The sequence below is a fragment of the Sardina pilchardus genome, chromosome 2 (genome assembly GCF_963854185.1).
Source record: "Sardina pilchardus chromosome 2, fSarPil1.1, whole genome shotgun sequence".
NCBI lineage: Eukaryota > Metazoa > Chordata > Actinopteri > Clupeiformes > Clupeidae > Sardina > Sardina pilchardus.
In genome coordinates this window covers 38,709,895-38,779,834 of record NC_084995.1, presented here as the reverse complement: position 1 = coordinate 38,779,834, position 69,940 = coordinate 38,709,895, and the positions used below count along the sequence as shown (strand labels likewise).

General features: G+C 45.0%; 6 protein-coding genes across 9 annotated transcripts in view; 3 read left to right on the top strand and 3 right to left on the bottom strand.

Annotated features, from left to right (window-relative positions):
* Window positions 1-35,356, top strand: part of slc22a23 (solute carrier family 22 member 23) — a 41,989-nt gene extending 6,633 nt beyond the window's left edge. The window contains exons 2-10 of the mRNA XM_062530341.1: window positions 7,316-7,419; window positions 7,738-7,892; window positions 20,471-20,639; window positions 21,783-21,910; window positions 23,342-23,444; window positions 24,310-24,545; window positions 25,809-25,841; window positions 27,916-28,039; window positions 30,274-35,356. Of these exons, the coding sequence (XP_062386325.1) occupies window positions 7,316-7,419; window positions 7,738-7,892; window positions 20,471-20,639; window positions 21,783-21,910; window positions 23,342-23,444; window positions 24,310-24,545; window positions 25,809-25,841; window positions 27,916-28,039; window positions 30,274-31,888 (2,667 nt within the window). The 3' untranslated portion in view covers window positions 31,889-35,356. The remainder of the gene's footprint in view (window positions 1-7,315; window positions 7,420-7,737; window positions 7,893-20,470; window positions 20,640-21,782; window positions 21,911-23,341; window positions 23,445-24,309; window positions 24,546-25,808; window positions 25,842-27,915; window positions 28,040-30,273) is intronic.
* Window positions 35,357-38,321: 2,965 nt separating this feature from the next.
* tubb2 (tubulin, beta 2A class IIa) lies at window positions 38,322-42,183 on the top strand. Its single transcript, XM_062530338.1, has 4 exons — window positions 38,322-38,499; window positions 39,016-39,124; window positions 39,937-40,047; window positions 40,803-42,183. The coding sequence occupies exons 1-4, from the start codon at window positions 38,443-38,445 to the stop codon at window positions 41,885-41,887; spliced, it is 1,362 nt and encodes a 453-aa protein (XP_062386322.1). The 5' UTR covers window positions 38,322-38,442; the 3' UTR covers window positions 41,888-42,183.
* Window positions 42,184-42,460: 277 nt separating this feature from the next.
* On the bottom strand, window positions 42,461-52,600 carry ssx2ipa (synovial sarcoma, X breakpoint 2 interacting protein a). Of its 3 annotated transcripts, none has more exons than XM_062530337.1 (14): window positions 52,391-52,600; window positions 50,759-50,895; window positions 50,253-50,416; window positions 49,764-49,970; window positions 49,363-49,473; window positions 49,108-49,243; window positions 48,819-48,894; window positions 48,049-48,229; window positions 46,554-46,713; window positions 44,798-44,940; window positions 44,271-44,441; window positions 44,044-44,161; window positions 43,699-43,852; window positions 42,461-43,384 (listed from the first exon to the last, which is right to left on the bottom strand). In XM_062530337.1, the coding sequence occupies exons 2-14, from the start codon at window positions 50,781-50,783 to the stop codon at window positions 43,237-43,239; spliced, it is 1,794 nt and encodes a 597-aa protein (XP_062386321.1). In that variant the 5' UTR covers window positions 50,784-50,895; window positions 52,391-52,600; the 3' UTR covers window positions 42,461-43,236. The 3 variants fall into 3 exon arrangements, with proteins under 3 accessions (XP_062386321.1, XP_062386318.1, XP_062386320.1); XM_062530334.1 differs by having other exon boundaries at window positions 44,271-44,444; window positions 52,391-52,599; XM_062530336.1 differs by having other exon boundaries at window positions 44,271-44,444; window positions 52,395-52,599.
* Window positions 52,601-52,897: 297 nt separating this feature from the next.
* Window positions 52,898-58,090, bottom strand: mcoln3a (mucolipin TRP cation channel 3a). 2 transcript variants are annotated; one of them, XM_062530343.1, is made up of 12 exons: window positions 57,782-58,090; window positions 57,465-57,629; window positions 56,494-56,647; window positions 56,073-56,151; window positions 55,797-55,893; window positions 55,609-55,708; window positions 55,230-55,348; window positions 54,736-54,885; window positions 54,491-54,592; window positions 53,993-54,115; window positions 53,699-53,905; window positions 52,898-53,476 (listed from the first exon to the last, which is right to left on the bottom strand). In XM_062530343.1, exons 1-12 carry the CDS (start codon window positions 58,004-58,006, stop codon window positions 53,339-53,341), a joined length of 1,659 nt encoding a protein of 552 aa, XP_062386327.1. In that variant the 5' UTR covers window positions 58,007-58,090; the 3' UTR covers window positions 52,898-53,338. The 2 variants fall into 2 exon arrangements, with proteins under 2 accessions (XP_062386327.1, XP_062386328.1); XM_062530344.1 differs by having other exon boundaries at window positions 55,230-55,345.
* A 54-nt stretch (window positions 58,091-58,144) lies between these two features.
* bcl10 (BCL10 immune signaling adaptor) lies at window positions 58,145-61,696 on the bottom strand. The gene is made up of 3 exons (XM_062530347.1): window positions 61,441-61,696; window positions 60,582-60,870; window positions 58,145-60,419 (listed from the first exon to the last, which is right to left on the bottom strand). The coding sequence occupies exons 1-3, from the start codon at window positions 61,489-61,491 to the stop codon at window positions 59,947-59,949; spliced, it is 813 nt and encodes a 270-aa protein (XP_062386331.1). The 5' UTR covers window positions 61,492-61,696; the 3' UTR covers window positions 58,145-59,946.
* A 3,714-nt stretch (window positions 61,697-65,410) lies between these two features.
* Window positions 65,411-68,013, top strand: LOC134073528 (CCN family member 1-like). Its single transcript, XM_062530333.1, has 5 exons — window positions 65,411-65,860; window positions 65,975-66,188; window positions 66,322-66,648; window positions 66,857-67,062; window positions 67,195-68,013. Exons 1-5 carry the CDS (start codon window positions 65,813-65,815, stop codon window positions 67,501-67,503), a joined length of 1,104 nt encoding a protein of 367 aa, XP_062386317.1. The 5' UTR covers window positions 65,411-65,812; the 3' UTR covers window positions 67,504-68,013.
* The last annotated feature ends 1,927 nt before the right edge of the window (window positions 68,014-69,940 follow it).

The following is a 69,940-nucleotide window of genomic DNA, read 5'->3' as shown; positions in this document are numbered from 1 at the left end:
CACGCTCGCACACAGCTCCCAGACAGGAGAAGAGTGCAGAGCATGATGGGAGCTGTGCATATTCTCTCTCTCTCTCTCCCTCCATTTTAGTCTCATTGTCTATCTATCTATCTATCTATCTATCTATCTATCTATCTCTATCTATCTATCTATCTATCTATCTATCTATCTATCTATCTATCTTATCTATCTCACTCACTTACACAGACACATGAAGTGCACACACCTACTAAATGTGTAAAGTAGCATCAAGACAATGCAGTCTCACCACAATCCATTACTTGACTTTCTTGTCAGTCTCATAAAAACCAATCCTTCTTGTCTCGAGCTGGCACACACACAAATATATGTACAGTGTATGTATGCAACAGAGGGGAAAATAGGAATGTGAGAACAAGAGTGAGAGGGGGGGGGAACTGGACAAATGGGTGCTGAAAGCAGCACTCATCCATCAGCGCCCCTCCCTCCATCCCTCTCTCTCTCTCTCCCTCCCTCGCTCTCTCGCTCTCTCCCTACCTCCCTCCCTCTGACACACAGAGCAGCTCTTCATGGTGGGCCCATGGTGTGACAGCCTGTTGTCCTTGTGCTAAACGTGGCACTGTTCCTCTCAGACACTGAGGTCACACACTGAAATGAAATTGTGTGAGTGTGTGTACACGTGTGAGTGTGTGTGTGTGTGTGTGTGTGTGTTCATTTATTTTCCTCTTTCTGTGTGTGTGTGTAGTGTAGTGTACATGTACATGTGTGGCTGTGGTGGTCTTGTTGCCCACAGTTACTACATAATGCATAGCATTTTGTTTAGTATTCCATTTGTGTGCAAACTGAAAAGAGAATAAAAATGTTATATCTGTACACAAAACGAAACTGCAAGAGGGAACATGACCTTGTTTTCCTTGCTTATCACGGCAATTTGTGTCATCTTATGTTTTTATTGCACATCATTTGAAGCCACTCTCAGCTGGCAGACCACATTCTCCTTTCACTTCTGAGTTTGTCTTGTCAGCATGGAAGTAGCAACTGAAAGTGCCAGGCCACATTTTTGGGGTTTTAGGCTGCATCCACACGGTTTCTTTTTTCGTTTTAAAATCTTTCATTTTGAACAAAGATATCGATCCACAAGCACCATTGCAAATTAAGAGGAAATCTTGTCCTCAAGGGACACCTAAGGTCCGTGTGGGAGACACCTGAAGCGCACAAATCATGTGGCCACTCAGTTGTCAGCATAACCGCATAATGAAATGCAGGATACAGATGCTACCAAAGACAGCAAGGCCAGTAACGCTTGCATTTTGGTCACCATGTTGTATAGGGCTCGGGCACACGCGTTGCATTCTAGGAATATTGCCGCCATGTTGGTAGCACACCGAACCTAATTATCCATTCTTTCAGAGATGCAGAAGACAACAAGAAGCAGAAAATGTATAGTATTAACGATTATTTTCCTTTTGCGGTCGTGGGTTGCGCTGTTACACCCCACTACACAGCAGCATACGCCCAAGAGGGCAAAAACTAAGTAACAGGAACACACTAACAGGCGGGACTAAATCCTTACAAGGCGCATAGTAAACTAAGGAGTGAGTCTGCCAACATGGCTGCCCACGAAGCCCAATTCCCGAGCCCGAGCCTAATTCTGACAGGCAAGTGGTGGAGGTCTGAGCGAGTCATGGAGAATCAAGAAACCTCCTACTGACAATACTGAAAATCAGGAAGAGAACATTGGTTTTTCTACATCATTTTGTGGATTTACCTGTCCACATTAAAACGCAAAGCTGGAGTTTTGTGTTATGTGGCTGAGAGTGTTTTTCGAATTGTTCTGTTTCAGGAGCTCAAACACACCGGACATGTGTAGACCAGAGGTGGAGAAGTCCAGCTTCAGAACTTAAAAGTCCTGCCACATATCTGCCAACCATTCATTTAAACCAGCTGATTCTAATTAAAACAACTCTTCAGCCAGGCAGAGCAGCTAATTAGTGAGATCACATGTGGTCTGTGTTTCGTGCACAGGTAGAACCAATACATGGTTGGATTTTTACATTCTGAAGCTGGACTTCTCCACCTCTGGTGTAGGTGAGAGGCGTAACAAGTGTCTCGGATTCAAGCGAAAATGGAATCATGTGGATGTAGCCAAAGAGAGGCATATCCCAAACACAGATGAGATGATGTAGTGTCTACTACTGTAGCGTGTGTGTGTGTGCCATGACAAGTGTGTGTGTAGAGAGATAGAGATATGAAAAGCCAGTGTTGCTGACTATGGTCGAGGCCTGTGCCTCTATTTTGTATGTGACAGTGAGGAGACGCAGAGTAGAAAATCCATATTTGTGTGTGTGTGTGTGTGTGTGTATGAGAGAGAGTGTGAGTGTGTGCAGTGCATTTTTAATTACGCCATCTGAACCACAGGAGAGTTCATGCTCATTAATGCAGAGTGCAATGGAGTGAGTGAGCTTTGTCGCTTACGCTTATCTAGTTGCAAGTGTAGCGATTTTGGCCCTATATTGTTAAAGCTCTCTCTCTGTTTCTTCTTTGCGCTTTCTCTCTCACACACATGCACACATACATGCACATATATACACACACATATGCACACATACTGTACACTTTCCCTTGTTATGTGGTAATAATCCCTCTCAACCAGAGACGACCAAACCTTGCTGATAACCAAGGACTCTGTTGCTAGGCAGTAACTATGCGGCAGCCTCTATCTCTCACTCTCTTTCTCTCTTTCTCACATATCCTCACGCAGTCTGCCAGCTCCCCTCCCGCCCTCCTCTCCACCCCCCCCTTTTATTCACCTCTTCTTTTCATTCTCATGCTTTTTCCTCCCAGTGTGAGCAGCACAGGTGAACTGGATGCACCAGTGTAGTTGATCAGGCGTATCGCCCCTCTCTCTCTGTCTTTCTCTCTCTCTCTCTCTCTCTCTGTCTGTCTCTCTCTCTCTCTCTTTTTTCTCTTCTTTTGGTGTCACACGTTGATGGACAGTTCAGCGATGCTGTCGCCGTACGACCTTGTGCAAGGTCAGCGCTCTGTCCATTGCATGGGACGTGGTTTAGATTCACCGGAAGACTCTCGGTAGAGCACCAGCAGGGTGTCGCCCCCCCCTGACAGGACGACCGCGGAGAGGGAGTGTCATGCCAGCAAACAAACACGACCTGCGTGCATGCGGAGAATGTCAACATTACGCTCACTCACCGTCCTCAATTAGTGGCCTATCGGAGATAATAGTCGTCACATTATGCACGGACATCTGATATCATGTGCGATGTCTGATGACGAGTCTGACATTTGGAATAATGTCTGAAAGCTGCCCTGAACATCCCATGGCTGTGTCCTGTTTTGTCACCTGAGTGTCCTTTTTGGAATATCTATATCCAACCACCACCAGCAATACAAAGAAGCTGGTGCCACAGACTAAAGGTCCCAGGGAAGAGTGTAGAGCACTGTAGAGCTCGGCCTTGACTTTTATGGAATTGCCCATTTACTGTGGTCATAGCTTGTGATTGAGGTTGGTAAACTAGCCGTCAGCTGAACATAAAAAGGTTCCGATCTGACATCAGGGCACTTCCTCCTTCAGGGTCATTGGATTTCACACTTATGTTATCTACTCTCTTTAACATCTGAACGCTGCACAATGTAAGCTATGGATCACAGCCAGCGGAACACATGTCAACTTTGACGGGCACGACTCGGCCTATGCCAGTGGATTCCTGATCTGATCTCATGTGGAATTGTTTCAGCTGCTAGTAAGCTGTGCGGTATCACTTTCCAGGTGGAATTGCGCAAGTAGCCTAGTATTTGTTTGTTTAGGCCTTGTTGCCAGGTGCCGTCGTCGATACTGAAAGTTGGAGTGGTTTGAAATTAGCTGTAGTGACTGCCATCAAGTTTGTCACATAAGGCACCCTGTCAACATTGTTTTTTGCTTACACAGTGAGAAGATAAGATTTTCTCACTGGTGAGGAAATGACAAAAAAATTCCAGTCACCACTGGGAATTTGCCGAATTCTCTCACTCAGCTCTGCCGAAAAAAGGGGGAATCTACTTGAGGTGTTTTTGGGGATTTTTTTCCCTTGACATGACTAATCAATAATCCCCTTTTGTTTTTCTTTCACGTGACACTAACAGTCTTTGTGGTTACGCAACGGTAATTATGCAAACAGTAAGCGCACCCTGACTCAAGCTCGGATGAGAAATCCTCAAATTCAGCCCAGGAGCTGCCTGATCACCCAGGCAACTCGGGAATGTGTCACTGGGTCCACGGCTGCCAAGGCACCGCGACTGTCTGTCTGGTCCAGTGCAACAGCCCTCCTAGACATGTGGCTAGCATGGCTCATGTGATCGCAAGGGGGGTCAAGGAAGGGGTGGGGTGGGGTGGGGCACATTTGGAGTGGGTGTGTAGGGGGGCGAGGGGGTCATGTACAGTGTGTTACACCTGTCACCCAGACACCCCAGCCTCGCTCATGACCTCCACACACACACACACACACACACACACACACACACACTAATCCCTCCCATCCAGGCCAGCTGGGATCACAGGGGGGTTCCAGAACACAAAGAGTCCAGTATTCCAACCGTCCCACTGAATAGAACGCTGCATGGTGTGTGTCACAGCTGAGCTTTCTCGCACAAAGACAGACAGAGAGAGAGAGAGAGATGGAAGAGAGAGAGAGAGAGAGAGAGAGAAAGAAAGAGAGATGGGAGAGGGAAAGAGAGAGAGGGAGGGAAAGAAAGAGAGAGAGAGGCCAAGGGACAGGGGGAGAGAAGACAGGGGTGTGGGGTTGATCGAGCACTGCAGAGCTTTTGACCATCAGATGGACAGCACTCCGTCGTTTATATTCTCCAGAGCTCACTTGCTTTATGATTCTTATTGATAAGATCCTGTAGTTGGCCTGAGGTGCAGTGACCTCTGTGTGGAGTCACACTCAGACGGCTTTATCGATATATAGATGGCTATATCAACAGCCTCTGTCAAGGAAATGTGATTGTAGAATCCTTTTAGTAGCCACAGCTAAGCTTTATAGTAAGTTATCGTAGGTAGCTTTAATATGTTGATGTGAAAGGGCATGCTTTCCTACCAGCATAAAGAGTAGCAAAGTGATGTTGCGGTTTCTTTATCTGATATATTCTCACCACAATGTAATGCTGCATGCTTAAGGTTAATGATGTGAAAACATTAGAAGGTGGGAGGTGCCCAGTCAACTAACGGATCCCTTGTGGGGCCACTTCACTTGAATTGCAAAACAAGTTGGGTTTTTTTTTTCCACTCAGAGAACATCAACATCTTCAGTAGTCTACCGGTATTTCAGGGTCTCTTTCAAAACTTCTGTCTGCCAAGTGCAGCCACGGAAAAGGCTGCGTAGATGTGACTGATCTTCCGTGAACTGTTTTTCACCGACTGATCTTTCATCATGATAATAGTGCAATAGTGTTTACATCGTGATGCCACAGATAATGAAGGACAAACAAGGAGTAATCAAATCATGCCAACATCAAATGGTGGTGCTAACATAATGTAAACAATGCAATAATAGCATTTCAAGACTCACTGCTGGCTGTGGGACTGTTTTAGTGGCAGCTTGTAGTGGCTTGCTTCAGCATGTCCACCTGCAGGACACCACAAAAAGCCTCGTCAGCGTCCATTCTGAAGGGAAAAGAAAGACTTATTCCTACTAATTTGTAGGAGAAGCAGTACTATTCAATTCAGATATCTGAATGGTCTTGTCTTTGCTTGTGGAGGACTAAGCAGATACTTTGCCTGACTTTCTGCTGACTCCCTCAGCGTGTGATTTAGGGGTGGTGGGGTCAGCAGGGGCTCCACCGTGCCCTTTGACCCCCCAGAGGAAGGCTGAGCTTTCAGCAGAAACTTCTCACCGAAAGGAAAAAAACTCCATGGGCGTCATCACCTCCGTTTTAGTGAGGATAAAAGGGAAAATTGGGGAAAAAACAGTTTACTTTACTGTCTGTGGAGAAAAAGTGAGCGGCTTTGAAAGCCTTCAACAACCGAATTGCTATTGTGTGGCATGTCGGAGCATTGACCTGAATCATCGGCGTTTGTGCTTCAAGTCTTGCCCAGGGCAAACTGATTTTGCCTAGTCATCAAATTAGCTTTGGTTAGACTTAAGACTTTTTCGCTTTTCCCACCATTCAAATTTGGGCCTCGTGTCTCTCTTTATCTGCTCAGTTAAAGAGCTCCCTTTTCATTTAGAAAACACTTTGTTTCCACCTCATCGTAGAATAATGCAGAAATCAATAACAATAACCTGTGATTTCCATGGGCGCACATCCTCTGTGTATCTCCTGCTCGCTTCCCTTCCCTTCTCCTGTGTTGTGTGTGTGTGTGTGTGTGTCCTTCTCAGTGTCGCGCTCACAGATCATGTTGTGTGAGTGAGCATGTGTGTGTTTAATCACCAGCTCATATTCTGCCTGTGACGCGTGTGTGTGTGTGTGTGTGTGTGTGTGTGTGTGTGTGTGTGTGTGTGTGTGTGTGTACAGACCATGACTCCTGCTCCATCAAGGTCAGGACGGGACAGTGCTTGTTTCCATAGAGAGCACTACTCTTGCGATACTCTGTAAACAGTTCCGACAGCTCAGTGGCTCATCTAAATCTCAGTTTATTGTATGTCTGATGGCTCATCGGACCAATTGATTGGATACGGCAATGCCGCCCAGACATACTTATTTAGTAATGTAATCTGAATGAAGAATATAATCAATGTCCTCAAAATGAATGCCAGGTAAAGGGTTGACAGACACAGTTTGTTTAAAGCAAGCCGCACCTCTACAGATAATATGTTACAAGTCCAGATTAACCTGTTTTATGTGAAAAAGCTGATATAGTAGCAGTGGCAAAGATGTTATGAAAACTAACAGGCTGATTGTATCTTTTGATTTCTTTTGAAAACTTGCCCATTGAAGTTTTTTGTGGCTTCCAGAACTTGATGTTGACTGTAAGGGAAGGATTATGAATGGAATCTGTTTGATTAGGGAATGGAGATGGTATTTGGGGTTCTTATCCTTGTTAATATACATAAATGGCCACTGGATTCCTCAAAAGCATTTTTAATGAAAGATACACCGCTATAAGACTTTGAAACGTAGATGTAGGATGTTATGTACAGTGGATAAAAGCTATGGTCTACAAAATCTCCTGTGACTGAGGACAATATTGTCTCAGTGACATGCCATCCAATACCTTTAATTGTCAAAGGTCTTTGTATGTATGTAAAAATTATTATGCTAAAATATAAAACATGTGGATAAAAAAAACTGTGGATGCCATCCATCAGAGATAAATATTTTTTGTTCTCTCCTTGTCTTCCAGTGGAACTTGGTGTGTGGTTCCAGAAGGAAGGTCCACATCGCAAAGTTCTCCCTGCTGGTGGGCTCCATCTTCGGGTATCTGGTGATGGGTATCCTCGCAGATTGGTAGGTGTCTCTGCTCAACTCCTGAAAAGAACTACAGTAATTTCCCGCATATAAACCGCATATAACAGTATAAGCCGCAGGACAGTGTTTTATGCAAGTTAAAAGAAACAAAACCATAGTAACACCATATTAACTGCCCCCCTGTATTAACCTCATAGCTGAACATAGCTTATACATTGAATTTGGCAAAATCAATGTATAAGCCGCGGCTAATAGTGGGGAAATTGCGGTAGAATCTGAGGACCATGATTACAGCTTACATGGAGATCTACAGAGCCTTCTCTGTGTGTTGATGTGTTTCTTTCTTCTGTTGTGCAGGTTCGGGAGACACCCTGTCCTGATCATCTCGGTCCTCTTCATGCTGGTGTTTGGTCTCACCGTGGCCTTCTCGGTCAACGTGCCCATGTTTAGCACGCTACGCTTCTTCGAGGGCTTCTGTCTGGCCGGGATCTCCCTCTCCCTTTATGTCCTGAGTAAGTAGGCGGCTGGGAATGCGTTACATAACTGACCGGCTCCATGTTTTTTTCACGTCCTCTGCAGGCTCCACGCTCTGTGGAACAAACACTTTTTAAGACAATTGATCTTCCGGTGAGGCAGCACTTTTTTAGCACCGCCACACACACATCAGATATGGCAATCTGAGAGGGCTGTGTTTCCCCAAAGTACTTCCTGTGGCGATGTCAGAGAGAAGTCCACGCTCCTTCATCTCAGGAGATGAGAACGTCGTGTAGCACTGAGTGTTGTGTGAGGGGACAGGTGTGACTATACCACCAGACCTGTCTTCAGTTCAGTCCATCTGTGCCAACAGTAACTAGCAACTTCTGCCTTCGCTGCGAGTTTGGAGAGACAGTCACGGCAGTGCAACAGTTCTGAACATCCTCAGCTCTGTCAGTGCAGTCTCTTCTCTGCGTTTATCGTTCCAGATCAAAGCGCCATCATGTTTAGAGGGTTGCCAGTTTTTCGATTGAACAGACTTTTATTTTTTTTTACCGCAGCACACACCAGGCGATCATTTAGCCGAGCGACTGTCAGAAAGGCACCTTTGATCACTCCGTGAGAGGGCATGGCTGGGATGGGTTGCGAGCACAGAGCGGAGAGGAGCGGATCTGAGGAAGGGCTGCTGGCTGCGTCATGTCATGTGGGTCATGTTTTGGAATGGAGCGGGAGGGGGGGGGGGTCAGGGCCTGTGTTGTGTGTACAAAACAGTGGGGCCGGCGCACCGAGAAGGGCAGCTCCCAGTGGCATCCGACCATGTTTCTCACCTTCAGCCCGCCATGGTGGTCTGCACTCCCCTATTAGTGTATAGTGTGTGTGTGTGTGTGTGTGTGTGTGTGTGTGTGTGTGTGTGTGTGTGTGTGTATGTGTATGTGTGTGTGTGCTGGCTGGCTAACAACCTTCTCGACTGATCGGCTCCTGAAAATGTCAACCGCTCTCCAGTCTATCGCCACACAATAAGCCATCATCAACCCCATTGATCTGCCATCTTGTACCCGAGGACAATGCCGGGTCTAGAAACCATTGTCGTGCGGCCGTTAAAAACACGGCTAATAGCCCGCTGATTGACCTACCCTTTTCCTGGACGGTCCTGCGAAAATGCGGTCGCTGACTAAGACGCGCGGGGCAGCTGCTGCACGCTGCGCCTCACGGCCGCGCAGAGTCCCTGGCCTGTGGAGTCCATTAGTGGACCGAGCGATGAATCCCTCCTGACGTGCGTGACCTTCCCGGGGGCTACAGGAGAGGTTCTGATGAGCGATAATCTGCCGCCGATGGCCGCTCCCGCGGACATGCCCCAACCCCCCCCCCAACCCCTCTCCGTAATTGGCCTTGCAGAGCTAACGGCCTGTCTGCTCACGTGACGGGACCTGTGAGAAGGGGGCCTGCCAAGGCTGCTGTAATTGTCTGCTAAAAAGAGGGAGAAAGAGAGAGGGAGGGAGGGAGAGAAGACAAAAGAGCGAGAGAAAGAGGGATGAAGGAGTGAGAGAGAGAGAGGGGGAGAGAGGGGGCGAAGACAAATGAGGAAGAAAAAGAGAGAAGGAGTGAGGGAGGAAGAAGACAAGCAGAGAGTGAGAGAAAGAGAAGAAAGAGAGAAGAGAGAGAGGGAGGGAGTGAGTGAGTGAGGGAGAGAGATGAGGCCCCTATGTGTCCTTGTCATTCTAATTTACTCCACGCTGTCTCCCCTGAAAAGCCGGCCGGCTGGCCTGAAATAGACTGCGGGCCTGCTGCTGCTCTCCGGACAGGGCAGAGCCGAGCCCAGCGAGTGTGTGTGTGTGTGTGTGTGTGTGGCGGAGGGGAGGGCACAGCGGGACGCTCTCGGCAGGACCTCACTGGAACACCGGAATGCTGCTGGCCGGCTCTCTCTCTCTCTCTCTCTCTCTCTCCGTACTGTACGTCTCCTCATCCCCATATGGCAAAATGGACATGACATCTGCGGCGCCAAGCAGTCTAACAGTACAGGGGCCTCATTACCGAAAAATATCCCAACTGCTTGTCCTATCTTAACCGAACTTATCTTCCTTCCTATTACAGAAGCAGTTCCTAAACTCATGGCTGTGTCGTATCTTATCTCAGACCTCCTGTCTTATCTTGACTTAAGAAATCCTAACTGTATCTGTCAATTAGATCTTTTAATAAGCAATCATCATGTCATGCCTGTTTCTATGCTTAGAATGTATGCCTGTTAGAATGTAAGACTGCCTTTATCAATGATTAGGATGTCAGGTTGCAAATATGGTGCTCTTGAATCTTTGGCAGTTGGTTACTCAAGATGGGCAAGCTATAATAATAATATCAGATACGGTTGGCAACTAGGCAATTTTTGATAGGCTAGGCCTATTCATGCATGAACAATATAAAAGACAATATTGATGAAAGAGATGAAAAAACATTTTCATATATAAAATATTGATTAATAATGAACCATTAGCATTCTGTTATAATGATTGATATATAATATTTATGTATAATACCTTTTACATTTTATACTGCTTGTCCAAGTTTTCACATTGAATTTAGGACTAGGTCTGTGCCATCCTAAGTTAGGAAATTATTGAGTTAGGATGGTTCTGTGATAGGATGTTTTCCTAAATGCAATTAGGAAACATGCTTCTGTAATAGGCCTACCAAAAATCCTAAATGCCGTCCTAAACTGAGATAAGATAGGATTTGGTGACAGGATGTTTCTGTATTGAGGCCCCAGTATTTTAGTGTTCAAAAGGACTGCTTAAAGGAGTGCATCCCTCTCACATGACGTCTCCTCTCACCCTCTCCTTTTCTATCTTATGATGCGTCGATCATTTGTGAACTTGATCAGCACACTTCAAACGCAACCACCTTTTGAGTGTGCTTTTTTTCGGATTGGTTGGGTGAATGCTGAAGCACATTCAGTCAGTGCGCAAATGAGCGAGGCAGTGTTGATGCTGTCACCTTGCAGTTGGTTTTTTAATTAGCGTCTCTGATAGGTTTCATGCCTGGCGGATCAGCGAGTAGCATTTATAGAGGTGCCAGTGGCAGTGTGTGCGTCATGAGAGGCGGCTGTGCTGTGCTGTGCTGTGCTGTGCTGTGCTGTGCTGTGCTGTGCTGTGCTGTGCTGTGCTGTGCTGTGCTGTGCTTTGCTGTGCTGAGCTGTGCTGAGAGGAGTTGTAGAATGGGCTTCTTTTGGGAAGTGAGGTTCTCACTTCCTGTTATCCTCCAGCAGGAAGGGCATGTCTGCTGCACGGAGCAAACTTGTGACAGGCACAAGCCAGACTCGCAATTGCCTGAAAAAGCTGATTTGTGTGTGTGTGTGTGTGTGTGTGTGTGTGTGTGTGTGTGTGTTTGCCTCACACAAGCACCACAATATGCACCGCATGAAGCGTTGACACCCTGGACCAGATTTATTGACCTACATCACCAGGAGTCATGTGCTCCATGAGTTGCGTAACCCTGCTGTAACTGTTCCATATTTCCAACCCCGCTCACCAAAACCCCAATCTTTTCTCAGCAACCGCTCAGCAAAAACTGGTTGGAGAGCCATGCCTCAAGTCACACCTACGCCTGCTCATCTCAGGGGTGGCTTTAGAGAGAGAGAGAGAGAGTATGTGTGTGTGTGTGTGTGTGTGTGTGTTGATGGCATTGTGCTAAGTTGGGAGTTTGGAGCCAGAGAGGATTTCAGTGGCACGCTTTATCGATCCCACTTGGAAAGCTCACATTTGAGCTATAGATTTGTTTATTTATATACGGGCGCTGTGTACTCTGCTAATTTAGTCACACACACTTCAGTTCACAGCCAGTGTTTTTCCACCAGCCGGTTATAGCCTGAACAATCCACAGCAAACATGGTTTGAAAGAGTGTCTGATGTTGTCCGTTGCGTGTGCAATGATGATCACGAACATGATGCACTTTGATTCATATTTCCAAGTTGTTTGTCTGCAAATGAGCTGTGCGTTTGTTTGTCTAAGGCCTTGTCTATACTTTTGTCCGTTCTCAGCTCATAGCAATTACATAACGGATCCTTACTTGTCCGCCTTTTGTGTTGTTGACGTGACCTGTCTGATTATTGCCCCATGATGGTTCACTGTTGCCACAACGTCACTGCATGTGGGTGGTCATACGCTGCTCGGTCGGGATCTTGAGTTCAAGTTCAGTGGAGCTCGGTGTACGACACCTCTTCGCACAGGTACTGGTCTGTTTGTTGATGAATGTTGTGTAAGGAAAGGTTAATAGCGGTCCGTAACTCCCTTTAGTAATTGTGTTGTCACCGCTTTTGAAGACACTGCTCTTTGTTCCCCCACCCCTCAGCAATTTCTGCTCTCCACTTCTTTATTTGGTCGTGGTGGAACATGTCATGATGAGTTGTGAGGTCACACTCTGCTGTGCTAGTGCTTTTTGTCCCTCTGTGGCCACTGTGGTTGTGCCCTGGCGGCCTTGCCCTGCCCGTCCTTTCAGCAGAAGTCCAATGAGGAAGTGCAGTGCAGAAGTATACAGGAGCTAGACCAGGGGTTGAGGAAAGCTCTTGTCGAGGGCTCTTTGGTATTTGAGATTACGATTAGCTGCGGGACAAGCGTGAGCCTGCACTGGTTGCCCCTGGGCAGTGACGTCAGATCCTAGCTCCAGATTTTTCCAGAGAAGTGAATGGCATTCTTCACTTCAGCCAGCACTGCCAGAGGGAGTACAGAGAAGAGTTCAACGGCATAATCTACACGTGAGCCTCCTTAGTCCCCGGGGAGCACTGGCTAGCGGACTAGAAGGAGACATGTTCGGTCTTTTGTCTCTCCCCACTCTCTCTGTGATGGATGACTGGCTGATTGGGGTCCTGCTGTGGGCAGAGGAGTGTAAAGTGCCCTCGAGGATTGAAATGGGCTTTTTTGTTGTTTGTTTGTTTGTAACACACAGTTCAGTTGAAGGTATTACGCTAATACATTCGGTTGGCCCAAGCTAACAGGCTTGTTTTTGTTTAATGCCAACTATACAGATAATCTCAAGTCCACACACACGCACACGCATACGCGTACGCACACACACACACACACACACACACACACACACACACACACACACACACACACACACACACACACACACACACACACACACACACACACACACACACACACACACACACACAGAAGTGGACACACAAATACACTCACATAGAATCACATACATAGGTCTACGCACACACACACACAAACACACAAACGCATATTTGTCCTCTTTTCCGTCTCTCTCCACTGCCAGCTGATAGCAGTGAGTGAGTGAGCTCTTTCTAGGGTGGAGGAGACTTGCGTCACTCGCAGTGTTCCACTCTGGTGTGCGCTCTGAGATTAGGCCCTGCGCTGCAGGACAGGACAGGCCCAGTGACACCCTGCGCGGCCTCTCTCTAGGAAGCTCTTAAAGAGAGAGCAGGGCAGAGGCAACGAGAGAGCAGCTCAGAAGGAACGGAGAGATGATCCACCAAGAGAGGGGGCGGGGGGGCGGGTTGAGATGTAGCAATGAAACGCACGGAAATCGCCCCTTTTTGCTAGTTTGGTATGTTTATCTTCTATACGTGGGCCTGCGTGTGTGTGTACGTGTGTGTGTACGTGTGTGTGTACGTGTGTGTGTGTGTGTGTGTGTGTGTGTACGTGTGTACGTGTGTGTACGTGTGTGTGTGTGTGTGTGTGTGTGCGCGCGTTGTTGACATGTCACTAGAGTGTATTGGAGGGGCCCAATTAGTAATCCCATTCCTGTGGGCCTGTATGTCTTCTGTGGTCATCACATGACTGGTGAGCATGGGACCGTCAGGCTTAGTTAAGCAAGCAGCATGCTGTTTTCCATGGCGGATGTTCAAGTCATGTTTCGCAAGCGGGGCCTCCAGCCCTGACTCATGCTCCTCTGTGTGTTTTGGAAGATCACAGTGATCCTGAAAAACCGGAGGTGATCTACTCCCAACACGGCCTACCCATGTTGTTCTCACTTTCTATCACACACAGCCACACTTTAGTGTCGGCACCTGTGAAGAGAGGAGGACTACGACAGCATTCCACTACTGGCTGCCTCACTCACACTCTTCACTCTGTTGGTGCTGCTTTTACATACAACTTAGCTACCAAGGAGAAACAAATACACCTACAATAGATGTTAGCAGATGAAAGATGTTAACCTGTCTCTTTATGTCTCTATATGATGCTTATAAGTGATTCATTCAAATGATGCATTTCAGGGTCTAAATACATTGCAATATATGATATATCATATACAGTAACATCACATATATAACATCATATCAGGTATATTATCATATTAACAGTAAATTATTAATCTGTACTAACAGGTTTGTACCGCAGGTAAGGTTTCACCACCCTAACATGTTTGGGCCTGTAGTGAAGAACAGCTTCACTCTGGCTTCTTAGAACGTGCTATACAACAATGGCGCCTCTCATCTCGCATTGGTCATCAACAGAACTGCATACATCTGGGGTAATCAGACACATGCATAAATACATAATGGGCCTAGAGCCAGTGCCCCATAGATACAGTCCGGCTGGTATGTCCGGTCCTGTCCCAGCATGCTCTTGGGTGAGGAGCTGGTGATGTCACGTCCACTGGGTGTGGGCGGAGTGGCACTGACAGGTGTGTTTGGACAGCGGCAAGGATCCCGACCCGTCACACCCCCAACCCTCCTCATTACACACATGCCGCAGGGCTAAGGGTAACCTGAACCTGCGCCTGCTCATGTGTGCAGACACTTAGTCATGCACATATGCTCAGCACAGACACACACACACACACACACACACACACACACACACATTCACACTCAAACACACACACACACACATTCACACTCAAACACACACACACACACACACACACACACACAGACAGACACACAGACACACACAGAGCTAGGGATGATGACAACCAGATGTAGTGTGTAGATGTAGAGATGACACAGTGACCCTCCCTTCAGCAGTTAATACATTTCCACCAGGCTCCAAGATGGAGCCAGATAGAATGGAATGCTTAAGAGCTGACCACCTCCTGAGTCTGATCTAGGCCTCAGGCCTGACCTCACACAGTTAGTTGGTGCTGGTGCGGTGTGCCTGGTCAGTGTTCGTGTGGCGTTCACCACGTCCCTCTGGAATATTTTGACTGACCAGCCCTCCCTCTCCCTAATCATCCCTGCCCCCCTGCCCCTTTCCCCCCATCTGCCCCATGCGGCGGGCTCCAGTGGGGGGCACCCAGGTGGCAGCATACCCGGCGCGACTGCCGTCTGTCTGACCCCCACGCAGGCCGTCCATTCAGGGGGGGATTTGGGGCAGACCCGGCTCTTCCTGCCGCCGCCGCGGGTCACTCCATTGTTGTGACAGCTCTGTGGGCCTGATGAACTGCCCTGCGCTGGGTGTCCCTGTTTTCTGCTGGTGTTTCAGCACACCCATTCATCTCCTCCTGCGGAGCTGGAGATCCAGATTTTGGGGGGGCACCAAGGAAGTGTGTGTGTGTGTGTGTGTGAGTGTCTGTGTGCCTGTACCCGTCGGTCTGTGAACAAAAGTGTGTCTTGTATGTGTGTGCTTGTATGTAGAGTATGAAAGTCAGTGTTTGCTTGTGTCCATGCAGACCCCTCGTCGTGGCCCGTGTGAGGCGATGCATGTGAGCGAGCGCGGCGCTAGTGATCTGCACATACAGTGTGTGTCCCACGTAAACGCTGCAGGCTTTGTTCTGTGTGGGAGCAGCTGTTCAGGGAGCCAAGGGAGCCGAGTGTGTTTAACGGCCATAAGCAGCCTGTGCCTCCCCCCCCACAAACACCCCCCCCACGCCTCCCCACCTGCCTGCCTGCTCACTGCCCAGTCTGCCTGCCTGCCCGCCCTGCCCTCCCTGCCCTGCCCGCTTCTACTGGGAGGAGGGGGGGGGGGACGGGGGGTGCTACTGCACTGCTCTTTTTCTGGGTGTCTGTCTGCTGAGGTATAGTGTGGTGTATGAGGCGGATGTGTTTTGCCACATGAGCAGATGAAGTGTAGGTTGTGCCATTGAGCCATTATTGCTTTCAAAAAAAGACGTTGTTTATGAAGCCTTTCTGTCCATCTGTCCCTCTTTTTCATCTACGTTTTTTTTTCTTCCCTCTTTATTCGTTCCCCATATCACTCTGTCCCCCTGTTTCTCATTCTCTCTCTCTCTCTCTCTCTCTCTTTCCATCTCTCTCTCGCGCGCTCCTTGACTTCCCTACCCCCCTCTCCTGATAAATGAGACAAGGTGCTGTGTCAGTGTTCCCTGTGGCTGGACTAAAGTTCGTGTTTGTGCTGAGTGTGTGGGTGTCTGATCCGCAGAGCCAGCACGGACCGAGTGGCAGGCGCTCCTGTGTTTAGAGCAATGACCTCTCAGTCACACACACACATAAACACACACACACACACTCAAACACACACACACACACACACACACACACACACACACACACACACACACACACATAAACACTCAAACAAACACACACTCACTCACACACACACACACACACACACACACACACACACACACACACACACACACACCAATAACCACAAACACAGAGACCCAATAAACGGATATATTATCACAGCGGTGTATGTCACAGTAAGCACAACATACCAGAGTCGTGAAATCAGTAAACAGTTTTGACCTCAACCCGTCACCACACGGAGATTTAAAATGCCACATTTGATGATGGGATACTTTTTCAGGTTTGATAAAAAGACGTGTCCTGCTCCGGACTGCAACATGTAGAGTAGAGAGTCGGAAGTCTTTATCAAGGGGAGGGTGAGTGCTCAGATCCCTTTGTCCCTGTTGAGGACTTCCTGAGATAAATGTGTGTTGTTTAAGTGCTGGTGCTTCTCTGAGTGGTTTGCGTGTGGGTGTGTTTGTTTGTTGGAGTCTTTCCCGTATCTCCAAAGCCCCCATATAACCTTTGAACTTTGGTATTGATGGGCAGGTGAAGGACGGGCATGAAGCAACTCAAGCAAAAGCAACCACGTAGAACGGATCCCAAAGGAGATGTGTAGAGAGAAATGTATTGGACACCATGCAGTATATGGACACACACACACACACACACACACACACACACACACACACACACACACACATTTGTCCGGTCATGTGATTAGCATACATAAGGCTTTTTAGGTGTGTGTCTGTGTTTTTGGTGTGTGTGAGAGAGAGAGATGAAGAGAGAGAGAGTGTGTGTTTGTGTGTGTGTGTGTGTGTGTGTGTGTGTGTGTGTGTGTGTGTGTGTGTGCGCGCAAGCATGTTGCTGTGTATTTTCATGCCTCTCTCAGCCTGTGTAGTAGGTCATATTTGTGATATACTAAACCAGTGGTTGGAGTCTGTGACATCATGGCAGAGTGCCATTAGCGAATCATGTGCCGAGGAAAGGTCAGCATGTCACACATGGGCCACCGCAGGGCTGTGTGTGTGTGTGTGTGTGTGTGTGTGTGTGTGTGTGTGTGTGTGTGTGTGTGTGTGTTGGCTTAACGCCTCAGCTGCCCCCTCTGTTGGCATAGTAAATCACATCAACACTTTTACCACTGGGTGATGATGACCACTGCCTGTCTAAATCACTGAGCAGTCTCAAAGAAGCATCAAAGCGCTTTAGCTACTTTGATTGCATTTCCTCCACAGGGACATCCTGTCACAAAGATCAGACTTCAATTTAAATATTGAGAGAGAGAGAGAGAGAGAGAGAGAGAGAGAGAGAGAGAAAGAAAGAGAGAGAGAGAGAGCAAGAGCAAGTGAGAGAGAGAGAGAGCAAAAGAGAGAGAACAAGCATTCAACAGGCTTGCCTTTGAATGTTTGTGATTTGGTCGAGTTGGATTGCTGTCTAAGAGATACCGAGGCTTCAGAGTTTGGCCTGTGATCCGTGTTTCAAAGCGTGTCTGCATACCATCAGAGTTCAGTGCAGTCACATGGTCCTGCCATACACCATCCTCTATGCTCAGCTACACACCACACAGTTGTTGGCTGTTAGTGTTGGGTCAGTGAGGATTACTGAATACGTGTTGTATTTTGCCACGCTGCCACTGTGCCACATGTAACAAGCATTCATTAAAATAGATACACTTTGCCTCACTACAGAGAGTCTGTGAATACGTACAGTATTCATTCACTGTGCCACCTTCGTCAGTGTTTATTCTGTGACTGAGAAAAACACCATTTCTAATGCAGCTCAATTGAATAGCTCCATAGAAAACATTGCTTTGCACTTTCCCCTCACATTGCTGGAATCATCAGAGACAAACCAGATGGTTGAATATTCCATATGAGCAATCAAAATATTCATGGGGCCAAGCCCAGGAGGGTCGAATGCTAATGCCTTAATCTAACTTAGTTAGTCATCACATGTTGCACAGGAGTTGGGTTAGTAGGTCTGACCATAGACCTGTATAGTCATCACATGTTGTGCAGGAGTTGGGTCAGTAGGCCTGACCGGAGACCTGTACAGTTCTAGTCACGGTGGGATGCTTATTAGCGCACGCTTGTCAGGGCCTGACTCTACTTAGGCCATTTTGTCAGGGGCGCCGCAGCTGAAGACGTGATTGGTCCGTGGATCTGAGTCCTCACTCAGCACAGCCCAGGAAAGTGAACATTCTGCAGAAGTCTTGTCCTTCAGGCCTCACTGGAAATGACCTGGGTTCCGTGTGTGTGTGTGTGTGTGTGCGTGCGTGCGTGTGTGTGTGCGTGTGGGTGTGTGTGTGTGTGTGTGTGTGCGTGTGTGTGTGTGTGTGTGTGTGTGTGTGAGCGCGTGTGTGTGCGTGAGATGTCAGCTGAGCGTCTGGGATTTGTGAGGGCTGCTGAGCTGAAGGGACCTGGCAGATTAGGGTCAGCAGGGTTTAGGATCTGAAGTGAAGGGGCCCTTCTCAAACTTCTTTTCTACATTCTCTCATTCTCTCTCTCTCCTCTCTTTCTCTCTCTCTCTCTCTCTCTGATTATATGCAAGTGTGTGTGGGGGGAGGGGGTTGTGTTTGCATATAGCTGTTCTAAAAGGATTATTTTCGCACCTGTGAAGTTATAAAAGGCATTGCCAGTGTACATATGCCTTATATTAGGCTGTTGTATTTGACTTGCCACTCACTATGTTTGCTGTACGGTGTACATCTGAACCTTATGCAAGCTAGAGCTACTCTACGTTTTGATATGATGGGTGATCTTAGAAGGGCCCCTTGTATTATATGGACTTAGTTTCAAGCTTCTAAAACCTTCCAATGTCAAGATAGAAAACACTTTTACTTGTCATAAACTCATTTACAGTTGGCTCAGAATGGCAAAACAAAAAAGCCAAGGGTTCATAGCAATGCCATATCAATGCATTGAAATGTTGAATGATCATTTCTTTGACTAAGTGCTCTACAGCACTGCTGTGTAGATTGATTGACTGATTGATGGATTTAGTCATTCATTCATTCATTTATTGATTCATGGTAGATTGATTGACCCCAAAAGGGGAAACTGTAGTGCACTGATCATTCCCATATAGCCTACTGTATGAGCTCATGTATTTCTATACTGGTGATTTTGCTAGAATACCATTTCTTAACTTTAAAATGCTCATCTTAAAACCTAGAGAGAATTGTAGTTGACTCGGGGACATGTTGTGCACACTGTGTCCAGCCTTTGGTCCACTGAACCATTTCTTCTTCCCTTCCTCCACACAAGAGGAGAGCAGTTTTCCAAAGCACAGCGTTCCCACTCAGTCCCCTCTCTGTCGGCCTTTTGTTGCTCCGGCTCCCATGTTTGTCCGTGAACAGAGAGCATTATTCATTTACCCAGGGGAACCGCTCCTAATTGAAATTCCGGGCTTTACCAACGGATTGCCGCGACGAGCTTTGCCAGCCTCTGTGTTATCCTGTGCCCCCCGATCACCTTGAAAAAATCACACGTCGCCTTTTTTCCAACAAAACATTACAACAAAGACAATAACGACGACGGCGGCGACGACAACAACAAATTTGAATTTGTAATCCACAAAGTGTTACTACGTGGGGCCGTGTTGATGAGAGGCAACGCTGTACGTGCGAGTGCCATGCGCGTCGTGCTGTGCTGTGCTGTGCTGCGCTGCGCTGCGCTGCGTTGCAAGCTGTGACCCCCAGCCCCCGAGAGCGAGCGGGTGTCCTCGAAAACTCGCCACTGCTGCTGCTGCTGCTGCACCGTGCTAAGCTGTGCGCAGAATACTAATGCTGACGTGAATGAATCTGTGGCACTGTGGGGCTAGCGGGGACGACAAGAAAGAGAGTGTTGGGCAGTTTATTAGTCAGTCAACGTAGGCTTTACTCTCCAAGGGGAGAGAGAGGCACAATGTCGGGCTTCATCAGCAGATAGCCCCCTAATGGACGGGTGTGCGTGGGGTGGGGTGGGGTGGGATGGTGGGACTCCACGTTCCTCGGTTGTGTCCATTTTAGATGGTAATGTGGTCCACCACTGCGCTCAGGTCAGTTTCCTGTGCCAGGTTCGTCTGGCTGAGTGGTGTAGATTGGAGGGAGTTTTTTTGCATGTTGTTGATATTTGCTCTCCTGCTGGCACTGAGGATCTCTCTCTCTCTCTCTCTCTTATCTCTCCTTACAGGGATCGAGCTCTGCCTACCGGGCTGGCGCTTCTCCATGACGATGGTGGCAAACTTTGTGGTGCTGGGAGGCCAGCTCCTGATGCCAGGCTTGGCAGCGCTGTGCCGTGATTGGCAGGTCCTGCAGGCTGTCATCATCTGTCCCCTGCTCCTGATGCTCTCCTACATCTGGTGAGGAAACCCCTGCAGAACACACTGCACCTCTGCACCTCTGCACCTCTGCCACTGGACTCACACACTCCGGCAACACAGCACATCTTCTGTTTGTTTATTTTGGGCTGCTTATTGACATTTTCATCTTCCTTTTGAATTTGAAGTGTTATGTGGCGGATTTTATGTGTTTGGGTCCATTATCTTTATGTCTGATCAAATGGGCCATTTCATCACAGCTAAAACAATAGATGCAGCTGAAACAATATGCAGTTGTGCGCATAAGTTTATGAACCCATGCAAAAGTTGACTACAAAGAGCAATAAAAAATAATCTTTTGGACATTTTAATGCCTTAATTAAAGACATGAGGAAAAATCCAACCTTTTAAGGACATCGATTTTCTTGGTAAATTAATATAAATAGATAAATGTTCTTCTTTAAAATATAGGGGACATAATCATACACACCCCTGATGATTTTGTATTTTCAACTTTAGCATGGGTTCATAAACTTATGAGCACAACTATATGACATGACTGTTTTGATAGGCCTGACCGTTTATTAAATAGAACATGAATAGAAGAATAGCAAAGTGTTGAAAATGGCTGACTGAAATAGCACACTCATTCGGTTTCAGCTTTCAAATCTTGATTACTTACTGTACGCAGAGCCATAAATGCTAACTGATTAACCTGCTCTGTGGTGTGTGCGTGTGGGCAGAGCTAAATACTGTTCCACATGCGCAGAGCTGACCCAGGCAATACTCTCGTTTTTCTTTTTTTTCTTCCCCATTTTGGTCCGTTGAAGGTATGTAGGAAGGTCAGGCTGTGTTGAAATCGTTTCTCAGTCGAGTCAGCAGCTGGAGGGAGTTGAAAGGCTCTCAGACAAGAGCAGCATGGGCCTGGGGATGCGGGGTCCACAACTGGGCCTGATTAATCCCCCCTACACACCACATCTGGCCCACATTATAGCACCCCCACTCATGTCATCTAGTTCATCTGCAGCGGGGTTTTGAGCTTACATCTTCTTTTGTGCGGACTGCTGCTTTTGATGAAACGTACACGCCGTGGTCTTGCACCTCCTCACTGCTGTCTCTCTTTCTCTCTCTCTCTCTCTCTCTCTCTCTCTCTCTTTCTGTATGTCTCTCGCCCACTCCTCGCAGGCTTTTCCCAGAGTCCCTGCGCTGGCTGTTGGCCACTCAGCAGTTCTGTCGCTCCAAATGGCTCATGGCTCGCATCGCCAAAAAGAACAAAGCCAATCTGGAGAGGGACGCAGACGAGCTCCTGACAGGTACGCCCGGGCAGGCTGGACATCCATCTGACCACGGTGGTGCATTATGCATAGTGCTGAGACTAGAGACTAGAGCCATAGAGGTGCTGTTTGGGATTTACACGCATAAAATCATTATATGGTCATATCATAGATGATTACAGGTTGATAAATAGACTGCTGTTACTGCAGAGTATACATTGGATGAGAGATGGTCTTTTCTGTCTTTTCTGGTATTATAATGATATCTTGGTTAATTGCACACATTGCTATGAAATCTCAGCTGTGTCCCACAGTGAATTCAACCCACTATCATCATGGGGGCGATGCTTCCCTACTTATTACTAACTGCTATAGTTGTAGTAGCCTACATATAGTTTTTTTTCATGTTTGAGATACAGATGGAACACTACACATTTTTTTTTCAGAGACAAAACTTGCCGATCAGAGAGACTATCTAATGGTCTCTGATGTCTATCTGATATTATTTTATCAAGCCAAGCAGTAGTCGGGCTGAGTGTATCCGACATAACAGTCTGCAGTATGTGTATAGGAGACAGCAGGAGAGAGAAGCCTTCTGAGATGGAGGTGGTCCCTCCGGACCTGTAAACATGTACGTAGCCCTCAGCCTTAACTTCATTACGGCTCTTAGGGCCAGGAAGCAACTGACTGGACAGATGGGTCGAGTGCAATCACTTTGACCCCACTCGGGCCGTTTGATCTGCCCACAACCCCATGGTAACCATTTCAGCAGCAGACATGACTACTGTTGACTGAGTAAATGCACATCCGGTTTCACATGACAGCAGCGTGAAAACGTGTTCTGTCAGGTCACTCGAGCTGACCTCACGAGGTCACTCCGTTTGATGATGTTAGAAACATTACACCTGTAAGACTGGTCAGTCATGTTTCAGTTGTGTCAATACATTACATATGTAGTGACTGGTGACTGAATAAAATGCAATATGCAGATTCTTATGATGGCATACATGTTGTGTAGTAGATAACCAAAACCTCATTTAACACAAATGTAATTTTTTCCATTTATAAATCTATAACTTTTTTGGGAAGTTAGCTTATTTACACAGTGTTAGATTAGAGGACATGACCTTGTTCTTCTCTGTGCTTGCAATAACCTGGTCTGATACTGTTAGCCTAGCTTATCATAATTCACTGGAAGTGGGTTACACCCGTTAACTTATTGCTAACCTAGTTTGAAAGGAGGTACAGGCTAACTGGGGTACCCACATCCAATGATCTCAGGTTTTCCCTTTGGTATGTCCATTCACGGGCAAAGAGATGGTTTGCTTGAGTCTCCTGTGTGTGTATGTTTGTTCCTGCTTCTTCATGTTGTGCTAGTTCAGATGGGACAGATAAGCTGTAGACCTGTATGCTCTGGTGCTGTGTATAATCAGGTAAACAGGTCGTTTCTTGTCCCCGATGTGATTCCAGAGTTGCACCAGGCCCTGCAGAAGAAGCCCAAGAAGACCTGCATTGTTAAAATGGTGGGAACCCGCAACCTGTGGAAGAACATCGTGGTGCTCTGTGTGAACTCGTAAGTTTGTCTTTCGGTCTCCATGGTTATGGTGTTTGAGTTTGTGTGCGAGTGATTCACAGTCTGTCTTACATCATATCCTCTTGCTCAGGTGAAGCTGTTATTGTTGTTGTTTTGTATTAAAGATGCACTTTGTGGTTGCCCCTGGTGCTTACTTTGCAAGGTGTGTGTGTGTGTGTGTGTGTGTGTGTGTGTGTGTGTGTGTGTGTGTGTGTGTGTGTGTGTGTGTGTGTGTGTGTGTGTGTGTGTGTGTGTGTGTGTGTGTGTGCACGTTCACACCACACATTGCTGTGCAGTGAGGCATTAGTATTGACATGCCAGCTTAGAATAGCATTGATCCATTGCTTTCAGTGCTGTCTGTGCACCATTCCCTCCATTTCCCTATGGAATGTAACACACACACACACACACACACACACACACCACACATTTACCACAGCGGTCCGAGCTTGACGTTGTCAGTGTGTGTGTGTGTGTGTGTGTGTGTTTGGCTGAAATTAAGCATTGAATGGGCCGTAGTCCAATTATTTCTCAGCTAATTACTTTTCCAATTTCCCCATCAGTCTTGCCTCCCTCTTTGCCGTTTGCTCACCAGTTTCCCTCCTCCCCTCCTCCCCCCTCCTCCCACACACACACACACACACACACACACACACACACACTCCCACTCACCTTCTATCATCCTCCACCGCCACTTCAGCCCATTATTTGCTGAATTGAATTTCCAATTTCCGTGGACGGTTCTCTTTGTGTTGCCACGGCGACTTGTTATCTTAATGAAACGTGTGCCTCCTCCTTCTCCCTCTCCGTCCCTGGTCCTCTTCCTCCTCCTCCTCCTCTTCCTCTTCCTCCTCCTCTTCCTCAGGTTGACGGGCTATGGCATCCACCACTGCTTTGCGCGTAGCATGATGTACCAGGAGGCGCAGGAGACCACCATGTTCCACAACTTCTACGCCGACTACTACGTGATGGCGGGCATCGCCGTGGCGTCGTGCATCGCGCTGTGCCCGGCCGTGGGGCTGATGGGCCGGCGCGGGGGCCTGCTCATGTTCATGATCATCACCGCCCTCGCCTCGCTGCTGCAGCTGGGCCTGCTCAACTGTGAGCACCGCACCGCACCACGCAACACACACACACACACACACACGAGAGAGAGAGCACACACACACACACACACACACGCAGTACATATGCACATATACTTTACACACATGAGAGAACACACACACACACATACACACACACACACACACACACACACACACAAACACACACACACACACACACACACACAGTACGTGCACACATACTTTACACTCACACACACACACACACACACACACACACACATGCAGTGTATGTATGTGCTCATATCCTTTACACACACATGCACACATCCATACATCATAGACCCACATCACAAAAGTGTGCAAACATGGTTGTGCTTACACTCTTGCGACCACAATTTTCTTGCTATACACACATTTGTGTCACATACCCATCCATTCACACCCTTGACTTTTATTGGATAGTCATGACATGCTGTTGTAGAGTTAGTAGAAAATAAAGAGATCCGACACAGAAAATATCTGACCAAGATGTTCTTCGAACGACATCATATCATCTAGTAGTTAATGTAAAACAGCAGCGTTGTCTTATGTAAGTGATAAAGACGTGTGCATGAAATGTATTGGAACATTTGGCATAGTGTCAGAGCATGTGCAGTACTGTACGTCATTGTTGTTGAATTGAAAAGTGAACGCCCACTTCAATATCAAACTTGCTCAGCCAAAGGCGGTGAGGATGTTAATTATGGGTGTGCTGTGGTGTGCTGTGCTGAGAAACTCTTGCTTCAGACATGGTGTCCTGGAAAAATCCACACATGCAGGGAAGCTACCCTGTGATTGTGCTTGTTACATAATATATTCTAACAGTCTTTTGTTTCATGCTTGTGTGGGTGTGTGGAGGAATATAAGTTGAGAGACATGTATAGCCATCTGGCTGGATTCACAGCTTGGCTGAGTTACTTAGCCTAACATTTGCAATAGTTCCTTCTTGCCTATTCCCGCACTCTGACTGCAGAAGTTGCTGCAGTACGGTCCTAGCCATTTCAGATGATTTGCCTGAGAATTACCCAGACTCAAGCAGCTTAATGGTCTGGTTATGGGCTGTCATTTCTCAATTACACAGAGCCCAGGTGGCTTTGGGGGCCTTCCTTACTGATGTCCATGTATTTCTGTGTAATGATTAGGGCTCATGGCTAACATTTAACATGATTCTAGTGACTGAGTGGCTGAGAGAGGGTTTCTAACCATTCTGTCTGTTTTCCCCCTTTTCCCCCACATCTTTCTATGCTGAATCCAGTACTGGGAAAGTACAGCGTCCAACTGAACATAGGTAAGTAAGAATACTGGTTCACACAAATGATCGAGTGTCTGGCATGCTAGCTTTGTCTTGCACCTATTTTACCTTGTATCTCACCCTTCACCTTTAGCATAGCCTTTTTAAGCACAGATTAATAGGTGTCGACGTGTTTAGGTTATATCTTTAAAAGGTTGTCCTTGGCCGTTGTCTCAGAAAGGTGTTATATTATCTTGGGGCTGGGTCTTTTTTTGTATTGATAGAAACTATGTGTGTGAGTGTGATGATGATAATCCAAGACACATCTTTACCAATTGATGAGGTACCTCTGAATCAGCCTTTCCAAGCAGGCTAGGTCATCCTTACATTTCTCGAGGTCACTTGTTTCTTCTCCTGAAATGATTACAGCCATTTTTCCCTCTGCCGCGCTGCATTGTGTTTGCGCAGGCCATGCCAATAATTGCCTTTTCGTTTGTGAAATATCTGTGTAATGATCTGAGTAAACACCAGGTTAATGCCTCTGGTCTGCTTGGTCTCCCGCTCTTCCTCGTGCTCGAAGAGGCGGTCCGCTAAACAGGTTTTTTGTCATGTTTGGGAACATTTCTGTGACTGTTGACTGCGTTGCCCCTGAGGAGGGCCTTCTCTCACGCATCCCTCTGCTCCCTTGTGCTCCTTACAAGCTGCGACAAATGAAAGGCGAAATTGGGGGAGCCACTCGACTGGTGCCCACGTGCCGCAGCTCGTTCTGAAAGCAGTTTTTTGAAGAGCTCAGGGCTGTGTGTATTTTTGCCATTCCATTGTGTTTACGAGCTGACCGTCTAATGAACACTTTTCAAACGGTGCACCCTCCAGCAGCAAAACGTTTTGTACCCAAATTGCTTTCTCGGTCTGTCAGACCACCGATTCAATCTTCATTGTTGTTGTGGAATTAGGATATGCTGCGGCTTTTTGCCTCGCCTCGCACCCCAAACCCCCAACAACAACAACACACACACAAAACACACACACACACACACACACACACACACACACACACACACACACACACTGACTCATGCTCCATGCTCCATGCCTCCAAAACCATCCACACAAGCGTTGCGCTGAGGCATGTTATTCCTGCGACTGTAAACCCATTCTTATTGCAGTTTCATTTTGAAAGGATTAAAGAGCCCACGGAGACATCCGCTCTTTTTAATGAGTCTGACTTCAAGGTCTAATTAGAGCGAGAGGATAGCTCTGCCCCCTCCCCCACCCCCACCACCACCACCACCGCCACAACCCCCCACCTCCCATCGGCCGGCAAGATGTCCGGGGCCAGAGCGATCAGCTCTCCTCGGCGTTCGGATCCCGCTGCCCTGCTCCCCCGGCCCTAATCCTCGCCGTGAGCTCCCCGGCCGCTTTGCAGGGGTAGAGGAAGGCTCCGCGGCTCACAGACGCCCCTGCTGAGAAGGCTCTCGCTCGCCTCGCGAAATTAAAACGGGAGATAGCAGAGGAATGTTCCATCTTTTATTGTAGACCATTGCTCAAGTGTCAGTGCGCTGCGCCGTGAGTTTTACGACCTCTGCTTGTCTGGGTACCGAAATGAATTCAGTCTCTAAATTAATGTGGTTTATGTAGGCCTAGTTTGCCCAGCCGACATATTTGCTTTAGAACTGGACCCAACTTGGCTTTCATTTATCTTCATACAGCCTCCCAATCTTTACTTTTTGATAGTTTGATGAGGGGAAAACTCTGATTTTATGAGATGCATTTCAATAAATGCACCCTATACTTTATCACAGTGGCATGATCAATGAGCAGAGACTGCCCTGCAGTATAAGACCTGAGGCCTAACATATCTGATGTGCACTCTTGTCAAACTAGCACTGTTTCACTCACTTAATCATTATGTAATATCATTCATTATTCAAGGTATGGTATTTCCTTCGTTTAAAGTGCCCTTAACAGAGTGCAGGGTTTTATTTTAGACAACTGAATGACTCATCTGCCTCTCTCTCTCTCTCTCTCTCTCTCTCTCTCTCTCTCTCTCTCTCCCTCTCTCCCTCTCTCTCTCCCTCTCTCTCTCTCTCTCTCTCTCTCTCTCTCTCTCTCTCTCTCTCTCTCTCTCCAGAGCGGTCGGACACGCTGAAGACCAACTTCTCGGTGGCATTCTCCATCATTGGCATGTTTTCCTCCCACGCAGTCAGCAATCTGAGTATCTTTTTCTGTGCAGAGATCACCCCCACAGTTATCAGGTGAGACAGCCTGCAACACCATTCCAAAATAAGAATGGGTTGCACCAAGTGAGCCAAGTGGGGATGCGTAGGGTAGAGCAAATGATGTCCTTGGACAAAGGTATTCGATGTGCCTTAGAAGAAAATGTGCAAAACGGCAAAAAAATCAATAGGGATTATGATGAAGGTTAGTGTCTTTTTCGAGTGGTGAGAAAAAATGTGTGTTTAGCATTCTTAAATATGCTAAATATGACTTTATGTTGAGAGACAAAGTGGATGAGCTTGTAATTAGCATCAAGGGTCTTAATACATTCCACACTCAAAAGGGAAAACTTGCGTTATATGAAGAGGCTACAGTCTATAGAGGGAACCACAGTATACATTCTCTCAGCATGGTAGACTGAATTTGCATTTCACATTGTGAAGGAAATGAAGATGGCCTAGAGCTCCCCCTGGTGGTCATTTGAAAACCTAAGAATAAATATTTGCATTGCTGACTCAATCTGCAAACAGCTATATAGACATCATATAGCTAATGTTCAACTATGGTATAGCTAATATTAGCACAGCTGACTCAATCTGCAGCTATATACATTATATGGTTTGATGTGGAGCCTTTTGGCCTTATGTAGATAAAACAGTGAAGGATGAGACAATATGAGTGGGAGATTGGGAGTGAGATTGCAGTTAGTGCCCCCCCCCCCCCCCCCCCCAGTATATTGTTGGAACTTCACTACATGTGCCACAAAACATCCCATACAACATAAATGATAACATAACAAATCCACATGAATAATATGGGCAGTAAAATATACTAAATAAACCATCCACATGAATGTAGGGATGTATAAGCATGAGACGCTTGCAGTGACAGGGCAGGGACTGACCCTTTGACTCAGTATACATGGTAAGGGGCTCTATGACAGTGCGTCATGGTGATAGTGCAAATAAGCCCAACAGTACTAGGATAAAGTCTAGAGACCCACATTAAATATGGACAATATAAAAGAATAATAGACATAGTCATATAAAAACTGCAGCAGTGCAAGTATAGGCTATAGTTTAAAAAAGACAGCATTGAATATGGGCATTATCTGGGAACAAACAAACAGTAGATCAACAGTAAATAGAAACAGTAAATCAACAGTAACAACAGAGGTTAGAAGTAATAGGGTTACAGCCATTGGTCAAGTATTAAGTGAGGCCTCAGGCCAGGCTGGGGGAAGGAGGGAGGGGCTGTGCATATGGGCTAATGTAGCCAGTAAACAGTGGGCCCGTGGACAGTCACTACACAAACATTGTAGGAGGTGGTGGAGGTGGAGGAGAGGGTGGATAGGATAGGCGGACAGGTTATGCAGAGAAGTCTATCTCTCCCCTTCCCTTTTGTGAAGCATTGTAGAGTTGTATTGCCCTGGGGACAAATTACTACCTCAGTCAGTTGTGCTGGGCAGTGTTGAGCTGATCAGGCTCTTCTGGGGTGTGATAGTGCTGTGGAGAGGATGGTCCAAAATGTTGAGTGGTTTGTTCAGGGTGCTTTTATCTGATAATGAAGTGATGCAATATTAAATCTACAATACAGTGACTACATGCATAGGTTAATATATCAGTGCAGTGCCTTTGTACAGGTTGTCATGTCATGACATAGCATGTTTGCTAGTTTTTCCAAATATGTGTTAGCTTGTGTCTACTTACAACTAGTCTTTCTGATCCTAGACTTACCACCTGACTATAGCTGACACTTGACTGTTTTAAAACAGCACTCACCGATGCACTTTTTCTACCTTTTTTAATTGTCCTATAAATTATTGAGATAATTTCTTTAATAAGCTTAAACTGTTTACCATGTTGTAAGTCGCTTTGGCTAAAAAGCGTCAGCCAAATGTACAGTACTTTCCTGTGTATTAGCCGCAATGTGTATAAGCCGCAGGGCAATGTTTTATGCAAATTAAAAGTTAATACATTAATTTCCAGTCTATTAGCCGCAGCTTATACATGTATTCGTTTTGCAAAATTTCTTCAGCTATGCGGTTAATACACGGGCACAGTTAATATAGTATTGATATGGTTTTGTTTCTTTTAACTTGCATAAAACACTGCCCTGTGGCTTATACACAATGCAGCTTACTGTATATGCGGGAAATTACTGTAGTTGGGAAATTATGGTAATGTTAATGTAATGTAATGTAATGTAAACGCTTGCTCTGTTCATGGCTGAGCCGGTAGTAAAAGAGCTGGCTGCCTGTGCTTGTGCTCAGGGGTGGAGGCCTGGGTCTGGTGCTGGCCAGCGCGGGGTTCGGCATGCTGACGGCCCCCATCATGGAGCTGCACGACCAGAAGGGCTACTTCCTGCACCACGTCATCTTCGCCTGCTGCACGCTCATCTGCATCATCTGCATCCTGCTGCTGCCCGAGACGCGCTACCAGCCGCTGCCCGAGACGCTGGCGGACGGCGAGAGCTACACGCGCCAGCCGCTGCTGCCGCCGCGCAAGCCCGGCGAGCAGCACTTCCTGCTGACCAAGTCGGACAGCCGGGACTACGCCCGCGTGGCCGACACGCCGCTGCACGAGGCCGCCGCCACCGCCGTGTCCACCATGGACTCCACGGCGTCGTCGGCCGTCGACATCACCCTGCCCTCGCACCACGTCGAGGAGGAGGCGGCGGCCGGCCAGGCGGCGGCCGGCCAGGCGGCAGCGGCAGCGGGCGAGGGCACGGCGGCCGTCGGCGTCAAGACGGAACCCGTCGCCGCGGGGGACGCCGAGCCGTGCGGCGCAGTGCCACCCGCCGCCGCAGGGCCTGCCGAGGCTGCTCTCGCCCCGGCCGCTCTCGCCCCGGCCGAACGCGCTGCCGAGGAGCGTCCCGCCGAGGAGCGTCCGGCGGAGGACGAGTCGGAGCCGGTCCGGCTGGCGTCCGTGGAGCCCGAGTTCCCCCAGGACAGCAGCACGCCCCTCCTCACGAGCTCGGCCAGAGCTCCCAGAGCCGGCTCTCCCGTGCACCCCGCGGCCCCCAGCCTCATCCCTGACCTCTCCACCGCCCCTCCCGACGCGGATGCCCCCGTGTCCCCCGCAAAAATCGAACCTCCCCCTGCTGCCCCCATAGTGGACTCTGTGCCAGCTGTGCCGGCCGTGCCCGAAACGGATCCCCCGTGTCCAGATTTAATCGATTCCTCCTCACCCCAGCCAGTGGCCAGTGCCCCTCTCGTCGATGTCCCTCTCGTCGAAGCCCCTCTCGTCGATGCCCCCTCCGCGGCCGTCGAGAGTTTTCCCGCTCCTGTGGCCGGCGACGACGTCCTTCTGCCTGACACGGAAGCCGATGTTTCCTTCGTGAACGACACCACAGCGCCCCCGGCGGTGGACACGGCATCCCCTGATTTAATCGATCCCGCCTCGGCCCCCGCGGTCAACGACCTCCTCGCCCCGACTCCCCCTCCCCCTCCCGTCTCAGACTGTAGCGCCTCTCCTGCGGTCGACCCCGCGCCTCTCCCCCTAGTGGACTCCCCCGTCCCCCCTTCCATAGACAGTTTGCCCGTCACCATTCCGCCTGTCCCCTCCTCCTCCTCTCCTCCCGTGTCAAGAGACTCCATCTCTCCATCCGTCATACCTCCTACACCGATGGACTCTGCCACCGCGCCGGTCACTACCGCTCCCTGTCACGCAGGTGCTGCTACCCCCGCTCCTCCCCTGCCCGCGGAGGACTCGACCACTCCTCTGCTGACGCTAGACGCTGTCCAAGACCTCACGGTGGACACAGCCGCGGCCTCTCCTCCGGGGACGCCCCCGTCCTTCAGCATGGACTGCACCGTCTCCTCGCCCATAGACTCTGGCCTTACAGCTGCTGATGCCGCCACTGCCAACGGAGTGGCGTCCTCATGATAGCCCGTTGCCCTCTCTCTCTCTCTCTCTCTCTTTACACAGGAGACTAGCCTTCTCTCTCCCTCCCCCCCAACCCAAGTGGTCTTGACACAGGAGGGGACTGAGATGTCGTCACGGGGACCAGGGGGGGTGGGGGGGAAGGGTCATCAAAATAGCCAGTTCTGAGCTTCCAGTGTGCAACCAATGAGCTGCTCTCCCGACGGAGGTTCACCCGGAAAGGGACAGGAAAACTTGAGGAGGGAAGTTGGGAATCATCCACAAGTTGGAGCATCTCCTTCCCTCCTCCAAAATGGAGTGACTTGACACTCTGGTTACTGTGATTGGGCTGCACTGGTGTCAGTCAGTTAAATCCAGGTTACTATTGGCACATCAAAGACCTGCTTGTTGAAAATGAAGGAAAGTCCTAAGCTGAAAGCTGTATAGCAACCATTTGTGGCCACCATTTGAATAGTGCCAAGAGACCTTAACAATACACCATAGTGGATTTAATTGGAACAAACAAAAATGCAGAAAAAAGGTAGTGAAGTGTACAAAATTATGTGATTTATTTTATTAGTATTATTAATATTAATATTATTTGGTGAGCAACAAGAAAAAAAGATAGCAGCTTTCAAAAAGTACACGAGTAAAACCAAACAACAAAACCAAGGTGATATGCAGCAGCCCAAAAAAAAGGACACTACTTTTAAAGGGAAAGGGTAAGGGGGGTTCACTGCCGTGTCTTAGGACATGAAATGGTGAAGGGAAAAAAAAAGAACTCTATGATGTTTGGAGGTAGCATTGATCTAACACATTTGTGGACCTCAAGTTTCAAACTGCGTGTGCTGCCGTGTGTGTGTGTGTTCCAAAGCTTCTCTAGAGCCACACCCAGGAATGACTAGTCTGCCATGCCCATGCAAGCCTAAAACAAATAGAGCACGTTCCTAACACTGTTTACTCCCTCTGAAGGAGCTGAAATGATGGGTTTAGGTGAAGGAAAGCTGTGGATTCCTCATGAAGGACTGTTTCATACATGTTCGTATTTTTACACTGGAACTTTCTTACAGTTTGTTGGGCCAGTGTATGCAATTGAATTCTTGTGAATGTGGTAACCTTGGTATAAGAACCTGTGTACTGTATGCTGTTGTGCTACCAATGTTGAGCTTGAGTACAAAAAAAAAAGAAACAAAAATGTATTTTGCAACTTTATCTTTTAAATGGCCTGCCCCTAGTGCATTACACCAAGGGACTATGTTACCATATCTGTGTGAATGTAAGTGGCACTTTATCTTTCACAACATTTTGCAACACAGCATGTAACCGTGAAAAGAAAATGTGAAATTTTCCCTCACAGCAAAGAAGTGACAGAAGTGAACATTATTTTCAAAGACTCAAAGAAGTTTGTATTTAGCATCTGTCAGTATATGTGTCACATTTTGAAAACATGATTGCCAGATATGGATTTATGTTTATATACCATAGCATATATAAACCACATATCTAAGTACTTCTCATATATGCCATAATATATGTACATAAAGATGTACTTGAAGCAGCAATAATTGGTGTGTTTACAAAATGTGACTGACATATATACTGACATATATTTAAGTACAATCCAACCTCTGTTTTAATATATTAATATCTATTAATATAAAGTACTTATTTCATTGTGTAAATGATGGTGGAACTGAAAAGAGGGCTGGTGTACTTGTGATTTCCTGATTTTGATACGTTAGAGAAAAAAAAAACAATTATGAATGTGCTTATTTTTGAAAATCAAATTCTGGTGGCCATGTACCAAAATCTGTGATTTGTTGGTGATGTCTGCTGATCTGCTTTGCCAGAGGGCGGATTGCAGAGCAGTGTGCCATAGTCACAGTTTACAGTAGTCCGTTCATGTGGGCAGCAGAGGGGTTCCATTGAAAACACAATGTGACCGAACTCAGTGTTGTCATAATCATTTCAGTGCTTAGTCCACTCTCTGACCATTTTAGTGATCGCCATGGAATAGCCACGGGGAAAAACGACTACATATTTTGTAATATTGAGAGATTCAGTATGTGGTAACTGTGTAATCATGTAATGCTAACAGTTAGGTATTGCAGTGACCGATGTAGCTTGGTGTTTTATCACTTCAGTTTGTGTTATTCAGTGAGCAATGTCAGCTAGTTTTGGCACAAGCCAATGACAACTCTGAGTTAGAATAGATGTATTGTTAAAAAGACAGAATGGCTATTTTTTATGCAACTGACAGACTTGCCGACGAAAGGCCAAAGCCACACCCGTAGGTCAAGTATTACCAGTACACTTCTCAAGTGGATTGCAGTGCATTTACCTTATTGTGAGAACTATACAATAATAAAATGACGAGCAGCACACTGAAGAAGCCATGATTTCAAGACAAACGGCGAGAGCCCTGAGGAGATAGCCCAGACGTCTCTAGCTTTAGCATCAGGCAGTTTGAGCCAACGCCTGGCCCACCATCACTCCAGTGGCTGTGGACTTACTCTAGATACCTGGAAGAGCTAGCTATTGACTCAGGTTGCATAGCAGCTGTGTGATGAAAAAAAGTGCCCTTTGATTACCAAGCACTCTCTTTACTAGATGGGTGTTGTTGTTTTCTTTTTGTAAATATTCCCCTCCATGTAGCAGAACCATCTGTCTAGAATGTGCTCTCTCTCACTGCAGCAATACATGTTTTTTTGTTTTGTTTTGTTTTGTTTTTATCATGACGAAATCATGTAAAGCCTACGAAGCACATCATTTCTTATTGCTAGGGGGGAAATAGTGCCAGTCCCAGAGCAGGCCTGACAGTCCTGTACTATCGTTGTATCCTAGACAGCACTACATAGTGAAAAGGTGCTAGTACGCAGTCCCTCGGCTACTGAAATAATCGCCATTGGAGACTGCCGCAGGGTTACCAGCCATATATCAGCAAAACCACTTGAACCTGTTCATCCAGGAGAGAGGTAGTAGAGCCGCGAATGATCAGATGAATGTGTTGGAGACGTGGATGAGCTTCCCTTCAAGCCTACGGCATAGTTGTCTCTCATTGTCGGTGCAATATGGCACGACATGCTCATAATAACCAAAATGTAACCAAACTAACCAAGGCTCACACACACACACCTTATGATCACACCTTTCAAAAAGCAGAGGGTTATTCGCTTAGTGCCCCATATAGGTGCAACCATATCACCGGTTGCACAAATTGAGTTGGACGGCCCATAACAAAAAGAACACACTCCAAGAATGTACCTCAAGCTGAGGAGCTCCACAGAATGACCACTCCAGGTACACCCTGACCCCGAGAGGGAATGAGAGCACAGAGTGTGAGTGAAGTGAATGTAAACCACTGATGGCTCATGTTTCAATGCCCTTGTATGTTTTTGTTTTTCTTTTCTTTTTTTAACACAGATAATGCACTTGTACATAAGCCATACATGCTGTTGTAATAAACTTCACTATTTATTGATTACCTACAAACGTTTGGTTGTTGTGAATGGGTGCTGTCTAATACTTTGCTGTCTAGTCATTTGTTTACGTCAGTTGGGACTTTTCACTGAGCTGCTTTAATTACAGAAGTCATAAATAGTTAATGATGCAGCTCACAAAGTTGAAAGTGATCAATGTGAACCCAAGGGCTGGCAAATGGACTTTGTCTCCATGTGTAACTGTAACTATAGTCAACCTTCTGATGAACCCTACTTTAAATTTAGACAAACTGTGAAGTCAGGTGTCAGGTGTGAACCAAAGCTATCGTGATATTAGCAAATGGACTTCACCCATCATTTAAAATGAGGAGATCATGCCATTCTGTTTACAGTTTCTCCACCCCATCTCCTGTGTCTATCTCCCAGTCCAGGATCAAGGCATGTCTCTCTACCCATCAGTACACATACAGTAGGCTACTCATTGAGTTTGGCCATCCAATCACATGCTATCACACGACTGACCCGATGAGCAGTCCTTGTGTCCCTGTCTCTCCCTCTGGTGGACACCATAGTTTACAGTGTCCACATGGTGACGATATTGTCAAGACGTCTATCTCTGTCCATTAAAAGCAGGTTTTTTTCACTCTGAAGTTTAACTCAATTTCTGTTTGGGGATGGGCAAAAAGTGTACGTGTATCAAAATAAACTATACAGCAGCCATACCATGTATCAATTACTGTAATACTGCATTTTTGTATTTTGAATATATTAAAAAAATAGGCCTATTCTTTAAAGAGAACATGAAATCACTTTGCAAACCCTCCATATCTGTCTAATCTGATCCTTCATCAATACACTGACTGTTGATTAAGTGGACAGTGTTTGAGAGCAATCAGCTCAACAGTCAACAGATCAACTATGCTGACTCGCCTGTCACATTTCATAGCCCTCAATACTGTTTCAGAGCTGCACTCAAAAAGTCACAACTGAACTTGTCAAGTGGTACAAAGTGGAGACAACTCCCTTACATTGTCAGTGCCCAGATTGCTTGATACTGCACTGTGTAACACTGTTGAGTTTTTTTTTTATTTTTTTTTAAACTTGATACGGTGTAAGTGCTAAATGGGGTTATACTGACGCCAAGGGGGATAAATATGAATTTCTCATCGTGTTGCTTTAGATGATATACTGTACATGAGCCAACTTGTTGAGCAATTTTGCAGAGCAACCACATGTTTTGATTGGATGATTAAGTTCTCCAGAAACTGATGCTTTAAGTTCTCCAGAAACTTGCTTTCATGGGATCGTCTTCCTGAATCTCATTCTGATCACAACAAGTTTGGGCAAATAAATGACTAAATTAGCACCAGTCAGAGGTTAATCATTGTTTTGCACTTTTTATGATGTTATTACATCACTAAAAATAGGCTTTTCCTTTTACCAAAAACATTTACCCGTATTTTAACTATTTTTAAATAGCCTACATGTAGCCTATCATAAATACTGCTCATCCCAGCCTCTGTTCAATTTTGTTTCATGATAGGCTACTTGTAGCCTGACTCGTGTTACTATGTGAAATGTCTTCCTGAGGAAATTTCTTCTCTCTAATGGTGAAGGACTTATACAAAATGTACAGTTTTGCTCTCAGAATTTCCATTTATAGGCCATTTCTAAAAACACAGTTTGAGTTTTCTTTCAAAGGGTCTCAGGTCAAATAAGGCGACCAAATATATATATTGTTGTAATAATAGCAGATCGAATTTACAGTAGCCTACACGTGTTCACTAATAGCCTCGATGTGTAGTTCAATTCTGTTGCAACACTGAGGGTCTCGGCGGTGTCGAACAATGCATTTCTCCAGGCAAGGTTTGAGGTGGTGTCCTCGTTTTAGGACACAGACCCTGAATGACACCACATGTGCTATGGCGACGTCTGTAGGGCAGCCCATAAAAATAATGCAGATCCAGGAAATCCATAAAAGTGACAAGGCCAGACATGTTATACAGAGATACTTTCAGGCGATGTCCCTGGAATCATATCTACCTCTGAACCCAGACATGATTTCATTCCTGGCGAATCAGCACTTGGACACTTGCACCACAGCTGCACCGTCAGGACGGGCGATGCCGCATCCTCACCCCGTCCCCACTGCATCAAAGTGGTGCTCGCTGATTGGCTACTGGTGATGCTGGGATGCTGCGCTGGCGTGACGTCATCCAATCACGGTCTAAATAGGGAGGGAAAGTGAAAACCAGCGCCCCAAGTGGTTGCGTTCCTATCGAAGAGCAGCTCCAATGTTAAGTCCCATAGACCGACTTTTCAAAAAAATACTACGCAGCTATACCAGCGATCTTATCCACCAAAAATATTTTTCAGTCGGCATACTGTAATAATCTACTAACTGTGAAAATATCAGACTCTATTTCGCCTTATTTAAAAAAAACGTAATTGCTCGTTTCATTTCATAAATGGACTACAACTTCAAGTGACGTGACACCCTTCGACGACGTTACTCACCTAGCATGGTTTGTTTATTAGCCTGTTAGCTAGTTGGTTAGTTAGTAGACAATCACACTTACTGCCAGCTCTTGTGTGAGTAGGAGCACAACACAAGTTATCCCAACATAAAGGTAATTACCACGCGGTTTACATCGCTCTCTGTTATTACAAAAATATGATAAGCAAGTTAAGCAAATTGCCGTTTTGATCAGTTGGAGATGGAGCGCCCAAACTGGTGACGTCAAATGCTACTGTAGCTAGCTACTGTAGTTCGTTATCACCATGTTACAAACAAACTCAAAACAATTAAACTGATCCTAAAAAATAAAGTATGACCACTAGAAGCAATAGAGCTGACCTACATGGATAGCATATTGAAGGCATTTAACTAACTTCCGATCGTGGGCCGAGATATATTTTTTCTAAAAGAAAATCCCATCCTCTCCCGCTAGCCTCTAGGAACGCAACCACCAGGTGGCGATGAGATTACTTTCCCTCCCTATGATGACTCCCTGAGGCTCACCGTTCGCGAGGAATGTAGAGACGGCTGGTGGACCGATTGAGAGCTGTAGGTCTTAAAGGACATCACGGTTGTGAGCGAAACAAAAGGCTTGCTGCTGGTAGCCTACCAATTTCATCATGAGGGAGATTGTGCACATCCAGGCTGGTCAGTGTGGAAATCAGATTGGCGCAAAGGTAAGGGTTAGCCTACTGTATGAATTATTTTAACTTATCACAACTTTTTATTTAAGCATGAGATATTTAGTAGCCTTTGTTTTAATGAACTGCGTGGCATTGCCCTCCCACAAGTTAACCTCTAGGCTATCAAGTTACTAGTCTTTGTGCCACTGATAATGATAATCTCTGAATGTAGCCTCAAATACTTCAGTTTGACTGGATTGTAGCCTCCTGACAGTGGTGTTGCATAGCCCAAATCTGCCTGGCATCGATATCTGCGTAGATTAAGTATAGATTTTTGTGTGTCATATGGGTGCGGTCGAGGTAGGGACACGAGATGTGGGACAAGGGGCTGCAGTGGCGATGAGGGTCTGCGGTGTGACAACCCGCAGACCAGTGCATGCGCAAACATGTCGGAATAGGCTATTACACCGGCCTCATTAGTTGCCATTCATCGTCAGAATGATTGACGTTTGATATTGCATACAGTGGTAGAAGTGGATGTAAAATGACCCCAATGCCTGTTTGTTCTAGTTCTGGGAAGTAATTAGTGATGAGCATGGCATCGACCCGACTGGCAGTTACCAAGGTGACAGTGACCTGCAACTGGAAAGGATAAACGTGTACTACAATGAAGCCTCCGGTAAAGTCATTTTTTAAGCCCTGCTCAGTGTGCCTTATGTTGTTTTATGGCCTTGCAATGCGGTGAGATACACCCTTACACTGCAGTGTCAAGAGGAACTAGACTTGACATCAACAAACACATGCCTTCAAGACAAAAGAATACTATCAGTTTGTGTCTGGTGTTGATTAATGACATAATAGAAAAAGGTCGGCAAACATATAACATCTGAAACATTAGAGTGGGTAGTTGAGAAGTGACAGCCTTTAATGTCATGAGACATTGGACATTGGATGTGTCACATGCACGGAGCTGAATGAAATGAGTCTACCTCAGCTGTTTTTTGCCTTCTGTGTCTGGAGCAAGCATTTTTTTCAGAGCTGCTACTGCAGTCTGCAGAAGGAGAGGCAGAAAAATAGCTTAGAGGCCTGGTGTCCTGATTAAACAACTACCCAGGGGATAGCTACTAAGAGGACACAGGACAGCAGTAATGCACATGAACTATTCACAGCGGGCATTGTTTTTAATCATGTGTCTGTATGAAATGATGACACTGGCTGAATCTATGGGAACAGCATTCTGCCCCACCCTTTGCCCCTTAAGGGACTGACATTCAGGTGTTCTTTTGTGCATGCACTCAGTGAACATTCTAGAAAGCTGGACAGGGTTACATAGGAAATGTGCTAGAGTCAAGTCTATGTCCATTGTCTGTGCTACACTTTTGATACTGTATGTTCTTGCAAGAAATGTCAGAAACATGCTTCTTTCATCATAGACTGCCCCTGCTCAGTATGGTGCAGTCTCTCACTGACATGTCGTCCTCTCTTTAACAGGCAATAAGTTTGTCCCTCGTGCCATCCTGGTGGACCTGGAGCCAGGCACCATGGACTCTGTCCGCTCTGGCCCCTTCGGACAAATCTTCAGGCCAGATAACTTTGTTTTCGGTAGGTGATCAGAACAGCGCAACATATCAGGATCATATAGATCATAACATGATCCCTATGGTGAGTTGGGAATCAAACTACGGAGATAATGGAGTAGTCTGTATTGAGTAAGATCTGAATTTGGGTTATATCTGAGGGAGGGTGGGGGAGGGGTGGGTCACTGACTGTGACTCAGCATGACAGTCAGAAAATCAGGATGACTGCTTTTAACTACATTAAACCAATACAGTTTCACATTGACAACAATGGAACAATACAATCATCTCTGTACAATACAATATCAATTCTGAAGGAAAAAAAAACAAATCGGTGTAATCATTTTAAGGTTCACACTGTCTGAGCTCTATCACTAGAAATAAAATATTGAATGAAAATGTAGTCCTTTTTTAGCACATTTTGTATTGAAGATCTATGTTGATGGCACCTCTATTGTTTAATCAGCATCTTTCAAATTCATTTGAACTACTAGTCCAGAACATACACCGGTAGCTTCATTATATATTCTCCAAATGGGGTCTGCCCTCCATCTCACAGCTCTGTTTCTAGGTTCCTCTGACAGGAACATGTGCAGTAACAAAATGGCAGTGAAATGCAGTCTACCTCAGCTGCAGCTCCAACACACCCCAGAAAGAGCAAGGAAGCACATGTTGGCCACAGAAGTCCTCTGTCTATTGACAAACAGTCAGTGCATGTGGCATAATTTGGGCACAAATATCTGCAATCCCACTGCTATGCTTTTTTTTTTTTTTTTCCAGGTCAGAGTGGTGCTGGAAATAACTGGGCCAAGGGACACTACACGGAAGGAGCCGAGCTGGTCGACTCCGTCCTGGACGTGGTGAGGAAGGAGTCAGAGAACTGTGACTGCCTGCAGGGCTTCCAGCTCACCCACTCTCTGGGCGGCGGCACCGGCTCGGGCATGGGCACCCTGCTCATCAGCAAGATCCGCGAGGAGTACCCCGACCGCATCATGAACACCTTCAGCGTCATGCCCTCGCCCAAAGTGTCCGACACCGTCGTGGAGCCCTACAACGCCACGCTCTCCGTGCATCAGCTGGTGGAGAACACCGACGAGACCTTCAGCATCGACAACGAGGCCCTCTACGACATCTGCTTCCGCACGCTCAAGCTCACCACCCCCACGTACGGCGACCTCAATCACCTGGTGTCGGCCACCATGAGCGGAGTGACCACCTGCCTGCGCTTCCCCGGCCAGCTCAACGCCGACCTCCGCAAGCTCGCCGTCAACATGGTGCCCTTCCCCCGCCTGCACTTCTTCATGCCCGGTTTCGCGCCGCTGACCAGCAGGGGCAGCCAGCAGTACCGCGCCCTGTCCGTGCCCGAGCTGACTCAGCAGATGTTCGACGCCAAGAACATGATGGCCGCCTGCGACCCGCGCCACGGGCGCTACCTGACGGTGGCGGCCATCTTCCGCGGGCGCATGTCCATGAAGGAGGTGGACGAGCAGATGCTCAGCGTGCAGAACAAGAACAGCAGCTACTTCGTGGAGTGGATCCCCAACAACGTCAAGACGGCCGTCTGCGACATCCCGCCCCGGGGGCTCAAGATGTCCGCCACCTTCATCGGCAACAGCACGGCCATCCAGGAGCTGTTCCGCCGCATCTCCGAGCAGTTCACCGCCATGTTCCGCCGCAAGGCCTTCCTCCACTGGTACACCGGCGAGGGCATGGACGAGATGGAGTTCACCGAGGCCGAGAGCAACATGAACGACCTGGTGTCCGAGTACCAGCAGTACCAAGACGCCACCGCCGACGAGATGGGCGAATACGAGGAAGACGAGCTGGAGGATGAGGAGGATATCCGCCAAGAGGTCCGCCACTGAGGCAGGCAGGCGCACACGGCCACTGCTTCTTTTCTTTCGTTTTAGCAAAATAGTCTGTTTTCAGATCACAGCTTTATGGTCAAACGGCAACATAGGGTCTACAGTACTTAACAGTGCTCGTTTTCGCAACAACGTAGAGCCTTGACTCAAAGTGCTACAGTGTTCTTATTGTGGTAAAGAAAGATGTATATTGGTACTGTATTTACTTTGTTGCTATGTTGACGAAATAAGTTCAGCGTTTACCTCAAACGTCCGTTTCCAGATCATGTCCTAATAAAACAAATCTGTCTCACTGACTGCACATCTTTTATTTGTCTAATCCTGAATCCTGATCTGTATTCGAGCAAATGTGTGCCTTGCAAACACCAATAGATCATCCTAATCCAGCTCAGCAATGATTGATTGGACATAGATTCGTCATGTGTATAGCTTTGAATCCTAGAAACAACTGCCAAGCACCAATCAAGAGAAATGATGGCGAAAGTGTTAATGACCTGGAGAAATGGCACTCTAATAAGTCTAAGCATAAGTAAGTAGTAAGTACACACAGGCAATACATCACCACAACCACCATTATCTTCTTTACAGTACCCAACCTTTATTGCATTGCAGAATCTTAGCAGCCTATTCGTAAACTTGGCTCCTACAAACCCAAGGAGTGGATCTACCACTAGACACATTCATGATCTGTTCGTACACATCAAGTGCAGTAAAAATTCAAAACATTAAAAAGACAACATAAACTCCAATGATAAAAATCAGCACAAATCACAAAAAAAGTGACTCTTTCAGGCTACATTCCTCGTTATGCACTCTGTAGAATTTTGTTCTGATACTCTGCGTGTAAATATAACATTTCAATGGCCATAAAAGCTACAATAAATCCCAAATCTCTATCCATTAACAAAATATCTGTAAACTCTACCGTAAGGCTATGACAATCTTGCATCTAGCTTGTGAGGTTACTATTTGCTATGACAAAAAAAAAAAAAATATATATATATATATATGTATAAAATGAGATGTTGTGAAAACATTGGCATCGTCTTTAAAGTGCTATCAGGATTGCAAAGTGTTACAATAGATTGGAGTTCTGGTGCCATCACATGTGGTCATGACTCAGCAAGAGAAAAGTGGATCGTGTAGTGTCCTCTCTAACACGTGGTCCGTCATTGGCTACTACAGCAACAGCTTAACTGAGGTACAGTGATGCCTCTAAAATATGGATTGTCGATGAGCTCCTCTCCACTACAACAAATATCACTTCCCTGATCCCGTTCGTACATCTTCGGTCACCAGGGTTCACCTTGCTCTGTGTTCCTGGTGTGCGCTATGAGGGCTGGCCGCCACTAGGTGGGGCTGTGGAAGTCTTTAGCGTGGCTGCGGAGGCTGGAGTCGGGTGGGCGCTGCCGGGACTTGGCTGTGGAGTGCTCCCCGCTGCTGTGCACACTGCTGGAGTCCAGCCGGCTTCCACGCTTCCCTGACCCGCGAGTGCAGCTGACCAAAGACAAAAGAGAGAGAGAGGAACGTAAACAAACAGACGGACATTTAGCGTGTTGCCAGTGTCCTAAAGGCAGAGTTGCGTTGAAACGTTCACAAACGTCACATTAACACACATAATTCCTTGCTCTGTAATGTGAGGGACTGAAATGTTTGGGAGCACGACAGTATACAAACATATTTTTTCCTAGCTGATGTTAGCCTGTGCCCTGCTCTATCTACATATTCTCAACACCAAAACCTCTTCCATAGTTGTAGGTAAATCTCTGAGCTGTTGTGCGTGTGTGTGTGGGGGGTGTTGTGTTCATTACCTGTTGTCTGGGAGGAGGCGCAGTGTGCGGTACAGGTCGGCGGTGGAGGGCGTTCTGCTGGAAATGGGAGCTTTGGGCGTGTTGAAGGCAGTGTAGGAGTGCGATTTGGTGAGGGGTGCGGGGGTTGAGATGACCTTGGCCTCAGGTTCGGCACCTATGGCACACACACACACAAACACACACACACACACAAACACACACAAATGAAACGCAAAATCCCAAATACGCATAACGCATAACCACAACAGAAAACAAAATGGACATTTTTAACATGATAATATCGACAAGGCCAAGAAAAACAATTCCTTCGTGTAAAAAGAGTCTGTGTTAGAAACGGGTCCTCACCAAGTGATGAGGCACTGGTTGATGCAGACTTGGCTGGCCTCTTTCGGTCTACAAAGGGAGTCATGTTCAGAAACTGATTCTTCATCCATGTTGCTCGGTCATCCTCAAAAGCTTTCCTCTGTGGAATGATGGCACACACACACACAAATCAGGACTGAAGATCATGTCAACGTTAAAATCTAAACTCCATCCTTCTGCGCCAGTGAATGTTCCCCTGCCTGACGTACCTCGTGACCCAGGCGAATGGCGGCGTCAGTGAAGCTCTTCCTCTCCTTCTCAAAGTTCCTCTTCTGCTCCTCAAACAGCCTCCACTCCTCCTTGAGCCTCTCCTTCTCCTCCAGCGTGTAGCAGTCGTTAAGGAGGGCCGCCGTCTCCTCGTCACAGGGGGAGCTCAGCTGCTGCTATATGCACGCACGCGCACACACACACACACACACACACACACACACACACACACACACACACACACACACACACACACACACACACACACACACGATAAAAAGCATGCATGTCAGTCATGTGCAAAAGCAGCATCTGCTATTCGAGTTAGGAAAGAGAACACCATCATTATCAAACTGTATAAGTGATAATCATGGTCCTTCTCATTTTCCTTGTGCTGAATTAAATGGTTTATCTTGTTGCAATAATACTTTCAACTAAAATCCAGTCCAATGCAGGTGAAGATCTTCGCATTTGCACGTGGAGAGTGTGTGTGTGTGTGTGTGTGTGTGTGTGTGTGTGTGTGTCTGACCTGCAGGAGCTGCTGCTGGGCCTGGACAAAGTCTCGACACTGCTGCAGCTCTAGCCTCAAGCGCTGGAGCTCCTCCTCGTGGACCCGTCTGGAGATGAGCTCCTCGCCATCCCTCTCCCGCTCCTGACTCGCCGCCAGGGACGCTGCGCACACACACACGCACACACACACACACACACACGCACTTAATAGATTTATACAGCCATGCACCAATACTGTACATCAGCCTAACATCAACATCAAATAAAATGATGGCAATGGCTGATGTTTATCTGTTGGCAGGGCTCGAAATTAACTTTGTTCCTCAGTGTTCCACAGCGGTCCCGAATTCTACTTGGTATTGTCCCGGACTGAACCACCAGTGTTGTTTTTTCCCCCATTCTACATAATAAACATGGCATAATAATCTTGTTTCAGTATCTTGCATCACTTCATTGAATCTTTCTGGTCCACCACATAAGTTCTCAACACTTAGTTTATTAAGCACCATTTTCTGAACATTAATCTCCCATCTTCTGTCTCTCCTACACCACACTCAGTTCCAAAAGTTGCGATAGACTCAGTGTCCGTCATTTCTTTGAGGTTGCGCTAGACTCTCAACATTCCTTCAATAATCTATTTTCATGAGTCTTTAATTGCAATGTCAGTTTGACGCGACGTCATGGTCATAAATCTCAGTAAAACAATAACCAGTAGCCTGGGAAATTACCATGAAGCTGTCAGATACTCTGAGATATTTGTTTGTTTTGTCAAGAACAGCCTATAGCTCAGAACAGCCACAGGCAAATGTCCAAAACTAATTTTGAAAACTGGTTTTCATAGTGACCTTGCAACACTATAGCTTTGTCAAATCGCAGTCGCAGTATTTAGCTCATCATGGCTTTGGTTTTGTTGATCACCGACAGAAAACACAACAGTGTTTTAGTCAAACATGGGACTGTCATGTCATGTTTTAGAACACCAGCCTAACCTTATATCATTAGTAAAAAAAATGTTCACATGTTCCCAGCCTGCTTGCTAGGTAAGGTTCACCTAGTTTGTTAACTTTGATGGCTATCGGAAAGTGACCTATTACCGCCCCGCATGTGTCACTTAATATTTATTTCTATATGAACCAAGAAACGCAAGCACCCACTTCATAAGGGTATCTTATATTTATACAACAATGATGTTGTACAGTGACTCAAAGAGCAATAAATAAAAGTTTTAGGCCACTTCTTTGGGAGATCAGCTGGCTAACACTGCTTTTGCCAGCTGACCATTATGCCAGGTGAAACCTTTTGTATTTTTGCTGTTAATATCTTTTTGTATTATTTATTAAGACAAAAAAAGAAATGTTTAGACTCCCGTGTAAGCAGTTTAGGAAAAAAGCACCTATTTTGACATTTGCTTTGACATTTTTTCTACCGTCTTTTCTACATCTTTCTATTGTGTCCCGGGCCTTTTGCCCAGGATGACGGGACACCGGTAATTTCGAGCCCCATCTGTTAGGTTGTACTAGCTAGCAGACTGGCACATTCAGAGATAGTGTTACGGACGGCTGAAAAAACTTGAAAATGGGTCATCTTATAATGAATATTTTTGTTCCTCTGCTATACCAGAGCATCAATAACAACAGGTAGAGAGAGAGAGAGAGAGAGAGAGAGAGAGAGAGAGAGAGAGAGAGAGAGAGAGAGAGAGAGAGAGAGAGAGAGAGAGAGAGAGAGAGAGAGAGAGAGAGAGAGAGAGAGCGAGAGAGAGAGCGAGAGAGATCTACCTTGGCTGTCCAGGCGCTCCATGTGGTTCTTGAGTCTCCTCCACTGGAGGCGGATGCTGTTGGTGAGCTGCTCGCGGGCCTGCTCACACGACTGCTCCAGGCTCTCTCGGCTGGACTCGCACACCTCCTCCTCTTCCTCTTCCTCCGCATCAGCGTCCACCTGAGGCCCAAACACAGCCCGTCAGCGCGTCTCCGAACCCTGGCCCATCAGCCGTTGTTTTGGAGGGAGGCACTTTTCCCTCCAAAGACTAGGCAAGACTGACACACTTTTATTTTCAGATATCCCTTTATACACTGATTATGTTGTCAGGTGTAAATTAAGTAAAGAAAGCGAGAGTACAGCACTCCTAGTCATATAACTTATTTTCTCTTTATTTTCTTTATTTTTGCCTGTGAACAAGACGTTTCAGGGTTCTCCCTTCTTCAGTTTCATGGCCTGATAAAGAGAAAATAAGTTATATGACTAGGAGTGCTGTACTCTCGCTTCCTTTACTTTATCTCGTATGGGCACAAGCACCCAGTCAGCTAAAACACTTCGTGAGTTGAGCGCGTTCTATGCACTTCAGGTGTAAATTAAGGAAATGTGTTTGGCCTCACAGTGTACAGTGATTTAACCTCAACTCTGAAACTTCTGTTCAGCACTTGACATGTTTGAGCAGCCATCTGTTCTGCAGAACACAATACCCATTTCCCCAAGGGGTAGCCAAGCTCGTGGGGTGAGGTTAATCCCTCTGTGATGTCCATTTCCTAATGAATTGCGTAATCCCATCACAAGTGGATCAATGTGCCGCCTGTAAACCGTGATGATACGATATGCAAGTAAATTGATTTGAACTCAATTACAACCAATTTCCAATTGGCCAATTTAATGTTCATTCATGCTTTTCCACATGGTTCTACCAGGCGGGAGAGATGCGGTGCGGCTCTCCCGTGCCTGGCCTGTGCTCAACAGCAGATGGCACTCAAGCCCGGCACCGGCACTTAATTGAACTTCCTCCATCCAGACACACGACAGATCAAACGCTTGCGTAATACGCAGCGTGGCCTTCACCACATTAACCCCAGCCACTGCACACTGATCAAATCAATTTCACTCTCAGCCTCTCCTGTTCTCTTTGTCTCTCTCTCCACCTTTCTAACTATACCAAATGCATACAAAAACCCTCAATCTGCAAGATACTGGCACAAACAAGGAAGAGCAAGGAATGAGCTCTCTCATTCTTCTACAGCTAATAAACAATTCAATTAGAACCTGTGGAAAAATAAATCGAATGAAGTCCATCTGCTTGTCTCGTTAACTGAATCAATTAGCAAAAATGTACAGACTGTTTTATTCTCCTGGACGAGCAAGGAGTATCTGCTCAAAACAAAATTTGTCGAGGTGGACAGGTAATTGTGAAGAGTACTGTCTGTAAAACTTTCCATTAGAAGGCCGGCTGTATGGAAATCATTTCCTCTGTATCAAGACGCTTGGCTGGGTCGTACGGGCACTCACCTGCTCTAAGCTGTCCTCTGGGACCGCTCCTTTGGCCACGGGCTTCTTTGGACTCAAAATGGACATCATGTCCTTCTTCATCTGCTGAAGCACCTTCTTCAGCTCAGCGTTCTCCACCATCAGGGACCTCTGCCTGGCCTCGTAATCCGTCAGCAGAGCTGTGTACATTTCCCCTTCGTGTCTAAACAACAAGAAGAATACATGCACATGCACATGCACGCACACACACATTGGATTATTTTATTTGGGATGACCAAACACAGTAATTTCCTGTGATGGCCTCATTGTATAAACCGCAGGACAGTAACAAGATAAATAAACAAAAATAGCCATGTATTAAAGCCCCCCTTGGTAGGATTAGCTATATTTCCCCTTCTGCTGGATAAAATGTGCATGCTATTTCTTATTAAGGGTTGGTATTTCAACATTTTCACTGAGAAGCAGAGCTGTTAGAGTTAAGGCAGCAACCTACTGTACTTCCAAGATCAGAATGCTCTTTGACAACTACAATATCCAGGATGTTTTTGAAAAACCCTAAGAGTAATGTTTAAAGCGTACACACACACACACACACACACACACTTACACACACACAAACACACACACACACACACACACACACACACAGCGTGATCCCCCCCCTACCACTGCAATCTTATTACCGGTAGGACCATCTGAAGTGACACTTGAGACCAACACTGTGTAGGCGAGCATCTGTTCTGCCTTCTGACTGTCAATTGTAAGAGAAGAACATAAGGAAGGCATGTTACCTGGCTTCTGCCTTTCCAGTCTTCCAAAGGCCTCTCTTCCCATCTGACCTCCCAATGGTATTTGACACCTCAATGACTGGAGACACATAGGGAAGTGGTAGAGACACATAGGGGGAAGTGGCAGAGGGCAGAGCAGGTTTTTATGTAAATCCATCATCAGGACCCCATCATGATAGCAGCTACATTGAAAGCAAACACCATAACACTTCAAGCGCAAAGTTGTGGGTCTCGAAAAGGAGGCGAGTTCTGCATGCAGCACATGCTCCGTCTTGTCATCCAATCAGCCTACCTAGTTTTTTGTCTCTCTTGTCCACCAGCAACTGGTTGAGTCGCTCCTTTAGCTTGGTGCATTCTCTCTCCTTCCTCTTGGCATCGTGGTTATATTGAGTGGCACGGCTTGAGATGATGCTCTGTAATTTCTGAACCTAAAAACACAAGTCACCCAATCACAGTTTGAGATAGTTCAACACTGTACTACGACAAAGCAGCTTAAAAAAAAAAATATTCACAGCACTCTGCATGATAGCATCTTTAAGTGCCTTACTTCCTCTTTTTCGGACTTGAGGCAGCTCTGCAAGGTCTTGATTTTGAGCTGCAGCTGTCTCTCGCCTTCATGCAAACCCGAGTTCTCCCTCCTGATGTACTCTAATTGATCCTGCAACACAACACAGCACAAGCCAAAGGTCAACGGGTGCAAAGCTCAGTTCATTTTACACTTACAACATGCCTCGTTTTCGCTCATAATGGCAGTGAGATGTTATATAAGCGAATACATTAGCAATGGGCCTGAGTGACAATAGTGCTGCTTGATCATAAGAATGCCAGCAAAACAAGTGCGCAAAACAAATATTTAACACTTCTACAATCCTCATTTTTAAATCTGATTTCACAACTACTACACATCCTATCCCCTTTCAGCTCTGTAGGGGTGTTGTTGGGCGGTACCTTGAGTCTGGTGTGGCCGTGCTGCAGGTGTTCCAGGTCGCTGGTGCTCCTCAGGTGCAGGTTCTCCATCTCTTCCAGGGCCCTCTGGCTGCGCCGGTTAACCTGCAGCAGCTCGTACATCAGGTTGAGGGCCGACACCGCCTCCAGGCCCTCGCCCCCATCGCACAGCTCCACACTCAGGCCACACAGGCCCAGGGAGCCCATCTCCTATATACACACACACACACACACACACACACACACACACACACACACACACACACACACACACACACACACACACACACACACACACACACACACACACACACACACACACACACACACACACACACACACACACACACACACAGCATTCATGAGGTTGTGTCTTAAAGTTTGCTAATTTCATCAACTGTATCTGCCAGCATAAAAGCATTAGAGTAGCCTACGATCAGAGAATATGCGTTTTTATTCAGTTCAGTTCAGTTTATTCAGGGGGTATCATACCTGATTGATATAAGAGGTGCACTGATTGACATTCTGCTCCGTACAGAAGGCACTTAAGACACTGTAGTTTTTAGGCAGCAGCAGGGCGGAGGGCAGGGCGGGGACTGAGTTTTGCCTCGAGGGGGACATCAGGAGCCGGGTCACACTGCAGATCTCTTTGGTTTCTAGACAAATGACAGGAAATTAGAAATCCGTGGGATAGGTAGAATTACCACCCAAAAAAGACCCTTTAACACAGCTCATGTTTCTGATCTCTTTTGTGACATTCAAATAATTCACTACATTACAAAGCTTTGGCAAACGTGAACACTTCAAAATCAGGCTTAAAATTGTAGGTAAAAATTAAGTAATTAACAATGAAATCTACTGTACATCTCCCAGTTCATTGTAAGCTAAGACAGGTACCATTGTATTTTCATTTCCAAAAAAATTAGCCTTTACAATGCAAACCATTCTGCTATTAATAGTTGCTTTACACCCCATTTCACACAGTGAAGTAAACTCACCATATGCTGGCTCTGGCATTGTCATTGTCCACCAATCTCCCCTATCAGTCCGACACCAGGACGCGTAGGCTCTCTGGTCATCCGTCGTGCCAGCAGACACACACGTCAGGACATGAGGCTCCCGCAGGCACTGGTGCCTGAAATAGAACAGCAAGGCACAATGGATTACCACCACCGCCCATGACACTGGATTAGCAGCCAATTCTGCCCCAGTATGGGATTACATGGCACACTGATGGATGCTGTGAGTTGCTGCTGACTGGGGTCAGGGATAAATTCTACACATAGCGGCTAGCTAAGTCACTAAGCCTAAATAAATGTGTGGAGTGCGTGAAAAATGGGGTATGCAGAATGAAGCTGACATTCCTTGCTGTCCCCCAGATCTCGATCACTTTATGGACTCAAGTTTTTACGAAGACTTTGGTCTGTGAACTATTCCCTAAATCTGCATAATTTGGCGTAACGACAGTACTGGTTAGGCTGCATTCAACAATAGCTTCTCCTAGATACCAGCTCAGGCTGCAGAAAAATGCAAGCATGTGGAATTTCCTATCACCGCTTTTCAGCCAAAGGCCAAAATGACTGCATCAAGCAGAAAATAACTTGGTTTTCTTGCTGCTTTATCCTATAATCCGTTGTGCATATGGCACTATCCCCACGCCCAGACACACTTATCTCTCCTGGGTGTCAGTCAACAGAGCTTGAGGGGAAAAAACGTTTAGGAAGCTCTGTGCACGTCAATCCAACTTTTAACCTTTAATATTAGATTCTAACTTTACATCAGGCAAACCAAACCAATCCGTGCTAATTTCGTATTTAATTAATGCATCTTCTAACGGAATACCAATCATTCATTTCTGAAACTCGTTTAAAGTTATCATACCACAAGAATGAACGTAAACAAACATACCTTAGTAAGCCAAGTTCATAGCTAGGTTTGGTGATTGCACTGTTTATTGACTATTTATCTATGTAAACTATACCTAATATTCTATATTCTTTTTAACGTTAGTCGCGTAATAACAACAGATTAAAAATGAAATGCTAACGTTGCTTTTACCTGCTTCTGCTACGTTATCGTTACCTGCTGAAACCTTCAGTTGGTAATGGCATCAACTTCTTACGTTAACTTGAGATATGATGGCAACAGTTAACGTTATATACCATCCGAAAATAATGACAAAGTTGCTACTAGTTTCCCGGAGCGTATGACAACATCCACAGTCAAATGCCACCATGCAAAAAAAAACTACAAACGTTAGCTGCAGCGAGGGAATGTAACGTTACAGCTGGCTAGAATGGGAATAATGTTAGCTAAACTGTTGCAGTTGGCTAGCTTATCTTGCGAGCTGACATTGCTGACAAGCTAAAAGGAATCCACTAATGTTAGCATCTCAAAGGTTAGCGTTCCAACATCTTCACATCTAGTAACGTAGGACTAATGTGATGCCTACCACGACACCCAACAGTGGACTCATTTTCCTACAGAGTTGTTTTATTCCGGCACAATAGTATGACACAACATTTAAAGACGAAGCTTCTATCGCTAATGTTTACTACCAACTTAACTTAGCTGATGCTAGCAAAAGCGCCAATTTACCATAACGTTGGGCTAAGGCTAAGTTAACTTACTCACGGTCAAGCAAGATGATTCAATGAAATAACTGCTGGATGCGGCCGTTTGTCTTGTTCTACCGTAGAGTGAAGATTTTCTGGGATCATCTGTATAATAAATGTCTTAGTTCACACAATCATTAACCACCAACTCCCCCAGTCGTTACACTTGCCGTGCCATGTTGAGTAGCTTGAGTTTTGAAGCTGACTTCTCGCTCACGTAAGAAGAAACTAGTCAGCTATTGGAGAGGCCGTTGTTAAGCAACCAACGTATCGCTCGTGCATTGGCTTTTACCTGCACCTGGCAAACCATCCACGTAACCTCAGATGAGCATGTGAGATAAGAGGCCCGGGATAATAATAATATGGCTTGGCCTACTGAAATGGAAAACATGTGGCGGCACATAGCCTCTTAATTTTGTAACTATTCTCAAGCATCAAGTTGCAACAAAGTTAAAATGTGTCAGTTTTTTATTTTCAAAGAAAAATGTATAGCAGACATTCCACACACACACACACACACACACTCTCTCTCTCTCTCTCTCTCTCTCTCTCTCTCTCTCTCTCTCTTTCTCTCTCTCTTTCTCTCTTTATTATATATAAATATAAATGTGCAAAGGCAACAATTTCAATGCAAATTGGGTGCAAATTGTGAGGGAATGGAAAAACATGTTCCCTGGAGGGCTTTGAATTAAACCCAAAATGAGCATACATATACAGCATAATAGTACAATTAGTCAGTTTTTCAACATTTGATTTTCATTTTGTATAGCCTAAGGATTTATGTAATGTAGCCTTACATTTTACAGTGTCCTATAACCTTTATGTAGACAAGCTCTGACCATACAGAGTGCACTTAAACTTGTAAGCTTGGTATGATATGATCCTGCTGGCAGAGATGTAAAAATTGTGACAGACACATCCCTATCTTCAGCCCCGGCAGCCTCTGGAATTCAGGCCAAGCTCTCAGCTGTAGCAGGCACAGGGAAAGAAGAGGCAGGAGTCTGACTCAGGGTCCATGTACTTCCCAGAGGCGGGCAGATCCTTGCATTCCATAATAAAGGCTTGGAGTTCAGACGCAGGGATTCCCTCTTGCTGCTGTTGCTGAAATTGAATGAATTATATATTTAGTTTATTTGCTATGGTGCAGACAATGAGCTTCTGCTTTTACATGTAAATACAACATTAGACACTCTAACCTACTTTGTCTACAGGTCTACAACTACAGGTCTACAGGTCTAACCTACTGTGTCTCAGAGTTGTATGTTTGTCAGACTATAATAACTACACATGTATTGAATATTCTTGGTATTTAATAGTTTTTACCTTGATAGTCTCATACGTGTCTGTGATGAGAGCAATGAAGAGACTGAGGACCATGTATGTGAACAGGGAGATAAAGGTGTACACATAGAGTCTGCTGAAAAGCCAGACTAAGTATGTTTTTTCTCGCAGTTTGGTGAATGTGGAGTATATTTCATCCCCATTGATCAGGGAAAACAAGCAGTCTGCCACCATGTTAAAGGTACGAAACTATGGGAAATAAGAATTGTGTTAGTGTCGGAATCAAGTAAAACATCTCTGTAACATTTGTTTTTGTTTTCTTTCTCTTCCTCTTACATTTTCATGGTGTGGCCCCAGCACAATCCAGCCACAGAAGCAGTAGCTCAGGTAGATCATTACAGCACATGTTAAGAAGCGGATCACGTTTGGGAAGGCTGCCCTCAGGGTGAGGATCAGAATCTAACAGAACAAAGAACTCCTGTCACTAGAGGAAAAAACTGGTTGGGTGTCACCTTGATATCTCATATCTTACTGCCATGTTAAGTTGAGTCAGTGCCTGAAACCAGCTGACAGCTTCCTGAATGAGTGAAGGCATTGGCCTGAATTAAAAGTCAAAGGCCTTTATAACAATTTAGAGAGTCATTTAAGAATTCATAGAAATATGGTGAAATATGAGTACCGGTAATGACATGTATGCCTCAGGGCTAACCTGTTAGACAAATGGTTTTCTAAATGATTGTTTCAGTCATTTTGTTAGCATATTTGTGTCGATTTTTTTATATGTTTATGTGCATGCCTTTCAGATAATGAACAATAATTATAAGAATATCTCACATTATACTTCTGGAAGAAGCCCAGGTATCGCAAAACACCAATCCACACAAACATGGTTGAGGTTCCCAACAAAATGCTGCAGACATCATAGTTTGTTAGCTCCTGCAACAGTGAAAAGACTAACTGTTGTTTACACTGACCGTGTTGTGACAATGACATTGACAATGACAACACACCATGTTTAATTAACAATGACTATGAACGATAGCTTATATACAGTATCTGAGGGTGATAGTTATGCTTACCTTGGTCTGGATGCCAATTTTCATAATAGAACCAGTAATGGTAAGTGTGTCACTGATGATGATAAGAATATACCAGCCATTGACAAATTCCAGACGGTCTGACATGGACACTGTCTTCCGATAGTGTTTTTGGAAAAACATAGCATATTCCTGTGAAATATCAGAGATACGTATTCATGATGTTCTAGTCAGGTGTCAGCTTTTGTTTACCAAGCTAAAAGGGGCCAAACAGGTTGTGTTCTAATCACTAACAGTGTTATCTTGAAACATTCACTCAGGATGTAGGCCAGGATGTAGGTCTGTGGTTAAGAGGAGCTAATACAGGCTACAGTAATTTCCTGTGTATTAGCCACACCGTGTAGCTGCAGGACAGTGTTTTATGGAAGTTAAAAGAAACAAAATCCTAATAATACCATTAACTGCCCCTGCGTATTAACCTCATAGCTGAAGAGATGTTACAAAGACAATGTATGAGCAGCACAGATTTCACTTACAGACTGCAGCTGAAATCCATTGAGTACAGAGCGTATGCATAGAGTAAGAGACACCAGACAAGCAAGAATGATGAAAGAATCAAATGTGAGGATCAGGGTGAGGTGATAGTCCTTATCTGCTGCAATGAAATAAGGACATATGTTCAGTTTGTGTCATAATGAAAAAAATGTGCCACCAATGTCGTGCGCCACCCTCTGTTTGAAAACTGAAAGTATTGCATTACTTCTCATTTATTTGCATAACTTTCCTGCTTGACAGTGTATGCTGGGTGCTACAAGTATAAAGAGGATCAACTCTCTGTCGTTGACAGCATCCTAACTGCATTTGTTAAATGAAGAAACAAGTGGAAATTGTGTAAAAGTGTGAGAGCATCCTTACAGGATCCAGATATGTTCCAGTCTTTGCACACATTGATGTGCACATGGTTATCCAGTGATATCTTAATCCGTCCACTATGGGCCATGTTGTCAAACAAAATCTGTGTTTGTAGAGAGCATTAGGTATTAGATGGTAGCAAAACGCAGGAATATTAAAGCAGTTTTTGTTTAATAAAAGTAATGACCCACCACAGTCCTGAAGGCATAGCAGTCGGGTAACTCGTTGTGCCGCACTGTTTGCAGATTTATAGTCTTGATAATCAAGGAGACTTTAACAGACAGTAGCCTATGGATATTTAAATAACAACATAATTCCACACAAAATATTATACAAAAGTTCTACCTTAGATTTATGAAAGAAATAAAAGAGGCATGCAAATAATTGTGAAAGCTCATAGAAAAAATATTGCTAAATGCTAATTATGTGCATTGACATCTGAAAGTGGGGAAAGTGCACAACCTAACCTCTTAAAATCCAAAGTAAAATTCATGTCTTGTATTGCAGCCTCTTTGAGTGGTCCAAGAGGGTAGATAGACAGACATTCTGGTGGGAAAATAGTCAACAGGCTTTAAATCAATAGTAGACATCAGCCATCATCAGCCATAATCTGATTCTGATTAAGCCGATTAATTCTTTATCAAAAATCGTCCAAAGGCAGAAGTTATCAATATGTTTAGTGATTACTAAAGATTAATAAAGTGTACAGTATAGTTTTTTCACTGTCTCCTCATGTTTCATTTGTTATGCAACACTTATAAGCAAAAAGAAAACATTCACTCACTCACTCACACACACACACACACACACACACACACACACACACACACACACACACACACACACACACAAACAACAATCAAAGCAGAGATAACTATTGTATATCACCTTTCACAATAAATGGATCAATGTCAAATGTGTCATTGCCTGGGGAGATGCTCCCATGTCTGTAAAACTCCTGGCAAAGGGACAGCGGGGTGTAAACGCCACCATTTTTCTCATATGCATGATTTCCCACGGTGAGATTGGGCAGGTTCAGGTACTAATGGAGAAAAAGTTAAATTCACTCAACAGGAACAGTCTATAGCCCCCATTTTGATTTGCGATGTTCGAAATGATTACCAAACACTGGGTTTGATAACTGTTATGGGCTGATATGGTGTCATCTGGGTTGGGATTTGAAATGCAGACGTGTATGTAGGTGTGATAGGCGGACAACAGAAAGTGAAAAGTAATCCTTACAGGCTTGCAACAATGACAGTTATTTTAGAAAGTTTCCCGAACGGAGCGAGCAGTACACTTTTGACTGAAAATTAGCTTTGGGGTTTTCAGGATTTTGGAGCGATTCAGTATTATCCCCTATCGTTACAGTGACAAAGAAAGTTGGCAAGCACCATAGGAGTACTTGCAATGGAATGGCATGGATGAACTGGGGAAAATGGGATTTTTACTGAGGCTGTTGTCCCATCTCCTCACATCATGGCCGTTGTAAAAGGGCTGCATTTTAGCAAGTGGTCTCATTGCCATTGACAGTTGCTGATTCAAGCTTGACAAGATTCCCTAGGTGTGGTTCATAAGAGTCTGCCAGTGACTATTGTCTCAACTGAACCACAATGTGCTACAAAGCCTGGTGAAGTATGGTGGGGCAGCTCAGCATTTAGGAACATTCTTGCTAGTTTACAATATTGCTGTCATTTGTGCACAGTGAGGTGCACATATAGAGCTGTCCTTCAGTCTGTGGTTAGGCTAGAAATGTGTCACTTGACAGCTGATGGTTAGACCTGAAAACAAGTTGGGCATGGTCATAAATAGACACTTAAAGGGGAGAAAGTAGCTATGACAAACTGTGATGATATTACCTGATTTATGATGTAATTGATGTGGGCATACACTTCTTTACTTGTGTACACAGCATAGTTTTTGTCCTGATCTTCATATCCCTTCAAGAAAAGGTGCTTTAAAGTCTTGGCATTTTCTTCTTTGAAGGTGACCATCATCTCGTTACTCAGCCCAAAAGACACCAGCTTCAGGAAAGTGCACAATAAGGTGTTCAATTCCACACACTGCAACAGTCTACATGAAAATTAAAGAATACTGACAAAAAACTTTAAAGCCAACTATATTACAATTCTGTATTAAGCTCAGCCATAAAGTCTAATGAGTATACAACTCTTACCTGGCCTGTGATTATCAGTATCTTCAGAATTTGCAACATTAACTTCCATGGTTTACGGCCTCTGGCACGAAATTTCTCACAGGGGCTCATGAAAAAATATTTTAGCTTCCTCCTAAAATTATCCACCACCCTGTGATCCACATTCGATGTAGTAGCTGTCCACTGGTAGTCCTGCTTGAGGCGAGCCACAGCGTCACTTGTTATTAGTAGGTCTTGGTCTGCCATTGCATGTGCTCCTTACAGGTGGCTTAGTTCTAAGACTATTTAAGAGTATTTCAGTGAGACAAATCCATATGCTGCTTGGCTTGTTGACTCAGGTAGAATGAGAATGAGTATGAGTGAAGACACATGTTAAGACCGAAGTGGCAGAGCAAGAAAACAGTTTTATCTTGATAAAGAATTCATACAGATGAAGAGTTAAAGGATTCTTTTCATTCTTAAGTTTCATCATGCAAGTTCTACAGCATTCTTTGCATCAAGCTGCCAATCATAGTCGCCCCTAAATTCACCACGGAAAAAAAGTCATACAGAAACAATTGAAGAACATAAATTACTCAAACTTTCTCTAACAGTGTCAAAACAAAGATGGTTCCTTTTTGTCATCTTGGAGAGTAGACTTTGAGAGTATACATGCAGAAACATGAAACAGAAATGAGCATTTTGTTAGGTATACTGTGTTTCTTTGAATTGTACTGCAGATTTATTACCTGAACAAACCAACAGACATATTTCAGTGGAACACTCTGGCACTCATATTGCTGTTAGGCCAGATTAACCAATGATATCATATGTGAGCCATCCAGTACAAATGTGGATGCAAGTTAGATTGAACCCTATAAGATGGTAAAAAACAACAAATTCTCTTCTCAGAGCTTAAAAAAATGACAAGATAGTGTGAACAGAAAACATTTACCCTTGTATTCAGTCCCCTTAAAGTATATCCCACATTACAAATAGACTACAGCCTACAATTAACTATTGGAACACAGACATATGAACTAACACATCTAACACCAGATTTGTTCTTTCACATACAGTATATACACACAGGCACCTTTTTCTTCCAAAGTTTGCATTGATAATTTCACAATCAATTTATTGCAGCTTTGTGATTTATTTCCATGTGTAGTGGTTCCACTGTTAGATTAATTTGTTTTACCTAACTTCAACCACCAGCTTAACAGCAGAGCAATCAGTGACGCTACAGATATGATCCTGAATATGATTCAGTTAGTTACTTTCAGTTTGAAGTATAATCCTCTGTCAGTTTGGTTTTTAAATTTGAGCGTTTTTTGATTTATAATGACTGATAGTGTGATTTGTGGTTATACATTAATGACACAAAATACATGCTTTTCCTGATCATCATCAGTGATAGAAGATGATGGCTGTCTAGAGGTCATGATACCAAATGCCGGTGCATGGCTACATCCAGCTAAACATTGTTATGAAATCTGTTGTCTGACACCATGGGCCCTAATTGAAATACCGGGTAAAGTCATTCTCTGAGCAAGGTTCTTGTGCATGAACTGTACAGTATCATGTGGCGTGAGACAGCTCTCAGCTGCATCGACGTTTGTGCAGCTACTCAGGATCATTCTCAGGTATTACAACTGCATTATATTTTGCATAGTTATTAAGCACGCTTTAGTTATAGACTTTAGACTTTGCCCAGCATTTCCATCAGGGCCTATATGACACTGAGGGATCTTATTCCACTCCACATCCAACATCACAGGCATATTCTGAAGAGGCCTGTTGGGAAGAATGTGCCCGAAGGTTGGGGTTGCTATATAAAACAGCCAGCTAGCTATAAACACACCGCAGGCAAGTTTCAACTGGCCTGGGATCCTGGGATTTCCGATCATCTCAGGAAGTATACAAACTCTGAGTGAAGCTGTATACTGAAGGATTTCTCCTCGACCATGCATGAACCATTTAAAAAGGCACAAGATGGACAAAAAAACAACAACATGAAGACAGCTAAAACGATGAGGAGGATCAGACAAGATATATCAGATATGCACCATGAAAAAAAAGACAAATGAAGGACAACATTAACACAAATAGGCACACGTCTTACTAATAAAATAACAGAAAGGTTCAACGGTCTCAGAAGTGGGAGCAGGCCATGATGGTAAAGTCACTGGCACGGGGTCAGTTCACTAGCTGTAGGGCGAGGCGGGTGAAATGGAAGAGAAAGATGGGCGAGATGAAATGGACCGGGATCGCAGTGGTTGGAAGTTGGCGTCCCCGCCACTGGCCGTGCTCCCACAAGCACCAGGGTCTGTGTCCTGCGCCTCATCCAGGACCTCTTCCGGTAGCGGGGGAGCCCCTGGGTCTCCTGGCTTGGGTAAAGAGGAGACACAGGAGGATGACCCAACCATACTGTCACTACTGCCAACAGCATTGCCCCCAGGGTTGTCTCGCCCCCTGGGAGACTCACTGAGCAGGTTTAGTGAACTAGAGACCATCGAGTTATTTGGGCTCCTCTCGCCCTCCGGGTGGTAAAGCAAGGTGGAGGCATAGCAAGTCTTGTCAAAGTTTGAATCATAAGAGAATGTCCGAGAGAGGTCGTTGGTGGCACCTGGCTTGGAGTGGGTGTAGTTTGAACTTGAACTGGCACTGCAGGCTTCAGCTGTGGGATACAAAAGTACAACTTTTCTTAAACTTTATCACACAGATAGGCCTACCACAAATGTGGTCACAATGCTTTAGCCTAATATTTGTAAGTTAGGAATTGTTTTACATCGGGTCCAGTGACAAATCTATAGGCTACACACAGTAGCCTAAATCTTACCCTTTAGAGCGGCTATCCTCTCATTCTTCACCCGCTGCACCTCGTCGGTTATCCTAGTGATGAGGAAGTTAATAGTGCGCTCCCGACGGATAGATTCAATTAACGTATCCAAGCCCCGAGGGTTTTCGGCCAGGAAATCCAAGAGCTTGCCAGCTCGCTTGCGGTCTGTGGTACGGCAGTTTATCTCCTCCGTGTCGTCTCGAGTCAGGATCTTCCTTGAGCGAAGGTAGTCAAAATGTCGACTGGCGATGATCTTGTCGACCAGGTACGGGCGTAGCCTTTCAAGTGCCTGGCAAATTACAAAGACACCGGGTTGGTAAGGTAATGTTAGCTAACCGAAAGCTATTGTGGAAAGCAGTTACGGAAATGCTTCCAACACGTCCACTGAAGAGCTCAAATTTACCAACAGATTCCTTATACATAATATTCATATTTAAACTCACGGTCTTTGAGCTAACCGTATCAGCCCCTGTTGTCATGCCACAATCTGAAACTGATGCTACTCATTCTCTTAGACTCGACAGGCTTATTTATTCTATTCTATTGCGCGTAAAGTTTATTTCGCCCCAAATAACTTGGCTTAGTGAAGATGGACAGTGGGGTGTTTCCACAAGAGTTCTACTCATGCATGACTTAATTCACTTTCCCATAGGCTATGCTATGAAGAGACTAGCCTACTATTTGGTTACAACCAGATCCCACAGAACAGTTTCTTTAACTTTCGCGCAGTCCTAGTTTATACGGACACTTTCAGGCGCTTCTTTACCGATTTCTGTCCAACGCGTCCAGGCAAATTTGTTTCAGGAAAATTCAACTGAATTACATGTTCGAATAGGCTATCAACACTGTGAATACTCACTTCCTTTTTTATTTCAGCCATGTCATCTTCCGTCAGGTGAGGAAAATCCATTCTACTAATTCAGTGGTTTCCCAACCCTGCTTCAAGCTAGGTCTACGGCTCTGAAACAAAAGTTTAGGTCTGTAAGAGATCGATTTAACTAAGCCTCAGCACATGTGCCATCATAGTAAGAATTGTCAGTGACCGTCATGCACAACGTAGGAAACATCGGAAGGAGAGAGGGGGAACTAGTGAATTGTCTAGTGAAACTTACTTCCTCATTCAGCTTTTGACGCAAGTTGTTAGCAGAAATCTAACCGGTGGATCAAACTGTGGTTTCGGGTAGACTGTGTGCTGTTGATAGGCTACATTTTGCTCAATACAAAATCAAACAAAAATAGATACTGAAAATCAGTGATTTTCCACATGGCACATGCTAGTTCCTTAGATTGTAGACTAACATGTTGTCAATCAATAATACCCAGACGTAGTTCATATTCTCCACAATTAGCTCATAAACATAAGGTGCATTTTTGTCTCGATTGTGTCTTAATTACCCATAGACAGTAGCCTATCTAGATTAAACAAATTATGTTACACAGGAACAGATAGCTTGTGGCGTAGCCTACAGTTGGAATGTTCAAGTAATAACATTATCAATACAATGTTACAATAATGTTTCAGCTACCCCTCTGACCACGTCCCACATTTCTACCCCTCTGACCACGTCCCACATTTCTACCTTACATGCAACAATGTCTTAAAATAGGCAATGCCAGTTTTTTAGGACACAGTATAATGTACAATTAACGTATTGCCGAAACATTTGCCGACGACTTTGGATTGGAGACACCTGTGTCGTTCAAATTTTCCATTATCAAAGAGGACGATATGCACCGCTAAAACCACAACTTGGGCTTGCTATAAGGCTTCTCAACTTTACACATTTCCCAACTGTACTTAGTCTATCCATACTAATAACCTAGGTTACTGATACATTAACAATTGACAATATCAAGAGAACCCTTTGCACAATACCATCCTAGACTTAATCCTGAAAACAAAAATGGGTGTTTTGTTAGGCCTCAAGGCCACAACTAACCTAACCAATATTATTTTCATAATGATAATCTCTAGATTTCTCGGCTAAATCTCAGAGATCTTTGACAGATGCCTATAACAGAAGTGGCCTCGGGGTGGAGCTGTAAGGCTATGACAATGTGTCTAATTAACATCACTGGTATGATTTTTAGCGTATGCAGACTTGAATTCCTTTTGTCGAAAAGGAATGATATCAGGCTAAGATGAAACTCTGGTTCAGAATTCTAATTTACTTTAGACAACAACACAAGATAAATAGTTGACTTCCTCTTTAGAGAAATGGCCTATAGAGGAAGTTCCCATTTAGGTCACATGGGCAGCTCTAAATGGGAGCTCATAAGCTATTTCATGTGAAACTCACACTCAAACTTGTTTGTCATGTGCAGCAACTGTATTATATTAATTGCATTTAAAAGAAGAAATAGTATAAACTTTGAGTCTGAATGAGCCATTCCTGGACATTGGTCCTTGAACATCACACAACTTTGAATGAATGATGGGCAAAGAGCAAAGTCTAACTAAAACTATAGGCCTACTCGGCCAAATCAGTTTGCTAATTTAACCCTTTCCTTAACAGCAAATAGTGAAGAATCCTTTACCACATAATAACATTATAGCTCATGCACAACAAGTTATAGATAGACTTTGCACTTTGCCCACCGTTTAAATTAGGCACTAAAGACTTTTCCTTATGACTAGACACCTATTGAATTGTTTTAACACCACCTATATGAACTACCACTGTGAATGGATGGAGATTTTGAATGCAGTATTGCAAGTATAAGGGAAAGTATGGCATCAGCATAAAACCTGTCATAAAAGAAGTAGGCTAGTAAATGAGCATTAGACCTATTTTACTCCCTATACTGCGAAGTAAATGTTCAAGGCTACGTGCATAAAACACTGTAATCACTGTTCCCAAAGAGCCTCTGAGTGCTCAGAGACAGGAGGGATTTGGCATTTTTCTTGTGACTTTGCAGGCAGCCCAGTGGATACTGCCGAGTCAGCAGGAGAGCGATCACAGACGAACACAATGTTCCTTTTCTGAGTGCTCGGAGGACTGTGGGATTTAAATATGGGAAAGTGGTTGAGCGGAGTGATGTCAGAAGCACTGCATTAGCAATCATCTCTTTGAACTCCTCTGATACACCACAGGCATTTCTGTGTCTGACCTATCAGAAATGTGAATGATTCATCAGCATTTCAGACAGAAACGGATCTCGTCTGCCCTGATGTACTGTATAAACACAGCTGTTTTTTTGTTTGTTTTTTAACTGAAGCATTGGTCTTAGTTAGATGCAAACACAATGTGAGTACAAAGTAATCCAGAAGTATGACAAATGTTGTCATGCATGAAATCATTATTGTTGAAGATTGTAATGAATATAAATAATCAACATGAGTGAATAGAAAGGTTTTTGTGAACAAGACAGGAATGGTGGATGCTTTTTTGTCTACCACAATTTAATCCAAGGATGTGACTGTGAAAATACATGTTATGCAATTACCCTGTACAGCTTAATCCCCAATTGTGTGGCCATACTGCCATGCTTATGTAAATGCCATACGATCCGCCATTATTGATGGATCCCTCAAGTGTGTTTTGCATGGCCCATAGAGTTTAACTTATGACATGTTCAGATTGCACACCCTGTAATTAGATCATATGGTTTCAGAAGCTTTCATGTTCACCCAAAGGGACAAGAGGTGACATGGCAATTTAGCTGACACCTTCTGGTGCAGGGTTTTGGTAATCCAATCCAAACTTGACAGCTGTGATGGGGATCTCATATAGCAACCTGTTAATAAGTCCATGGAACTACATCAATGTAATGTTTGTTTGACTAGTTGTCAAGCCAACACAGACAACTGTATCCAATATGATATTGAGGTAAATCATCAACATTTTAAGTGTAAAAATATTTTCTCCAACAGTTATATTTGTACATTTATCATTACATGTAGTAATTTATCCAAAGCAATTTACACAAACGAGGAACACCATTCAAGCTAATGGTGCAGAGGAGACCTTGGGTGGGAATTAATACTGCATCAAACAACACTATTACCAGAGGATGGGAGTATGATATAAGTAGGCAAAGTGTAGTAGAATGAGAAAGTGGGAAGATCAAGGGAAGAGAAAGAAGTGCATGTTGGGTTAGGTTGTTAGAAGTGTTAGAGGACCTGTGGAGGAGTTAAGTTGTATGGTATGGCATCCTAGTTGCATTTGCTACCTAAATAGACATCAGAAATTATTAAGGAGAAACACTATTTTGCCTAGTCTACAAAGTCAATGTACTTCTTGAAATGGGACATAAAACATGACTGAGTATGCTCAAGCACATTTCCTTAAAAATCACCAAGCAAGTCTTCATCTGGATTGACGGATGGAAGGCAAACTTGTAATTTATGTTCTGCGTTTCTTGATGTGTCTCAAGGAAGGTATTTTTTTCATGGTTCATCCTCTGTAGATTCCTGAATGGAATGTTCCACAATGGATTTTCCTCCAGCACATTCCTCCCCACCCTGGGATCGCTGTCTGTCTAGTCTTGTTCCAAGCCCAGTCCATTATCCCAGCTGGACTTGAGATCCCAGAGGAACTTAAACATACTGCCATTCCAGGAACACATTATTCTTCCCTCCCTTTGCCACATTTTTGCATAAACACATTTACATTATAGGCTACAAATGTAAACAAGAAATCCCTCAATGAGAGGGAGATGTTTTAAGACCGACCTCAGTTCAGTTTTATCAGAATATGGATGGAGAGCTGTGGGATCTGGGATAAAGGCCTTCAAAATAAAAAGCTTCCCAATAATAATAAGCCTACTAATAAAGCAGGCACACACACACGCACACGCACACGCACACGGACACAGACACGGAGAGAGAGAGAGGCCTACACATTGACCGTTATATGCCTTCATCCGCGTCACGACATTTGTCGCTTTCTCATTGTAATCTGTGAATCAATTGTATAAGCGTAGCCTAGTAAAGTTGAGACAGTTTTTAAATAATGTTAAGGAATAGGCTTACATTATCACCCCTAAGGATTACATTTTCGCTCTACCTCCTTGAAGCGAGGGGGGCGTCTTTCCTCAATGGAGAAGCGCGTCTGAAACATTCCAGGCATAGTTTCAGGAACACCTCACAACCGAGCCAGATCATACGTAAGCCCACATAGCATTATAAAAGAGGGGGAGACACGACTTCGGCAGTACACCCGACAGCGGAGACACTGAGCGTATGTCAGTTTGCAATTGAGATAGCAGAGGAAAAGAACACAGAAGACATGCTGCTGCTCTCTATTACAATTATCTTGTATGGATACCTTACGATGGTAAATATCACTTTCCTTATCCTAACTTTTTAGAGAACTGGCTTAAATGATATTGCTGATGTATCTCTTCAACATTTAGATTATTTATTATTTTATTTGTTTTGCCTGTCACAGGTTTCCTCCACATGCCCTTCAGTGTGCGTATGTCCCCTGGAAACTCCACGGTGCGAACTGGGAGTCAGTTTGGTTACGGACGGATGCGGTTGTTGTAAGGTCTGCGCTAGACAGCTGAACGAGGACTGCAGCAACACACAGCCGTGCGACCACATCAAAGGACTACAGTGCAATTTCGGGGCTAGCCGGGATGCAACTAGAGGCATATGTCGAGGTACGAAAACATTCACATATTCAAACGATGTTTTTTAGTTTGTTAGTTTTTTTGTTGTTGTTTGTTAAGTGTATTGTGATTTCTGGTGGTGACAGATCTCTCAACTCCATTAACTGTTTTTCCTCTCTTACAGCCAAGCTCGAAGGAAGACCTTGTGAATTTAACAACAACATGTACCAGAATGGAGAAACCTTTCAGCCAAGCTGTAAGCATCAGTGTACTTGCATGGATGGTGCAGTGGGGTGCGTCCCACTGTGTCTTCAGGAGCTCTCTGCACCGGCCCTTGGATGTCTCAACCCCACATTGGTCAAGGTGCCTGGACAGTGCTGCGACAAGTGGGTCTGTGCCAACACAGACAAGCAGAAAGCGAAGAAAGGCCAAACCAAACCCGGTCAACCTGAAGACAACTTCACACTGAAGAAAAAGATGTTCCCCAAGTTCAAAGGAAATCCTCAAGCAGGTCAGTACTTCAGCCTCACACAAGTATACTTTACTTACTTTAAGGTTAAGCTGACCAGGAATCTTCCACATATGGTTAATTAAAAAATGATTTTAAAGTGAATTTTTGTCCTAGTATGTAGCTTAGTCTATGTCTTGAATGAGGAGCATCAGTGTCTGTGTGAATGTGAGTTACAACATTCATTGAATGTCTTTCTCTGCCCATTCAGCTTACAGAGACCAGCCTGTGACCCGCTTGCTGTCTTCTGGTCTGAAGTGTGTCACTCATTCGTCCAGTTGGTCTCCATGCTCTAAGACCTGTGGCATCGGGGTCTCTACCAGGGTGACCAACAGCAATCCACAGTGCAAGCTAGTGAGGGAGTCAAGGATTTGCCAAGTGCGACCCTGCTCTTCATTCTCGCAGTCTAGTTTAAAGGTAAGCATAGTGCCTAACTTAAACAGAACCCAACGTGCATGGTGTATGGTGCATTGTGTTGGAAACACACACACGCATTCACACACACACACTGATTTCCGATAGACTAATACATCTGTTTTGATTTTCCAGAAAGGGAAGAAGTGCAGTCGCATGGAAAAGCCAAAGCAGCCAGTGAAACTGACGTATTCAGGCTGCAGCAGCGTGAAGAAATACTGGCCGAAATACTGCGGCTCGTGCCTGGACGGACGGTGCTGCCGCCCAGAGCAGACCAGAACTCTGCCAGTGCAGTTCCAGTGTGACAGCGGGGAGACCTTCACCAAGGACGTGATGATGATCCAGACCTGCAAGTGTAGCTCAGACTGTCCCATCAGATTCGAAGGCCCCCTCCCAATGCACAGGCTGGAGAATGACATCCACAGGTTTACTGATGATGAGTGATGAAGAGATCTGTGTATGAGGCTTGTGTTGAGTACATTATACATTGAACCTCCTGTTAGACAAGATTACATAACCAATTGGGAGGAAATCTTGATAACATGCAGAGAAGTGTGGAATGGTAATCTATATTACTTCATAATATTGGAGTATCAGTATTAGCTTCATATTGAAGCATAACTTTTATCTGTTATAATTTATTAGTATTATTTTAACTATGTTTACAGACATGTTATGTTTTGTATACAGACAACACACATTGTTGTGACTGCAGGTTTTGTTCTGTTTGTTCAGGTGCTGTTGGTTTAGCACAATTGGCAGTCAGTGCTGCTTCTGTTGATTTATAAAAAAAAAAATCATGTGTTAAATCAAGATCAAGCATTAGCGGCAGCTGTCTGTGTTTATGTGAGTGTTTTTTGTTGTTTGTTTTCATATCTATTTATTAATTATTTTTGTATCACACTTGTGTTTTATTTACACAATGTTGACTCTGTGGTGTGAATAAAGATTTATTTATAGAAAATATTTGCCTATATGTGGTACATGTCTTTTTTTAAGTGTGAAGCAAAAGTGATTCTTAAAGCATTAGTAAAAAAGAGAAGCACAGAGAGAACACTGAGGATAGCCTTGTGGCAATGCGTAGAAAAGGCAACAGTAGGCTATTTCAGAAAAAGGAAATAATATGCTTCAAGTGTTATAGCTCAAGAAGTGGATAAAACAGACTGATAAAACATTCCAGTCCAGTGATTAGTCTTTGATATAGCTATTCAGATCACATGAGAAATGGACAAATATATTGTAAGTAGTATAGTAAGTAAGTAATGTAAGTAGTAAGTATAATGTATAATGTTTCATATTGTACTGTAGTTTTTCAAGAGTCCATGATCAATCATTTGTTTCACTTTGATGCTGGACAATCATGAGGAAATACATTAGACTTAATTTAATAATAATTATCATAACTATTAACACAATTAAATAATGTAATATGTATTACATAATGTATTATATTACCACTAAACCTATTTTATCAACCCACTGTAGTAGTTCTAGCACCATCATAGAAAGTGTTTTATCCCCCTGTTAAATCACTGATCTGTGGCAGGACCCATTGCTGTGTGTTTGAACTGGGCATGTTGGATGTTTGAACAGAACATTTAACTAATCAAGAGCATTGTGATGATATGGTCACACTAAGCAGGTGAGCAGAGAGGAAGGGAAAACATGCAGTGTAAAGGGTCTGTGTTTTATGTGTGCGCCAGACATTTCAACACACCCATGTATTTTTGATAAAACTCTTGCAACATTTCAATGTGGCCATGCAGATACTTCTTTTTTTCTTTTGTGGATCATCAGCATAACTACCCCAGACAAAAGCAGAAGTTCTGACATCCCCAGAGCCAGAAATAAACACTGTTTCTCTGGAGCGCTGTTCCTCATTCGATGAAGTCCATGTCCAGGAATGCTTGTAAAAGTGTGTCACAGCACTGCAGTGGTAATCATTACAGCTGGAGATGGGCTGGTTTGGTTTTCATCAATCTTAGAATGGGGAGAAGCTGCAGTTTATCACATCCAATTACACAGAATAACAGCAGAACAACAATGTAGAATAACAGCTGGAGGCTGATGTGCAAGCTAACATTTTGATTGGGCACAATAAGAGTGGTAGCCTGGAGACCATACTCTCTTCGTACGTAGTCAGGCGGGGGCCAGGCTGTAAGAGTGAGGTGGGGCCAGGGTGAAAGCAATGACCAATATTCAAACCTATATAGGATGGTGAATGTAGGTGACCCGTATAGGAAGGTGAATTTCATAGCTGACATACTCATGATCACTTATCATGCTTATCATACTTATCATGATAAGTGTCACCAAAAAACTATAAGTCTCTAAATGATGTAGGGGGTGATTTGAGCTTGAATCAGCAAAGGCGAGACCACATCTGAAAACATGTGAAACCTTGGAGTGACTCCGCTGTCAAACCAGTTTAAGTCAACAGCTGCCAGTGTCACCATTATAATCTGCAGAAGATTATCCAAGGTCACACACACACACACACACACACACAGACCCTTCTTAGACAGTCAATTCAATTTGATAGTTGGCCCAGTTAATCCTGTTCGTGGTGCCATTACACAATATCTATCGCCTGCAGCAGACTGCCGTGTTTTTACGATGGAGACTCACTATGGATGTCACCTCATGCAAGATGCCTGAGAGCATTGAATGGCTGGGAAGTATGGCGAGTCATCCCTATCAGAGTAAACCTGATCTCTGTCCACACAAACTCAAGTACCTTTTCCAGACTAAAGAGGGCAGCTCAGCTGTCACTGGGGGCATAGTGCACGATCCACACTACAATAGCATCCACAATGTTATCCACCCAAGAGAATAAGACTCTTATGAACACAAATGTAGGGGTGGGGCTGTGCCACAGAAC

Coding starts and splice junctions, on each gene's coding strand:
- tubb2 (XM_062530338.1), top strand. CDS start 38,443: ATGAGGGAGATTGTGCACATCCAGGCTGGTCAGTGTGGAAATCAGATT. Junction 38,500..39,015: donor GAAATCAGATTGGCGCAAAG/GTAAGGGTTAGC, acceptor TGTTTGTTCTAG/TTCTGGGAAGTAATTAGTGA. Junction 39,125..39,936: donor GTACTACAATGAAGCCTCCG/GTAAAGTCATTT, acceptor TCTCTTTAACAG/GCAATAAGTTTGTCCCTCGT.
- ssx2ipa (XM_062530334.1), bottom strand. CDS start 50,783: ATGACAATGCCAGAGCCAGCATATG. Junction 48,230..48,818: donor ACTGGAAAGGCAGAAGCCAG/GTAACATGCCTT, acceptor CTTGTTGTTTAG/ACACGAAGGGGAAATGTACA. Junction 43,385..43,698: donor CGCCTCCTCCCAGACAACAG/GTAATGAACACA, acceptor GTCTTTGGTCAG/CTGCACTCGCGGGTCAGGGA.
- mcoln3a (XM_062530343.1), bottom strand. CDS start 58,006: ATGGCAGACCAAGACCTACTAATAACAAGTGACGCTGTGGCTCGCCTC. Junction 55,894..56,072: donor TTTACTTTGGATTTTAAGAG/GTTAGGTTGTGC, acceptor AAATATCCATAG/GCTACTGTCTGTTAAAGTCT. Junction 55,349..55,608: donor CTGGAACATATCTGGATCCT/GTAAGGATGCTC, acceptor ATTTCATTGCAG/CAGATAAGGACTATCACCTC.
- bcl10 (XM_062530347.1), bottom strand. CDS start 61,491: ATGGATTTTCCTCACCTGACGGAAGATGACATGGCTGAAATAAAAAAG. Junction 60,871..61,440: donor TGGCTGAAATAAAAAAGGAA/GTGAGTATTCAC, acceptor GTAATTTGCCAG/GCACTTGAAAGGCTACGCCC. Junction 60,420..60,581: donor GAGGATAGCCGCTCTAAAGG/GTAAGATTTAGG, acceptor TGTATCCCACAG/CTGAAGCCTGCAGTGCCAGT.
- LOC134073528 (XM_062530333.1), top strand. CDS start 65,813: ATGCTGCTGCTCTCTATTACAATTATCTTGTATGGATACCTTACGATG. Junction 66,649..66,856: donor CAAAGGAAATCCTCAAGCAG/GTCAGTACTTCA, acceptor CTGCCCATTCAG/CTTACAGAGACCAGCCTGTG. Junction 67,063..67,194: donor TCTCGCAGTCTAGTTTAAAG/GTAAGCATAGTG, acceptor TTGATTTTCCAG/AAAGGGAAGAAGTGCAGTCG.